Below are 72,089 nucleotides of genomic sequence, written 5' to 3'. Positions count from 1 at the left end.
TTGAGGGTAAGTGATCTGGAACCAGAGGGAATGAAGGATCAAAACATGTGCCCAAATTCACTGGTGGAACAACTTATAATCTTTGAGAGGCCTTGAAACCATTGCTTTGAGTTCCTTAGATAAGAAAGCACCCGGTATAATTCAGAGCTAAATATTCAGTTGAAATGCTTAAAAGTATTATTTATGCTCTTAGATGTGGCAGACATGTACAAGAGATGCTGAGGAAGATTTAAGAAGTGCCACTGTAGGGATGGCCAGTGAGTCTGAACCAAGCTAGTGACTAGAAAAGAGAGCTAAGGGTACATTGCCACTGATCTTACATTTGTTCTGATGCACTGAACTGAAAGTCAAGGTCACAGATCATCATCTTATTTACTCACAAGAGATCAAAGCTATAGGGATTGAAGTTAATTTACAACTTAAAAACACCAATGGAGAGGAATGAATTTAGACCTCATCTACACCTATAGTCATTACTCAAACATTGGAAGAGACAGAGGCAGACCAACTCATGGCCAATCCTAAGGCAAGGGCCTCAGTATAACTTATAACCTGTGGAAATATCCAAGGGCTTTATTGTGGGTAGTTTATTTGGTTTCTCACACTTGTCTGAGTTTCCTTCTTACATATTTCAGAGACTTGAGAAGCATCTGTTCTCTGTTATAGGATACTAGTCATTAACCACATGTCATTCTGTAGCCTTTAGGATTTCCTTGGAAAGCTGGAGCTGGAATTCTTCCAAGAAGTAACCCTACATCTTTGGACACGGTTCCACTTCCAGTTCTTTACATAGATAGTGGAAATGAATAACCAGGTAACCTCTTAATGACCCACAGCCCCAGTGCTTCCCTTTTGACTGCTTCTTCCTATTGAGTAAGCTAGATCACCTTCAGAAGTTTCACTTAATCTTTATCTACCGTCAGGCCACCTATATAATATGCTCAGGGAGTGTATGTAAAGGTTTTTCTGAAGATACAAAGGCCAAGATATCCAGTATGCCTCTCTGAACCTCATCAAGTTAGAGGCAAGCATAGGGTTCCCTTCCATAAATTTTTGCTGAATCACTTGGGACCACTGGCTCCACGACTAGGGTCTTGGTCTGCCAGGGGCTATTAACCATGAGAGAGAAGAAAGATATATACATGGAATATAACTAATTCATTCATTCATTCAAGCATCCAGTGCAGGTCAAGCATAATGATAAGAAGGGAAATAGGACCATGAAAAATTCAGGCAATGCCTCTGTCTTCCTGGAGCTTAAGAGTCTATATAGAGAAGTGCAAGGTGCTCTGGAGTAAGGGAGATAATTGGGCCCCTAAAGTGTCTAACCCCAGTTTACAAGGTCAACTCTTCCTCTTCTGCATGTCTTATAGACAATGCTGTGGCATGACCTAGAATAGAAAGCTGTTCACCAGGAGCCTCTCCATTGTGTAAATAAAAGGCTGAGGAACGATCTTTCCAAACATTCTACCCAATAAAACACTTAGGCCTTATTATGTGCAGAAATATACTTAAATTTCATTTAATTCTTCCAATAATTTGAGGATCGTGACTAATTATTTTAAGTCCATATGTAATTAGGAAACTAAAGTTAAGGAAAATTGAGTGTCTTGAAAGAAAATAGAAGGCATATTGATAACAGGAAAAGTTAAACTTTAAGCTATGAATTATTAACTTGTGTAATATACTGATTCCCATCCTTCAGATTCAGGCTAAGGTAGTGGCAAAACAAATTTCCCAGTCCAGTACTTGGGAGTTATTGACCATTTGAGAATCTGGAGAAGCTGTAGAATAAAGAAGTCTAACATGCCATCCTCCTGCCTGCTCTGTTTCATTGTTCTTGCTTCTGCTCTCTTGTCATCTTAACATGGGCTTGGTTTTGACTGAATTATGTTCTCCCAAAAGTCATATCTTGAAGCCCTAATTCCCAATGCCTCAGAATATAACTATATCTGGAAATATATCTTTAAAGAAGTGATTAAACTAAAGTGAGGCTGTTATATGCCTTAATCCATTCTGACTGGTGTCTTCATAAGAAAAGGAGTTTAACAAAAAGCATAATCAGACCTATAAATACAGAGAACAAACCAAGGTTGCCGGAGGGGAGAGAAGTAGGCACACAGGCAAACTGAGTGAAGGGGAGTGGGAAATACAGATTTCCAGTTATGGAAAGAATTAGGAATAAAAGGCACCACATAGGGAATATAGTCAGTGATATCTTAATAGCACAATATGGTTATACTTCTTTGTACATGGCATAACCAGTAGAGAAGTTGAATAACTATGTTGTACACATGAAACTAATGTAACATTGTGTGTCAAATATACTCAAATATAAAAATTTTAAATAAGTCCATTTTTTAAAAATAATTGAAGACACACACATGACACCAGTAGCGTGCATGCACAGAGGAACAACCATGTGAAGAGACAGCAAGAGGGAAGACATCTGCAAACCAAGGAAAGAAGCCTCAGAAGAAACCAAATATATCAACACCTTGATTTTGGACTTCTAAGCTTCCAGAACTGTGAGAAACAAATTTCTGTTTTTAAACCATCTAGCCTGAGGTATTTTTGTCATGGTAGCCCAAAAAGTCTAATACAAGCATTATGAACATGTTGCAGAGTTTTGCAGGTTATAAAGCAGGTACAGAAAAAAAAGCCTGTATATAAAGCCTGTCACAGAAAAGATGAAGATAAAGTGATAAAACTATCAAGGACCAGTAAAACTAAGAGAAAGATGGTTTATTTGTAGTAGTGTCAGGGAAAATAGACATTAAGTATTATTTGAAATAAAAAAGGCTACCATATAATTATAAAAGAAAATGTATTAAAAAGATAGAAATTCTGAATTTACATTCAGCTGATAACATAGCTTCAGAAATATATAAAGCAGTAAGTAACAAAGTTACAAGTAACAGTAAAAGTCATTTTTGTTTATACAACAAGGAAATTGATTTGCTTATATAATCAAGAGTCTAGGAGTAGAGGAGGCTTCAGCGTTAATTGATCCAGTGACTCAAACATATAAAGATTCAGGCTCAAACTTGAACCAATCACTGTGTCCAAGGGCATAGGTTTACTGGATTCAATTAGACTAACTCTGGACCCACTCTTAGAACTAGTGGTCAAATTCCTCCCAAACACAGAACTGTATGAGAGAAGAGGTATGCTAGTGAAAATTTGAGCCCAATAGAAAGGTGAGGAAAGAATACTGTGTAGATAGATAAAGATGTCACCTGCAGGAACCAACTCAAAGCACATTTATCAATATAAGCATAATACCCACAATACTTAACCTCTACTCGTTTTCAAATACTCTCTATCCAGTAAACAAAGACAGATATTTCTATTCAGGAACTACTAACACTGAATTAGTGAATGTGTAGTTACAAAGCACTAAAGCTCTCACTCACACAGTATAAATTTTGGAAGAATCTCAAAGACATTCAATGTGGTATGCTTAAATCTCATTTTCTTTCTCAAGTTTTCGCAGGGCTTTTCTTCACTGTTATATTTATATGTTGTTGTATAAGGATAGTTTTACAATAAGAGAATGAATTCTTCATAGTTACTGTTTTACAAGCTTTATCAGTCTGTAAAAATATAACAGAGATTTTTTTTAGATTTTATTTATTTATTCATGAGAGATACACAGAGAGAGGCAGAGACATAGGCAGAGGGAGAAGCAGGCTCCCTGCAAAGAGCCTGATGCGGGACTCGATCCTGGGACCCCAGGATCATGCCCTGAGCCAAAGGCAGATGCTCAGCCACTGAGCCACCCAGGCATCCCAACACAGATTTCATAAAGGTATGAAAGATAGGAGCAAAGAAAATTATCACCATTTATAGTCATCAAAAATTTTCTCTAAAGAACATCATTAAATTTCAACATGGAATATCTTTAAAAGCTCTGGCCTTTTAGAAGAAAGTCAGTCTCATATAAATGTACTAAAATTAAAGAATATATTCCATTAATATACATATTTGTAAATATAGGCATACCTCAAAAGTTGCAGGTTTGGTTCCAGAACACAATAAAGTGAATATCTCAATGAAAGGAGTCAAATGAATTTTTCAATTTCATAATGGATATAAAAGTTATGCTTACACTAAACTACAGTCTATTATGTGCAATACCATTATGTAAATAAATTTATATACCTTAATTTAAATATACTTTATTGCTAAAAAATGCTAATCCATAACCTGAGGTTTCACTGAGTCACAATCACTGACCACAGTTTACCATAATAATGAAAAAGTTTAAAATATTGTGAGAATTACCAAAATGGGGCATAGAGTCACAAAATGAGCAAATACTATTGGAAAAATGCCAAATGCCAAAATGTGAGAAAGTGTTGCCAAAAACCTTCAATTTGTAAAAAACACAGTATCTATAAAGCACAATAAAGCAAAATACAATAAAACAAGGTATACCTATAGGTTAAAAGGAATATTTGTCTTAACAGAAAATACACATGTGAAAGAAAATCTAAAATAAGATAATAATTCAAACTGCAAATATACAGATATGAAAACCAAACATCAAGATAAAATATAAACTATGGGGTGCCTGGGTAGCACAGTGGGTTAAGCATCTGCCTTCAGCTCAGGTCCTGATCCCAGCCAGGGTCCTTGGATCAAGCCCCATATTGGGAATTTCTGCTCAGCGGGGGATCTGCTTCTCCCTCTCCCTTTGCCTGTCACTCTCTCTGCTTGTGCTCTCTCTCCCTCTCTCTCTGTCAAATAAATAAGATCTTTCTAAAAAGATAAAATGTAAGCTTTTAATAAATATGCTTTATATCTTATAGATAAATTGTGTGGTGTATTTTGTTTCACATTTTGTCTCAGGCTGCATCTACACAGTCAAACTAGTTTAGTCATGTTTACTTTTTTAGTTGTTCTTTTTTATAGTTCTTTGAGATGTAAGGCTAGGTTATTTACTTGAGATTTTTCTTTTTTAACGTAGATGTTTTCACTATAAACTTCCCTGTTTGTACTGCTTTTGCTGAATCCCATAAGTCTGTTAGTAAAGATAAAAGCTGCAAAATAACATAGGACATACAAGCATAGGGTAAAGGCAATCTGAATCCTAGGCACATAATTTGTTAACAGAATGAATACAAGTTTGTAGATAGGGAGGTAGAGTATGAGAGGTTTACGATGTTGAGAAAGAGGAGAGAATATTTTTGCAGAGATTAGAAGGAAATGACAGATATTCATTCTATAAGTAATTATTCAACACTTACCATAAGCTAGGGATACAGTGATAAAGTCAGACAAGGTCCTTGCCCTCCTGGAGCTTACATTCTAGTGGTGTAGACACACAATAAGCCAGTCAACAAATAATTCCATACAGCACTAAGCTCTTAAAAATGAAATTCAGATCAATGTGACAAAGCGTAAATGGATAGAGGGCTATTTTATAGTAGAGAAGAACTGTCTGCTGTATCCCATAAGACTTAATATGTTGTGTTTTTGTTTTCATATTTCTCTAGATATTTTTCTTTTAATTTCTTTTTTGAGTTATTGGCTGTGCAAAATTGCATTGTTTAATTTCCACATATTTATGAGTTTTCTAGTTTTCTATTTTTTATTTTTACTTTTTAATTAAGAAAATTTTCAAAAAAAACAAAAAAAAAACAAAAACAAAAGAAAATTTTCATTATGTACACTTTGATCATGTCTGCAATTAATCTCTAGTTTCATAGCATTGTAGTCAGAAAACATACTTGGAATTATTTCAATGTTCTTAAATTTATTAAGACTTCCTTTGTAACCTAACATGTGATCTATTCTGGAGAATGTTCCATAGGCACGTGAGAAGAATGTATATTCTGTTGTTGGGTTAAAAATTCTGTATATGTCTATTAGATCCATGGTGTTATTCAAATCCACTATTTTTTTTTTAATTCTCTGTCTGGCTGATCGATTCAGTAGTAAAAAGTTGAGTATTGCAGTTGTCTACCATTACTGTTTTGTTTATTTCTCCTTTCTGCCGATGTGTGTTTTCTATATTTAAGTGCTATGATGTGAGATACATATATATTTATAATTGTTATATCTTCCTGATCGTTTTATCATTATATAATATTCTTCTTTATTTTTTCTGACGGGTTTTTACTTAAAATCAATTTTGCCTTATGTAAACATGGCCACCTTGCTCTCTTATAATTGCTATTTGCATAGAATATTTTTTCCATCCCTTTATTTTCACCTATGTGTGTTCTTAAATTTAAAGTGAGTCTCTTGTGGACAGCGTATATTTAGATCTTGTGTTTTATTCATTCAGTGACTTTATTTCTTTTGAGTTTTGTATTTAAAATAATTATTTATAAGGAAGGATTTACTATTGCCATTTGAAAAACTGTTTTTTGTGTGTTTTATAGTACTTTTATCCCTCTTTTTCTCTTTTGCTGTCTTTCTTTGTGCCAAAAACTTGAGTAAACATTTCTCTAAAGAAGACACACAAATAGCCAACAGGTATATGAAAAGATGCTCAATGTCACTAATCATCAGGGAAATGCAAATTAAAGCCGGAGTGAAATCACCTCATATCTATTATAATGGCTGTGATCAAAAAAATAAAAGATAAACGTTGGTGAAGATGTGAAAAAATTGGAATCCTTGTACACTGTTAGTGGGAATGTGAAATAATGCACCTTCTACGGAAAATAGTATAGAGGTTACTCAAAAAATTAAAAACAGAACAACCATATGATACAACAATCTCACTTATGAGTATTTAAAATAATTGAAATCAGGAGCTTGAAGAGATATTAGCAGTCCTTGTTCATTGTAGTATTATTCATAAAAGCCAAGATGTGGAAACAACCAAAAGGTCCATAGAAAGATAAGTGAATAAAGAAATGTGATATATACATACAATGGAATATTATTCAACCTTAAGAAAGAAGAAGATCCTGCCATATGCAACAACATAGAGGAAACTTGAGGACATTTTTCTGCATTATTACATTTATATGTGGCTTCTACAATAGTCAATCTCATAGAAGCAAAGAAGAGAATGGTGGTTATCAAGGGGTAGGTAGGAAGAAGGAGAAATGGGGAGTTGCTATTAAATCAACGTGTATAAATTTCAGTTATGCAAGATAAATAAACTCTAGAGATCTGATGTACAACATTGTGCCTATAGATAACAATACTGTGTTGGTACACAATCTGTTAAGAAGGTAGATCTCATGTTAAGTGTTCTTGCAAAAATAAATAAATAAATAAGAATAAACATGTTTGTTTCATTTTTTTACTAATGTCATGATTGATTGACTAAGCCAACTGAGCAACCTGGCCAATCACTGATTTTATAACAAGTAGCATAGTTTTTGTTGTTTTTAATAGAAGACTTTTTTCCTGCACCTATTGAAAGGATCATATGGCTTTTATGCTTTCTTTTATTAATGTGGTATATCACGTTCACTGATTTGCAAATACTGAACCTTGAAGCCCAGGAATAAATCTCACTCGATTGTGGTGAATTATTCTTTTAATGTACTGTTGGATTTAATTTACTAGTATTTAACAAAAGAATTTTTAAAACATTATTTATCCTTCCTTTTCACCAGGTCTAATTACTGATAATATTTTATCAATAATAAGTTTATTATAAGAAACAAATTATAAGCTACATTCTACAATCCCTTTCAAAGAATATGTTCCCTTTAAGAAGCTATATCAAGAAAATTAGCTCCTTCATCGGCAGTATTTTTAAATTTCTGCCTTATGAGACTTTGTTCTAGGATGTTGAGTGCGTGCTTACTGAATTTACCAACTAAAAATTGTGTAGTGTATGATTTTATGGTTAGATTAGCAGATGTCAAAATTATTTAATTTCCAATTACACTTATTCATATAGTTTGTGTTTCAAGGTCCATCATCCCATAAGGGACTTGAGTGAATTTAAATCTAAATTTTCCATTTTTCTACTCTGACAATTTGCATGTATTAATTTATATCATTTGAAAGACTTTTAACTGCTGGTTTGTATAAAAGTATCCCATATAAAAACAGATACACTGGGCTAAATTTTGATTTCAGAATCTAGTTCTAGTGGACTACTGAAAGTGTCTGTCAGTTTTCAGAGAGCACAGGATATGCCATGTTTTTTGTAGATTTTGTAAAAAAAAATACAGGTAGATTATCTTGTACATTTTAGGTTATAATTGGGCTCAGACTATGTGAAGTAGATAATTAAGAAATTTTGTGGTAATATTATGGAAATACAAAGTCCATCGATATCACTTAGTCCCCAAGCCTAATTTTCTTCTAAAGAAAGCTGGCTAGGTCCACTCATTTATATCATTTGCAAACATATCTCCCAGCAGTAGATTGAAGTGTGACAGTATAATAAGAAAACGGGTGGCTGCTTAAGTAAAAACTGATTTCACAATATTTTCAAAGATTAATTTTTAGGTGACAAAAAATTGTTACTTTGAGGAGATCCCTGCGTGGCTCAGTGGTTTAGCGCCTGCCTTTGGCCCAGGGTGCGATCCTGGAGTCCCAGGATCGAGTCCCGCGTCAGGCTTCCGGCATGGAGCCTGCTTCTCCCTCTGCCTGTGTCTCTGCCTCTCTCTCTCTCTCCATGTCTATCATGAATAAATAAATAAATATTTAAAAAAATTGTTACTTTGAGTGGATAACAAAAGCCAAGCCGAGACCATTTAAATTATCCCCTTTTGATAACTTTAAAAGCTTTGAACCACACTTATTTATTTATTTATTTATTTATTTATTTATTTATTATAATAAATTTATTTTTTATTGGTGTTCAATTTGCCAACATACAGAATAACATCCAGTGCTCATCCCGTCAAGTGCCCCCCTCAGTGCCCACCACCCATTCACCCCCACCCCCTGCCCTCCTCCCCTTCCACCACCCCTAGTTAATTTCCCAGAGTTAGGAGTCTTTATGTTTTGTCTCCTTTTCTGATATTTCCTACCCATTTCTTCTCCCTTCCCTTCTATTCTCTTTCACTATTATTTATATTCCCCAAATGAATGAGACCATATAATGTTTGTCCTTCTCCGATTGACTTATTTCACTCAGCATAATACCCTCCAGTTCCATCTACGTCGAAGCAAATGGTGGGTATTTGTCATTTCTAATAGCTGAGTAATATTCCATTGTATACATAAACCACATCTTCTTTATCCATTCATCTTTCGATGGACACCGAGGCTCCTTCCATAGTTTGGGTATTGTGGACATTGCTGCTATAAACATCGGGGTGCAGGTGTCCCGGCCTTTCATTGCATCTGTATCTTATTTTTTTTTAAACTATCCTTTTTTTTAATTTTTATTTATTTATGAGAGAGAGGCAGAGACATAGGCAGAGGGAGAAGCAGGCTCCATGCACCGGGAGCCCGACGTGGGACTCGATCCCTGGTCTCCAGGATCGCGCCGTGGGCCAAAGGCAGGCGCCAAACCGCTGTACCACCCAGGGATTCCGCATCTGTATCTTTGGGGTAAATCCCCAGCAGTGCAATTGCTGGGTCATAGGGCATGTCTATTTTTAACTCTTTGAGGAGCCTCCTCACAGTTTTCCAGAGTGTCTGCACCAGTTCACATTCCCACCAACAGTATAAGAGGGTTCCCTTTTCTCCGCATCCTCTCCAACATTTGTGGTTTCCTGCCTTGTTAATTTTCCCCATTCTCACTGGTGTGAGGTGGTATCTCATTGTGGTTTTGATTTGTATTTCCCTGATGGCAAGTGATGCAGAGCATTTTCTCATGTGCATGTTGGCCATGTCTATGTCTTCCTCTGTGAGATTTCTGTTCATGTCTTTTGCCTATTTCATGATTGGATTGTTTGTTTCTTTGCTGTTGAGTTTAAGAAGTTCTTTATAGATCTTGGAAACTAGCCCTTTATCTGATAGGTCATTTGCAAATATCTTCTCCCATTCTGTAGGTTGTCTTTGAGTTTTGTTGACTGTATCCTTAGCTGTGCAAAAGCTTCTTATCTTGATGAAGTCCCAATAGTTCATTTTTGCTTTTGTTTCTTTTGCCTTCGTGTATGTATATTTTTGTCTTCATGTGAATGGGGCTTTCAAACTGTATCAGAGAGTCATACTATCACAAGTGGCACAGATCAGGAGCAAAAACTCTGTAAGGAATCCCTACTTTCTCACTCCTCTACATCCTTTGGCCTCAAAGAATTTTCATTGTGGATGTAATTTTCTATTTCCATGCTGTGGAAATCGCCAAGAATGAGCTTATTATCTGTAGCTGCTAAATTTTACAGTATATTGGCGGACAGGAGCATATTGAGCACTTTGTCACAGAGCATTGTCTACAACTGGTTCTCTAATTTTCCCATTGCTTGACACTGACAGTAAGGTTACTTCTAGTTAAATAATGAATTTCTTAAAGAAACAAAAAATATGTTTTGATTACAATTTCTGTAAAGATATTGCCATATCTGATGAATTCTTTGTATAAAGTTATCAGGGAAGTCAATTTTTTTTTACTTTCTAAATTAAATTCACATAAGATCTCTAGTTCAGTTGTACATATTTGTTTTTGAACCAAAAGCATTTGGGTATTTATGCTTCATTTAACAGATCACAATGGCCTGTTATCCCCCTTTTCCATATTTGTTAGGTCAAGCCACTCCTCCAAAAGCCACTAGCACTGACCTCTAAAATGTTCACCATAAAACAAAAATATAAAAGTAGTAAAAGTTGTTACCAGTAAATCTTGCCAAATAATGTTCAGGTGAATGACTTACCAATCTGTTTCACCTAAGTAAATGCAGCACATGATAAATGCAGTGTAAAAACTGTCTAGCACATATAAGCTGTGTTCATATAGATGTTTATCCACAGGCTTAGCACACCCCCCAAATGTATATTAAAGAGTGCTGACAAGAACCCATTGATGTAACTAAAAATATTTTTTAATCCTAAAAAATTCCTGGTAATCATCTCAGAGAAAAAAGTAAATGAGGGATCCCTGGGTGGCACAGTGGTTTGGCGCCTGCCTTTGGCCCAGGGCACGATCCTGGAGACCTGGGATCAAATCCCACGTCGGGCTCCCAGTGCATGGAGCCTGCTTCTCCCTCTGCCTGTGTCTCTGCCTCTCTCTCTCTCTCCCTGTGTGACTATCATAAATAAATAAAAATTAAAAAAAAAAGTAAATGATATGACTGACTGTAAGGTCTGACAGGAGAAAATCCAACTCTTCTGAAGAAAAGCTACAATTAGAACTATAGTGTTTGTCTTTTGGTGAAAGAAGCTGATCTCAATCATCATCAATATGTGTAAGTCATTTGAGCATAGGTGGGCTAGGTGTACTTTTGCCGTGTCTTACACTGTGATCTGTCCATTTGTAGGTAATTACAGAAGCTAGACAGCTAGAAGCTGACATCAGGTCTTGATGTCAGACTCCAACCTGCAATTGTATATAGATGCTTCCTAAATCCAATTTGAAGTTTCATAATAAGTTTTATTGTAAATACGTGGCTCCATTTTCATAGCTTGCATTTACATGTGTCCCACAAATAATTTTTCAAAATTATCTATAGGACACCACAATTTGCACAAATTATACTCACTTAAAAAATTCACAAGTTCCTTTAGTAGTCCTAAAACTACAAACACACAGAGAGAGGCGGGGCAAGATGGCAGAGAAGTAGGGTCCTCAACTTACCTGGCCCCACCAACTTACCTAGATAACTTTCAAACCATCCTGAAAACCTACGAATTCGATCTGAGATTTTTTTAAAGATTTTATTTATTTATGTATTCATGAGAGACACACAGAGAGAGGCAGAGACACAGGCAGAGGGAGAAGCAGGCTCCATGCAGGGAACCCGACGTGGGATTTGATTCCGGGTCTCCAGGATCACACCCTGGGCTGAAGGTGGCGCTAAACCACTGACCCACCTGAGCTGCCTTCGACCTGAGATTTAAAGAGAGAACAGCTGGAATGCTATAGAGAGAAAGTTTTTGCTTCTAACAAGGTAAGAAGGTAGAAAAAAATAAAATTAAAAAGAATCGAGTCGGGGAGGGGCCCCACAAAGAGCCAGGTTAAAGCCGGGCGGCAGAAGCCTCCAGAACAGGAGAGCCCAGCCCTGGAGAAGCAAGAACTTAAAAAAATCTGCACCAGATTCTTTTCCAACAGAAAAGTGCTTAGCAGGGAAATCGGGCAGAATTGCAGGAGGGGCAGTGAAGCCTCCAGTTTCCCAGATTCACTAATAGAGGAAGTGCGCCCAGGGGAAAGCGCACCACAGACTGTGGGCAGATCTCAACGGGCTGGAGCACGCACCCGGTGGGCCATCTGGGAGAAACCTGTCGGTCAGGTGGGCGGCTCCAGACGGAGGGGTCTGCGCCCCCTTCCCTGGGGGAGCCGCAGCCCCAAAGGCACAATTCCAGCAACACAGGGCCCTTGATCCCAGGGCGCTGAGTGGACACAGCCCACAATCCTGCAATCACCCTGGGACAGGCGGAGGTTGGGAAGGCACAGGACAGCGAGGACTCTCCTGCCCCTGGGTGCCCTGCAAGCTGTGCAGATCAGCGCACCCACGCCTCCCCTGGAGCATCTAGGCCACTGCAGACTGGGAGACTGTTAGTTACTAGCCAGGAGCTGAGTCCAGGGCTAGAAACCAGGCCTCCGCCATTGTTGTTCCTCCTTATTTCACCTTGTGCCTGGGAGAGGCAGGGCTACCAGGGAACAGAGGCCTCAGGAGGTAAACAGCTCTCACTGAGCCCAGCACCAGCAGGAGGCCGGGTGGCTCTGCCAGATACACATGCCTGAAAATCAGCAAAGCAGGCCCCTCCCCCAGAAGACCAACTGGAAGAACAGGGGAAGAGCAAGCTCCTGACCAAGCAGTGCGGGAAAGCTCCAGGGGAAGTCAGAGAGATTTATAGTATATAAACTAGACGGTACCCCTCCTATTTTTTTCTTCCTTTTTTCAGTACAACTCATTTTTATATCAAACTGTAAATTTCCATTTTTTTCTCTTTTCCCACCTTAAGTACAATATTTTACCATCTATTCATTTTTAAGTTTCTTCCTTTTTGACTTTCATATTTCTACAATTATAGGTCTTAGATATATTTTCCACTTCTGGATTCCCTTCAACATATTCAACTTAATTTGGGAAATACAAGATATGTGTTTTTTTGTGTTTTGTATTTTGTGTTTTATCTGCCTCATTTTGTTCTACAATGGCGGAAGTTAATACATTCTAAACCATGACCAGCATGCACCCAGAACCCAGTAGTATACCGTGTGGATTCATTCTGTGAGATTATATTCTCTCTTCATTCCCATTCTGCCCCCCTCTTTTATCTTGTTTATGTTTTGATGGTCAATGTTGGGGCTTTCTACAAGTATTGCTGGTTTATATAATATGGAACTGAGCATCTTCTAACATACAGAACTTAATAACACAGAACGAAGAGGATCAACCTCTAGGACACCTCAGGTAGACTACATTCTCCCTCCACTACAACTTCGTCAACAACACCATCTCCCAGCCCCCCCCTTTTTATCTTCTATTTTTTTTATTTTTTTCTACTCTTTTGTCTTTTTCTCTTCTTTTTTTTCCCCTTTTTTTTCTTCTTCTTTGGGATTCGTGGCCTTTTACTTTTTATTACTTTGTTTTAAAATTTGTTTTTCACTTCAGTGTTCCTTTTGTTTTATTTCATTCTGATCTTTCTTTTCAATTTCTGGTCTCTGACCCTGTCAGAATCATCTAGGGTGAAATTTACTTAGGTCATGGTTGATATTCTTGACTCAGCCCATTAGTACAGCCAGTCTGCACTGAGCAAAATGACTAGAAAGAAAAACACATCACAAAAGAAAGAATCAGAAACAGTACTCTCTGCCACAGAGTTACAGAATTTGGATTACAATTCGATGTCAGAAAGCCAATTCAGAACCACAATTATAAGTTACTGGTGGCTCTGAAAAAAAGCATAAGGGATTCAAGGGACTTCATCACTGAAGAATTTAGATCTAACCAGGCCGAAAATAAAAATCAATTAAATGAGATACAATCCAAACTGGATGTCTTAACGGCTAAGGTTAATGAGGTAGAAGAATGAGTGAGTGACATAGAAAACAAGTTGATGGCAAGGAAGGAAGCTGAGGAAAAAAAAGAAAAACAATTAAAAGATCATGAGGAAAGATTAAGGGAAATAAATGACAGCCTCAAAAAGAAAAATTGTCATATAATTGGGGTTCCAGAGGGCGCCAAGAGGGACAGAGGGCCAGAAAGCATATTTGAACAAATGATAGCTGAGAACTTCCCTAATTTGGGGAGGGAAACAGGCATTTAGGTCCAGGAGACAGAGAGGTTCCCCCCACCAAAATCACTAAAATCTGTTCAATACCTTGACATTTAATAGTGAAACTTACAAACTCCAAAGATAAAGAGAAAATCCTTAAAGCAGCAAGAGACAAGAGATCCCTAACTTATATGGGGAGAAATATTAGATTAATATTTAGACCTCTCCACAGAGACCTGGCATGCTGCAGGATATATACAGGATACTAAATGAGAAGAACATAGAGCCAAGATTACTTTATCCACCAAGGCTAAGATTCAGAATAGAAGGAGAGATACAGAGCTTCCAAGATAGACAGAAACTGAAAGAATATGTGACCACCAAACCAGCTCTGCAAGAAATATTAAGGGGGACTCTGTAAAAGAAGGAGGAAGCCCAAAGAAATAATCCACAAAAGCAGGGACTGAATAGGTATTATGATGACACTAAATTCATAACTTTCAATAGTAACTCTGAACATGAATGGGCTAAACGATCCCATCAAAAGACACAGGATTTCAGACTGGATAAAAGAGCAATACGCATCTATTTACTGTCTGCAAGAGACTCATTTTAGACCTAAGAACACCTACAGCCTGAAAATGAAAGGCTGGAGATTCATTTACCATTCAAATGGTCCTCAAAAGAAAGCTGGGGTAGCCATCCTCATATCAGATAAATTAAAGTTTATCTCAAAGACTGTAGTGAGAGATGAAAAAGGACACTATATCATACTTAAAGAGTCTATACAACAAGAATAGCTAACAATCATGAATATTTATGCCCCTAATGTGGGAACTGCCAAGTACATCAATCAATTAATAACCAAAGTAAAGGGATACTTAGAAAATAATACACTAATAGTAGAAGATTTCCACATGGCACTTTCTGAAAATGGCAGATCTTTTAAGCACAACATCACCAAAGAAACAAGAGCTTTAAATGATACACTGAGCCAGATGGATTTCACAGATATATACAGAACTTTGCACCCGAACGCAACTAAATACACATTCTTCTCAAGTGCACATGGAACTTTCTCCAGAATAGACCACATACTGGGTCAGAAATCAGGTCTCAACCAATACCAAAAGATTGGGATTGTCCCCTGCATATTTTCAGGCCACAGTGCTTTGAAACTAGAATTCAATCACAAGAAGAAATTTGGAAGAAACTCAAACACATTGAGGTTAAACAGCATCCTGCTAAAAGATGAATGGGTCAACCAGGAAATTAGAGAAGAATTAAAAAGATTCATGGAAACTAATGAAAATGAGGACACAGTCATTCAAAATCTTTGGGATACAGCAAAAACAGTCCTAAGAGGGAAATACATCACAATAAGAGCATCCCTCAGAAAATTGGAAGAAACTCAAATACACAAGCTAACTTCACACCTAAAGGAACTCGAGAAAGAAGAGCAAATAAAACCTACACCAAGCAGAAGAAGAGAGTTAATAAAGATTTGTGCAGAACTCAATGAAATAGAGACCAGAAGAACTGTAGAACAGAACAACAAAACCAAGAGTTGGTTCTTTGAAAGGATTAATAAGATAGATAAACCGTGATCCATCCTTATTAAAAATAAAAGAGAAAAGACTCAAATTAATAAAATCAGGAATGAAAAAAGAGAGATGACCACCAGTACCAAGAAAATACAAACGATTTTAAAAACGTATTATGAGCAGCTATACGCCAATAAATTAGACAATCTGAAGTAATGGACACATTTCTGGAAAATCACACATTTGAAAACCAGAACAGGAAGATATAGAAAACTTGAACAGGCAAACAACCAGGGAGGAAATTGAAGGAGTCATCAAAAGCCTCCCAAGACACAAAAGTCCAGGGCCAGAGGGCTTCCCAGGGGAATTCTATCAAACGTTTAAAGAAGAAACAATACCTATTCTATTAAAGCTCTTCTAAAGATAGAAAGGGATGGAATACATCCAAACTCGTTCTATGAGGCCAGCATCACCTTAATTCCAAAACCAGACAAAGACCCCACCAAAAAGGAGAATTATAGACCAATATCCCTGATGAACATGGATGCAAAAATTCTCAACAAGATACTAGCCAATAGGATCCAACGGTACTTTAAGGAGATTATTCACCATGACCAAGTGGGATTTATTCCCGGGATGCAAGGCTGGTTCAACACTCATAAAACAATTGACGTGATAGATCACATCAACAAGAGAAAAAACAAGAATCACATGAACCTTTCAATAGGTGCAGAGAAAGCATTTAACAAAATACAGCATCCAATCCTCATCAAAACTCTTCAGAGTATAGGGATACAGGGAACATTCTTCAGCATCTTAAAGGCATCTACAAAAAGCCCACAGCAAATATCATTCTCAATGGGGAAACACTGAGAGCCTTTCCTCTAAGATCAGGACCATGACAGGGATATCCACTCTCACCACCGCTACTCAACATAGAACTAGAAGTCCTAGCCTCAGCAAGCAGAAAACAAAACAAAAAATAAATAAATAAATAAAAGGCATTCAAATTGGCAAAGAAGAAGTCAAACTCTCCCTCTTCCTAGATGACATGATACTGTACCTAGAAAACCCAAAAGAATTCACCCCAAGATTGCTAGAATTCACACAGCAATTTGGCAATGTGGCAGGATACAAAATGAATGCCCAGAAATCAGGGGCATTTCTAGACACTAACAATGAGACTGAAGAAAGAGAAATTAAGGAGTCAATCCCATTTACAATTGCACCCAAAATCAGAAGATATCTAGGAATAAACCTAACCAAAGAAGTAAAGGATCTATACCCTTATAACTAGTGAACACTTCTGAAAGAAATTGAGGAAGACACAAAGAGATGGAAAAATATTCCATGCTCATGGATTGGAAGAATTAATATTGTGAAAATGTCAATGTTACCCAGGACAATTTACACATTTAATGCAATCTCCATCAAAACACCATGGACTTTCTTCAGAGAGTTGGAACAAATGATCTTAAGATTTGTGTGGAATCAGAAAAGACCCCAAATAGCTAGGAGAATATTTTTTCAATAACCAGAGCCGGGGGCATTACAATGCCAGATTTCAAGTTGTACTACAAAGCTGTGATCATCAAGGCAATGTGGTACTGGCACAAAAACAGACACATAGATCAATGGAACAGAATAGAGAACCCAGAAATGGGCCCTCAACTCTATGGTCAACTAATATTCGACAAAACAACAAAGACTATCCATAGGAAAAAGGACAGTCTCTTCAGAAATGGTGCTGTGAAAATTGGACAGCCACATGCAGAAGAATGAAACTAGACCATTCTCTTACACCATACACAGATATAAACTCAAAATGGATGAAAGATCTAAATGTGAGACAAAAACCCATCAGAATCCTAGAGTAAAACACAAGCAACACCCTTTTTGAACTTGGCCACAGCAACTTCTTGCAAGATACATCTATGAAGGTAAGGGAAACAAAAGCAAAAATAAACTATTGGGACTTAATCAAGATAAAAAGCTTCTGCACAGCGAAAGAAACAGTCAACAAAACTAAAAGACAATCTACAGAGTGGGAGAAGATATTCACAAATGACCTTTCAGATAAAGGGCTAGTATCCAAGATCTATAAAGAACTTTTTAAATTCAACAGCAAAGAAACAAACAATCCAATCATGATATGGGCAAAAAAAACATGAACAGAAATATCACCAAAGAAGACATACTCATGGCACATGACAAAATGCTCTACCTCACTTGCCATCAGGGAAATACAAATCAAAACCACAATGAGATACCACCTCACACCAGTGAGAATGGGGAAAATTAAGAAGACCGGAATGGAATCAACAAATGTTGGAGAGGATGTGGAGAAATGGGAACCCTCTTACACTGTTGGTGGGAATGTGAACTGGTACAGCCCCTCTGGAAAACTGTGTGGAGGTTCCTCAAAAGGTTAAAAATAGAGCTACCCTGTGACCCAGTAATTGCACTGCTGGGGATCTACCCCAAAGATACAGACGCAGTGAAAGACCTGGACACCTGCACCCCAATGTTTGTAGCAGCAATGTCCACAATAGTCAAACTGTGGAAGGAGCCCCGGTGTCCATCGAAAGATGAATGGATAAAGAAGATATGGTATATATATACAATGGAATTCAACTCAGCCTTTAGAAATGACGAATACCCACCATTTACTTCAACATGGATGGAACTGGTGGATATTATGCTGAGTGAAGTAAGTCAATCGGAGAAGGACAAACATTATATGGTTTCATTCATATGGGAAATATAAAAAATATTGAAAGGGATTAAAGGGGAAAGTATAAAAAATGAATGAGAAATATCAGAGAGGGTGACAGGACATGAGAGACTCCTAACTCTGGGGTAGTGGAAGGGGATCTGGGAAGGGGGACGGGGTGACTGAGTGACCGGTCTGAGGGGGGCATCTCAACAGGATGAGCACTGGATGATTTACTATATTTTGGCAAATCGAACTCCAATTTAAAAAAAAACCTACAAACACACAGTCTGTGTTATACTCTATGCTGGCAAATTGAATTTAAATAAAAATTTAAATAAAAATTGAATTTAAATAAAAAATTAAAAACCAGTTTGTTGTCCTCCTTATTAAAATATTAAAATTTAATCATGCTGAAAAATTTGGTCTGTTGAATTTTCTTCAGGTTATTTATGTAATTATGTTGTATTGAAGGGATCCAGCAAAATAATACCATTGCCAGTATAGCATTAAGTTTGCCAAAGTCAGTAAATGAGAAAGGCCACATCAAATATATTGTGGAGGGAGGCCTGGATGACTCAGTGGTTTATCATGTGCCTTTGGCTCAGGGTGTGATCCTAGAGTCCCAGGATCTATTCCCACATTGGGATTCCTGCATGGAGCCTGCTTTCCCCCCTGCCTATGTCTCTGCCTTTCTCTCTCTCTCTCTCTCTCTCTCTCTCTCTCTCTGTGTGTGTGTCTTATGAATAAATAAATAAAATCTTTAAAAAAACAAATATATTATGGATCTACATAACAAAGCTTCAGTTTTCCACACAAATCAGCAAAAGAGGTGTTCATAAAACTGCAATTTAAAAAAATCTATATTGTATGTTCTTTTTCCCCCTTTTCTGCTCTAGGAAAGCTCAAAGTAGAAACACAGTAATATCTAATTCAGATTCCACCCATTTTTAATTTTTGTAATTCTAGCCAAGAGCCAGATATGATGTTTAAATTCTGCATATTGGGACACTTGGGTGGCTCAGTGGTTAAGCATCTGCCTTCTGCTCAGGGCCTGATCCCGGGGTCCTGTGATCAAGTCATGCCTTGAGCTCCCCATGGGGAGACTGCTTCTCCCTCTGCCTATATCTCTACCTTTTTCTGTGTTCCTCTAATGAATAAATAAAATCTTTTTTAAAATTCTACAAAATTTCTCTTTTTGGTGTTTATTTTAAAAAAGGAGATGTTTTCAACTAGCATTTAGCATTATGTACCACCTATTATATAAATGAATACTTCATATATTATTACAATTATATTTACATGTTAAAATAAATCTAAGGGCCTAAATTAGCCCTTAAAAATGTTTTATTTGTTTCAATTACTGGTAGTACTTGAATTTATTTAAATTCTTTCAAAGAGGTCCTCCATTATCTCAACTTTTCAGAAACTGAGGATGGCTTTCCACTTAGTCTGAATAAGGAAGGCTGAATTAGTATTAATTTTCTTTGGAGAATCTGGTGAGTGATCAGAACACAAAGTCTGGATCCAGAGTGTCAATCCTGATCTTGACACCTATAAATTCTGACTTCTTAGGTAAATGACTTAACACATCTGTGCTTCAACTTCTTCATCTGTGAAAATAAGAATAATATAGTACCTACTGTATAGAATTACCACTATTAAATGAGTTAAGATTTTAAGCCCTTGACACATAGTAACTGTTTTACATTTTTTCAAATTAACAGCTAAAATTCACTTATTTGATTTACTTTAATTTCTTTTAGACTTGCATGAAATTAGGTCAATAATGCTTATCTGTAACCACTCCTTAAGCTTTTTTTTCTACTTGATATTATATATATATATATATATATATATATATATATATATATATATATATATAAATTGGGGTTCGATTTGCCAACATATAGTATGACACCCAGTGCTCATCCCATCAAGTGATCCCCTCAAATGTCTGTCACCCAGTCACCCCATCCCCCTGCCCACATCCCCTTCCACTACCCCTTGTTCATTTCCCAGAGTTAGGAGTCTCTCATGTTTTGTCACCCTCTCTGATTTTTCCCACTCATTTTCTCTCCTTTCCCCTATAATCCCTTTCACTGTTTTTTTTTAAATATTTCCCATATGAGTGAAACCATATAATGATTGTCCTCCTCTGATTGACTTACTTCACTCAGCATAATACCCTCCAGTTCTATCCACAGGGAAGCAAATGGTGGGTATTCGCTGTTTAACTGCCTAGGCTTTTGAAGTAATCTTTATAGTATGGCAATTGTTTTTTTTTTAAGATTTTATTTATTCATGAGAGACTCAGAGACAGAGACGTAGGCAGAGGGAGAAGCAGGCGCCACACAGGGAACCTGACTTGGGACTCGATCCTGTGTTTCCAGGATCACGCTCTGGGCTGAAGGTGGCGCTAAACCACTGAGCCACCCGGGCTGCCCAAGTATGGCAATTGTTATAGTTTTAGGGAGGACCTGTTTCATTGCTATGTATTAACTTATGTGTTAAATTTCATGTCTTATTAAAAAAATACACAGGAGGGCAGCCCAGGTGGCTCAGCGGTTTAGCGCTGCCTTCAGCCCAGGGCGTGATCCTGGAGTCCTGGGATCAAGTCCCATGTCGGGCTCCCTGCATGGAGCCTGCTTCTCTCTCTCTCTCTCTCTCTCTCCCTCTCTCTCTCTCTCTCTCTCTCTCTCTCTCTATATATATATATATATATAATGAATAAATAAAACCTTTTAAAAAAATAAAGTGGTTGTACCATTTAAAAAAAAGAAAAATAGGATTAGCATGTTAAAGAAGGGGTGAAAAAAAAAGAAGGGTTGGGGCAGGTAAAACCCAAGCTTGTGTGCTGAGGAAGGTCATTTGGAGCCGCCATCATCACTAGGGAGCCCAGGAATGTGCGCAATCTCAAATCTCCGGATCTCATGAAGAAAATGGTCTCCTAAAACATGCAGCCTGAGAGAGCCCTACTGTTATTGTACCCAAATGTCACGGAGCTGACCCAGCATGTGAGCATTGTGAGTTCCTAATGCTGTGGTCACATGAATACGGCCATCATGTGGACATGACAGTTATGTGGCAGGCCAAGACATACTGGTCATGTCAACACCATGGGCTTCTGAACTCTTGAGTTCACCTGGTCTCAGATCTGGACTGGTTGCCACTGTGATCCTGCGGTAGATTCAGCTTTAAATCACTACAGCACCACGGACTCCTAAATCCTGCCCATCGCGTGGATTCTTCCAAACATGTGGCCCTTACTAGTTAGTGGCATCTGGAAGTCTCGGCTCTCAAAGTTACATGGGTGTCCTGCTTCTGATGGTCGTATATGGATGCTATGGCCATATATCAGGTTTATTTGTCCTTATCACATAAGGATCGTGGAACTCTGTAGAGCTTAGTCGCAGCCATATGTCTCCAGTGCGTGGCAGTCACGTGAACACTCCACTACCCAATCGCTGTTGGTCGTCTATATCCCATGGTCACGTGAGGCTCAGCTTTCTCAGTCAAGCGAAAATTGAGGTATTCTGAACCGTGAGGCGACTTCGATCTCTCTGTCATGTGGACCCTGCCAGTCAAGGCCCTGGAAGTCAGGTAGATCCCAACAACTGCGGGTTACGCTGATCCTACAGTTATGTGAGCTCCCTCCGGTCGTGTGAGAGTGTGCCTTTAAGTGTGTGGAATCTCCTGAAGTGTCTTCAACTTAGCTTTTTGGAGTCAGACCTATTTGTACAAAAGACCTTTATAACCACGGTTTGCACCCTGGCACAGGGAGAATTTCGTGAGAGTGTTTCAGATTCCAACCTTTCCATCAGTTTTTATAGCCCTCCGTGGCAAGCCGCACTTGAGTGGGTGGGGCACCAGTAAATACTAGATGTTTACTCAGAGAATTGCCCTGAGAGGACGCAGGAGGGGTTTATGGACTTCTCTAGATTTCTTGTCGATTTTCTCGTCTCTAGAAACGCGGTGGGACCCCCTTCCCTTCCCTCTTCCCCACCCCCACACTAAAGCCCTATTCTTGATTATCACCCTGCTATATTAGCGGTCTGTATTGGACTCCTCTGCCCTTGTCTGGCCATGTTATCAAAGACACGGAAGACCTTCTAGATGCAAATTCATATAAACAATTCCAAATCTGACCTTAATTTCTTTCTCTTTAATTCTGTAGAGAAACAGAAGAAGAGAGACTTAAAAATAAAAAAAGGATATTGGGGATCCCTGGGTGGCTCAGCGGTTTGGCGCCTGCCTTTGGCCCAAGGGCGCGATCCTGGAGTCCCGGAATCAAGTCCCGCGTCAGGCTCCGGGCATAGAGCCTGCTTCTCCCTCTGCCTGTGTCTCTGCCTCTCTCTCTCTCTGTCTCATGAATAAATAAAAAATAATAAAAATAATAAAATAAAATAAAAATTAAAAATTGGATATTTTTTCAGTATAAAGATGAAATGCTCAACTATGCTCAAAAATATTTTTAAGTGTGACAGTAGCCATTATATGAAGTTTTAAAATGTCTTTCTTATATTTGCTTTGTAGTTCAACAGTTTTTCAAAGTACACATTGGGTGCATATTTTTTGTGTTAGAGATCTCTAAATGGCTTAAACTAAGCCAATCAGACACTCTTTGCTTCTGACTTTCCTCCTGATTTTCTAACCATTGCTTCTTAGAATCCTTGAAAACTTTCCCTTCCTCCTGTTCTTCATGTGGAAAAAATAGTAAATTTGTTTAAGAAAAAATATTAACTAAAATTACAGGTGATACATTTAATAAAGAACATATAGATGGTAGTGAATGAGTAAAATTCAACAAGTAAAGGATTGTGTTTCATTTGTGGAGTTTTGAAATGTTGTTTGATAGATAAAGAATATTGTCATGTATAATATTTTTATTATATTATATCCACTTTATTTTTTTCTCATTTCAGCACTTCCAGGTTTGACATACAAAATGCTATGTCTGAAAGACAGCAACAACAAAAATATGTTCTTCCATATGAGAAATATAAAAAATACAGAAGTGAAGGTAAAAGGATTTTTATATTGTCATATTTTTAAGATAACTATGCTAATATGTAATTTGAATATCAAAGAGAGAGGTAGTGTCTTAGTCCATTCAGGCTGCTGTAACAGAACATCATGGAGTTTACAAGTGAAGGAGTTGCCAAGTGTGGGCCAATTCATAGAATATTTCAGAGAACCAAATCCTTTTGCTATTGTAAATGATATATTCATGATGAAATATTATTTTCAATTTTAAAAATTCTTTTGTGTATATTAGTATTACATCCAATAAATTGGTTAATCTCTATTCTTATACTTTTCTGTGGTTCTCTGAAGTTTTTTATGAAGACAGTTTTGTTTCTTCACTTTTACACACTTACTAATTTATGTATGTATGTATGCATTTATTTATTTTTATTAACTTCACTCACTGCCTAGGAGACTCAGTAAGATGTTGAACAGAATTGATTATATGAGGGGTGTCTGGGTGGCTCAGTTGGTTGAGCGACTGATTTTATTTTGGTTCAGGTTATGATCTCAGGGTTGTGAGACTGAGCCCCATGTTGGGCTCTGCGCTTAGTGTGGAGTCTGCCTGAGATTGGAGTCTGCTTAAGATTCTCTCCTTCTCCCTCTGTCCATCTCCCCACTCAGGCCCTCTTTCAGATAAATAAAATCTTAAAAAAAGAACTGATTAAAGGAGACATTCTTGCCTCTTCTGATATATTATGGAATGCTCTTAATGTTTCACAATTATGTATGGTGTTTGTTGTAGTCCTTTTTTTTTAATACCTGTTATTAGTTTAAAGAAATATTGCCCTATTCTTGGTTAGCTGAGAGTTGTTGCTGTTTAATCTTGATTGGTTATTGAATTTTATTGTATGCCTTTTTTTTCTGAAATCTTTGGGATGATTATCCTTTCCCTGCTCCTTTATCTTATTAATATGCTGGATTATATTATGGATCTCCTAATGTTAAACCACACTGAAAGTTTGAGTTAAACACAACTTTGTTATGTTGTGTTATCTGTTTTACCCATTGCTGGATTTGGTTTGCTATTATTTCCAATTCTTTGCATTTCTGTAACTAATTAGGATTGAACAGTACCTTTCCCTTTTCATGCATTATTTCTCAATAGTCCTCTTATATTAAAAAAAAACTTTATATTATTATTTTTTATTTCTTAAATTTAAAAGAATAATATTCTATGACACATGAGAATTATTTGAAATTCTCATGTCTGAGGCCTTGTTCACTGTGTGGCATAACTAGGTGTCCTTTGGTCTGCTTGTTAAAAGAAGCTAGATTTTAAAAAAGAAGAAGCTAGATCCTACTTCTTCTAGAGCTGAAGCTTTGCAGCACCCTATGATCAGTAAACTTGGTGCCTGCAAGGGGTTTATGCTGATCTTCTAGGGGTGAGGCCTGCTGCACTGATTCATGGGAGGACTTGCCTAAGGAAAGATGCTCCAGCCAGGTGCAGGGCCCTGGCTTGTTGTAAGCAGTTCCAGCCTCCGCTGGGGGCACTGTGTTGCTCACTGAAGTCTTTCAATGCTGATTGGAGGGAATAGGGAATGGCCTCAACCAACTCTCCTCTCTGGAGCAGGGAGTTCGCACCTGCCACTCTTCACAGAAGAGCATACAGTCACTCCTCTTGTGTCTCTGGCTTCTGTCAGATCCCTGCCTTCACCCTGCCTGTGTCTGAGCTGTCTGCTTGCCAGGTGGCACAGTACTCCTGTGTTTTATCTCAGGCATTCAGCTGGGTTTCAAAATTCGAAATTTTAGAGACCCACATGGCCTGAACCTACACTGGTCCTCTGGGAGAGGGTCTCACCACAAATCTGTGGTTTGAGGGTTTGTCCCAGAGGAGCAGTGGCACAACCATGATGCGGTTTGGAGTTTGCGATAAAGCACGGCAAAAAGTTGGCACCAAGGTTTGCTGCCCTCAACCTGTGTCTTTGTTCCTGTGCTAGGCAACAGGGCAGCATGTTGGCACTGCCAGTTCTTTTGTCCCCAGTAAGGCTGTGCCATCACTCCCAAATGCACTCCAAGAACTGTTTCTCACTGTGTGACCTAGGGGATCTCAGACCACAGTGCCTACTCCAGGGTCTCTGCCCTCCGTCCCCACAGGAGCACCACTAAGCCCCCAGGCACGACCCTGGTGATGGCATAGACTTCTAAAACTTTAGACTTTGCACTCTGCTGCTTATAACTTGCGGTACTCAACCCCTCTCCTTTTCCCAGTCAGTGGTTTGGGGGATGTTTTTCTTGTGTAATCCTTATCTGCTGTCCCCCTCCCTTTCTCTCACCCCCTTCCCCTTCTCTCCTTGATCAAAGCACCCTCCACTTTGCAGCACCTGCAGGTCTTTTCTCCACTAAATCAACTCTCTGCAGCTCCTACCTTCCACGAGGTGATCATTTCTCTTCCTATAGATATGCAGTTTTGTTCTCTCAGTACAGATCAATTTCTTGGGTGTTCAGAGTGATTTGATATTTATCTAGCTGTGTTCAAGGGATGAGGCAAGCTTAGGATCCCCCTACTACTCAGCCATCTTAACTCCTCCCTCTTTTTTCAAAATCCCCAAGTGGCTCCGGTGTATGAACAAGGTTCAGAACTGAGTAATTTAAATGATGGTAATGCAAGTATTTAACTATATTTCATTTGAAAATTTTATAGTTATAGTTTTGGAATAATAATATTACATTAATAAATATATATAATATGCCAATAGTAATAAACAAGGTGTAGATGAAAGCCAAGCACCCATGAGCACAGCACTGACTTGGCAGTGAAGCTTTCTTTGCAAGAGATAATCAAAACCCAGGGTAAGGATGGAAGCAACAGAACAAACTCAACAAATCAAATTATTTGCACTAAAGAAATATTTTAAAAATAGAAAAAGCTGAACGGGACCTTAAGATAATATTTTCAAGAGAGAAAAGGAGTGATAAAGGAAGAAATTATATCCACTATAAAACAATAGAAAACTGATCAAGAAAAATGGCTGATTTAACATAAAGATCTACTTTCATTTCTTCCTAAAATCTCATTGAAACAATATCAAAGGTATACAGATACATACAATGCTATATTACTGAACAATAAAAAGGCAAAAACATGGTGAATCTCAAAACCATTGTGCTGACTTAAGGAATCCAGACACAAAGGCATACAGAATGTATGATTCCATTCATACGACATTCTAGAACCGGCAAGATGAGTATGTAATGACAGAATTTAGATCAAGGTTTACATGGAGATGAGAGATAGACTTATTGGGAACCTTTGAAGTGTGGTATATGCTTTATATCCTGATCAAGATGGTGATTAGCTCTAATCCCTGATTTTTACATATAAGTAATTTGGGACCAGGATAAATTTGGTGAATTATCCAAATTGTTGCAGCTTATTAATCAGAGAGAAGACAGAGGGATTCTGATTATCAATAATAAATTGTTTCTATTTCACTGTGTAGTGAGTCAATAGGAATAGTGCTTCCCCCTGAGCACCTGACAAAACCTGAACCCAGCCTTGTATACAAGTGAAGTGGTAAACATGAAAGTCTAAAACTATCTGCATTCCAACCACACATTTATAAACACAATTGACATTCTTATGTTTTTATCTTGACTTCTTTATATTTATAAATCAAAATCACTAATATTTACTTCTAAGTAATGTATTATAATGTATATTTTTTTAATTGTGGTAAAAAAAACACAGAACACAAAATTTACCAACATAATCATTTCTAAGTATATAGTTCAATGCTAAGTATACTCTCATTGTTGTGAGATCAATCTCCATAACTTTTCATCTTGCAAAACTGAAACTATATATTAAACAGCAACTTTTCTTTGCTCTTTTCCCCCAGCCCCTGATAACCACCATTTTATTGTCCATTTCTAAGAATTTGAATACCTAAGATAACTCATAAGAGTGGAATCATACAGTATTTGTCTTATTATGACCAGCTTATTTAGTTTACCATAATGTTTTCAAGGTTCATCCATCTTGTATCATGTGACAGGATTTTGTTGCATTTTAAGGCTGAATAATATCCTATTGTATGTATATACCAAAATTCATCCGTCAATGAGCATTTTACCATCTACCTCTTGACTGTTTATAAATAATGGTATGAACATGCATATGTAGATATCTCTTTGAGACTCTACCTTCAATTCTTGTAACTATATACCCAGAATTGTATTGCTGGGTCATATGGTAATTCTATTTTTAATGTTTTGAGTAATCTCTGTACTATTTTCCATAAAGGCAGTATTTTGTATTTCCATCAACAGTGCAAAAGGCTTCCAATTTCTTCACATCCTCACCAACACTTGATCTGTATATTTTTTGTTTTTTGTAGCCATCCTGATAGGTGTAGGTGATATCTCATTGTGGTCTATATTTGCATCCCTCTCCTGATTACTGATGTTTCCTTCCATTCCTATTTTGTCGAGTGTTTAATTATGAAAATGTGTTAAGTTATGTAAAATGATGTTCTGCATAACTGTAATCATCAGTTTGTTTTTGTCCTTCATTCTGTTAATGTAGCATATTACATTGATTTTCACATGATGAACTATCTTAAGCATCTTTTTTAAAATTTTTTTTTATTTATGATAGTCACAGAGAGAGAGAGAGAGAGAGAGGCAGAGACATAGGCAGAAGGAGGAGCAGGCTCCATGCACTGGGAGCCCGATGTGGGACTCGATCCCGGGTCTCCAGGATCGCGCCCTGGGCCAAAGGCAGGCGCTAAACCGCTGCGCCACCCAGGGATTCCCACTATCTTAAGCATCTTAAGGATAAGTTGCATTTGATCATGATGTGTAAATCTTTTAATATGCTGTTGAATTTGGTTTGCTCATTTTTTGAAGATTTTGCATCAATATTCACCAGAAATATTGGCCTATAGTTTTCCTATAGTCTCTGTCTGGCTTTGGTATAAAGGTAATGGTGGTCTCATAGAATAAGTTTGGAAGTGTTCCTTCTTTAATTTTTTGGAGCAGTTTCATTTGGCATTCATTCTTCCTTAAATATTTGATAGAATTCTCCAGTGAAAGGCATCTGGTCTTGGACTTTACATTGTTAGGTTTGTTGTTGTTGTTGTTGTTGTTGTAGTTGTTGTTTTCCTTTTTTTTCTTTTTTTTCTTTTTTTTTAATTTATTTTTTGATTGGAGTTCAGTTTGCCAACATATAGCATGACACCCAGTGCTCATCCCGCCAAGTGCCCACCTCAGTGCCCATCACCCAGTCACCCAAATCCCCCGCCCACCTTCCCTACCACTACCCCTTGTTCATTTCCCAAAGTTAGGTGTCTATCGTGTTTTGTCACCCTCACTGATATTTTCACTCATTTTCTCTCCTTTCCCTTTATTCCCTTTCACTAATTTTTATATTCCCCAAATGAATGAGACCATATAATATTTGTCCTTCTCAGATTGACTTATTTCACTCAGCAAAATACCCTCCAGGTCCATCCACACCGAAGCAGAAGTTGGGTATTTGTCATTTCTGATGGCTGAGTAATATTCCATTGTATACATAGACCACATCTTCTTTATCCATTCATCTTTCGATGGACACCGAGGCTCCTTCCACAGTTTGGCTATGGTGGACATTGCTGCTAGAAACATCGGGATGCAGGTGTCCTGGCGTTTCACTGCACCTGTATCTTTGGGATAAATCCCCAGCAGGGCAATTGCTGGGTCGTAGGGGAGATCTATTTTTAACTCTGAGGAACCTCCACAGTTTTCCAGAGTGGCTGTACCAGTTCACATTCTCACCAACAGTGCAAGAGGGTTCCCTTTCTCCACATCCTCTCCAACATTTGCTGTTTCCTGGCTTGTTAATTTTAACCATTCTCACTGGGGTGAGGTGGTATCTCATTGTGGTTTTGATTTGTATTTCCCTGATGGCCAGTGATGCGGAGCATTTTCTCATGTGCTTGTTGGCCATGTCTATGTCTTACTCTGTGAAATTTCTGTTCATGTCTTTTGCCTATTTCATGATTGGATTGTTTCTTTCCTTTGGAGTTTAGTGAGTTCTTTATACAACTTGGATATTATCCCTTTATCTGATAGGTCAGTTGCAAATATCTTCTCCTATTCTGTAGATTGTCTTTTAGTTTTGTTGACTGTTTCTTTTGCTCTACAGAAGCTTTTTATCTTGATGAAGGAAAAAGAATTCATTTTTGCTTTTGTTTCTTTTGCCTTCATGGATGTAACTTGCAAGAAGTTTCTGTGGCCAAGTTCAAAAAAGGTGTTGCCTGTGTTCTTCTCTAGGATTTTGATGGAATCTTGTCTCACATTTAGATCTTTTGCCATTTTGAGTTTATCTTTGTGTACGGTGTAAGAGAATGATCTAGATTCTTTCTTCTCCATGTGACTGTCCAATTTTCCCAGCACCATTTATTGAAGAGGCTTTTTTCCCAGTGGATAGTTTTTCCTGCTTTGTCAAATATTGGTTGACCATAAAGTTGGGGGTCACTTCTGGATTCTCTATTCTGTTCCATTGATTTATGTGTCTGTTTTTGCGTCAGTACCACACTGTCTTGATGACCACAGCTTTGTAGTACACCCTGATATCTGGCATTGTGATGCCCCCAGCTATGGTTTTTTTTAATATTCTCCTGGCTATTCTGGGTCTTTCCTGATTCCCCACAAGTCTTAAGATGATTTGTTCCAACTCTCTAAAGAAAGTCCATGGTATTTTGATGGGGATTGCATTAAATGTGTAAATTGTCCTGGGTAACATTGACATTTTCACAATATTAATTCTTCCAATCCATGAGCATGGAATATTTTTCCATCTCTTTGTGTCTTCCTCAATTTCTTTTAGAAGTGTTCTATAGTTATAAGGGTATAGATCCTTTACCTCTTTGGTTAGGTTTATTCCTAGGTATCTTATGCTTTTGGGTGCAATTGTAAATGGGATTGACTCCTTAATTTCTCTTTCTTCAGTCTTATTGTTAGTGTCTAGTAATGCCACTGAATTCCGGGCATTGATTTTGTATCCTGCCACACTGCCGAATTGCTGTATGAGTTCTAGCAATCTTGGGGAGGAGTCTTTTGGGTTTTCTAAGTACAATATCATGTCATCGGCAAAGAGGGAGAGTTTGACTTCTTCTTTGCCAATTTGAATGCCTTTTATTTCTTTTTGTTGCCTAATTGCTGAGGCTAGGCCTTCTAGTACTATGTTGAATAGCAGTGGTGAGAGGGGACATCCCTGTCTTGTTCATGATCTTAGGGGAAAGACTCCCAGTTTGAGAATGATATTTACTGTGGGCTTTTCTTAGATGGCTTTTAAGATGTTGAGGAATGTTCCCTCTATCCCTACACTCTGAAGAGTTTTGATCAGGAATGGATGCTGTATTTTGTCAAATGCTTTCTCTGCATCTATTGAGAGGGTCATATGGTTCTTGGTTTTTCTTTTGTTGATATGATCAATCACATTGATTGCTTTACGAGTGTTGAACCAGCCTTGCGTCCCGGGGATAAATCCCACTTGGTCATGGTGAATAATCTCCTAATGTGTTGTTGGATCTTATTGGCTAGTGTCTTGTTGAGAATTTTTGCATCCATGTTCATCAGGGATATTGGTCTATAATTCTCCTTTTTGGTGGTGTCTTTGTCTGGTTTTGGAATTAAGGTGATGTTGGCCTCATAGAACGATTTTGGAAGTACTCCATCTCTTTCTATCTTTCCAAACAGCTTTAATAGAATAGGTATGGTTTCTTCTTTAAACGTTTGATAGAATTCCCTTGGGAAGCCATCTGGCCCTGGACTTTTGTGTCTTGGGAGGTTTTTGATGACTGCTTCAATTTCCTCCCAGGTTATCGGCCTGTTCAGGTTTTCTAGTTCTTCCAGTTCCAGTTTTGGTAGTTTGTGGTTTTCCAGAAATGCATCCCTTTCTTCTAGATTGCCTAATTTATTGGCGTATAGCTGCTCATAATAAGTTTTTAAAATAATTTGTATTTCCTTAGTATTGGTGGTGATCTCTCCTTTCTCATTCATGATTTTATTAATTTGAGTCTTCTCTCTCTTCTTTGCAATAAGGCTGGCTGATGGTTTATCTAACTTATTAATTCTTTCAAAGAACCAGCTCCTGGTTTTGTTGATCTGTTCCACAGTTCTTCTGGTCTTTATTTCATTGAGTTCTACTCTAATATTTATTAATTCACTGCTTCTGCTGAGTGTAGGATCTATTTGCTGTTTTTTTCTCCAGCTCCTTTAGGTGTAAGGTTAGCTTTTGTATTTGAGTTCTTTCCAATTTTTGGATGGATGCTTGTATTGCGATGTATTTCCCCCTCAGGACTGCTTTTGCTGGTTGTATCTTCATTCTCATTAGTTTCCATGGATCTTCTTAATTATTCTCTAATTTCCTGGTTGACCCTTTCATCTTTTAGCAGGATGGTCCTTAACCTCCACTTATTTGAAATCCGTCCAAACTTCTTCTTGTAATTTAATTGTAGTTTCAAAGCATTTTGGTCTGAAAATATGCAGGGGTTGATCCCAATCTTTTGGTATCAGTTAAGACCTGATTTGTGACCCAGTATGTGGTCTACTCTGGAGAAAGTTCCATGTGCTCTTTAGAAGAATGTGTACTCAGTTGTGTTTTGGATGTAAAGTTCTGTAAATATCTGTGAAATCCATCTGGTCCAGTGTATCATTTAAAGCTCTTGTTTCTTTGTTGTTGTGCTTAGAAGATCTGTCGATTCTAGAAAGCACTGTGTTCAATTCACCAAGTATAAGTGTATTATTATCTAAGTATGTCTTAACTTTGGTTATTAATTGATTGATATACTTGGCAGCTCCCACATTCGGGGCATAAATATTGATGATTGTTAGGTCCTCTTGTTGGATAGATCCAACAAGATATATAGTGTCCCTCTTCATCTCTTACTACAGTCTTCGGGATAAACTTTAATTTATCTGATATAAGGATGGCTACCCCTGGTTCTTTTGAGGACCATTTGAATGGTAAATGGTTCTCCAACCTTTTATTTTCAGGCTGGAGGTGTCCTTAGGTCTAAAATGAGTCTCTTGTAGACAGCAAAGAGATGGGTCTTGCTTTTTTATCCAGTCTGAAACCCTGCACCTTTTGATGGGGTCATTAAGCCCATTCACGTTCAGAGTTACTATTGAAAGATATGAATTTAGTGTCATCATGATACCTATTCAGTCCCTGTTTTTGTGGATTGTTTTCTTGGACTTCCTCTGTCTTTTACAGAGTCCCCCTTAATATTTCTTGCAGAGCTGGTTTGGTGGTCACAAATTCTTTCACTTTCTGCCTATCTTGGAGGCTCTTTATCTCTCCTTCTGTTCTGAATGAGAGCCTTGCTGGAAAAAGTATTCTTAGCTGCATGTTCTTCTCATTTAGGACCCTGAATATATCCTGCCAGCCCTTTCTGGCCTCCCAGGTCTCTGTGGAGAGGTCTGCTATTAACCTACTACTTCTCCCCATAAAAGTTATGGATCCCTTGTCTCTTGCTGCTTTAAGGATCTTCTCTTTATCTTTGGAATTTGCAAGTTTCACTATTAAATGTCGAAGTGTTGAACGATTTTTATTGATTTTAGGGGGGATCTATCTCCTGGATCTGAATGCCTGTTTCCCTTCCCAAGTTAGGGAAGTTCTCAGCTATGATTTTTTCAAATACACTTTCTGGTCCTCTGTCCCTTTCAGCGCCCTCTGGAACCCCAATTAAACGTAGATTTTTCCTTCTGGGGCTATCATTTATTTCTCTTAACCTTTCCTCATGATCCTTTAATTGTCTCTTTTTTCCTCAGCTTCCTTCCTTGCCATCAACTTGTCTTCTATGTCACTCACTCATTCTTCTACCTCGTTAACCCTTGTTGTTAGGGCCTCCAGTTTGGATTGCATCTCATTTAATTTATTTTAAATTTCAGCTTGATTAGATTTAAATTCTGCAGTCATGAAGTCTCTTGAATCCTTTATGCTTTTTTCTAGAGCCACCAGTAGCTTTATAATTGTGCTTATGAATTGGCTTTCTGACATTGAATTGTAATCCAAATTTTGTAACTCTGTGGGAGAGAGGACTGTTTCTGATTCTTTCTTCTGTGGGGAGTTTTTCCTTCTAGTCATTTTGCTCAGTGCAGAGTGGCTAAAAAGAAGTTGTACTTGATAGAAGCGCGAACTCTTCTCACTGTAGCATTCCAGCTGTTCTCTCTTTAAATCTCAGGCCGTATTTGTATGTTTCAAGATGATTTGAAAGTTATCTAAGTAAGTTGGTGGGGACGGGTGACTTGGGGAATCCTAGTCTTCTGCCATCTTGCCCCGCCTCCCTTGTTGGAAGGCTTTTGATAATTGATTCACTCCCCTTGCTCCCTACTGATCTGTTCAGATTTTCTTTTTTTTTTTAATTTTTATTTATTTATTTATTTACGATAGTCACAGAGAGAGAGAGAGAGAGAGGCAGAGACACAGGCAGAGAGAGAAGCAGGCTCCATACATCGGGAGCCCGACATAGGATTCGATCCCGGGTCTCCAGGATCGCGCCCTGAGCCAAAGGCAGGCGCCAAACCGCTGCGCCACCCAGGGATCCCTGTTCAGATTTTCTACTGCAGTTGTGATTGAGTCTTGTTTTTCTGGGAATTTATTTCTTCTAGGTTTTCCAATTTGTTGGTATACAATTATTCATAGTATACTCTTACAGTGCTTTTCATTTCTGTAGTATCAGCTATAATGTCACTCTTTCATTTTTGATTTTAGTTATTTGGAGCTTTATTTTTTTTCTTAGTGAATCTATCTAGAGGTTTGTCAATTTTGTTTATCTTTTCAAAAAACCAACTCTAAAGTTTCACTGTTTTTTTTTCTTATTTTTCTTTTCTCTATTTCATTTATCTCTGCTCTTATTTAATTCTTTACTTCTGCTAGTTTTGGGTTTAGCTTGTCCTTTTTCTAATTTCTTGAAGTATAAAAGTATGTTGTTGATTTGGGATCTTTCATCTTTTTAATGTACACACTTAAAACTATAAATATAAACTTCCTTGTTAGTACTGCTTATGCTGCATCCTGTAAGTTTTGATATGGTGCATTTTCATTTTAATTTGTCTCAAAATAGTTTCTAATTTCTTTTGTGACTTCCTCTTTGACCCATTGGCTTATGAGTGTGTTGTTTAATTTCAATGTATTCATGGATTTTTCCAGTTTTCCCCATCGTACTGATTTCTAGTTTCATTCCATTGTGATTGGAAGAGATGCTTTGTATTATTTCAATATTCTTATTGAATTTGTTAAGATTTATTTTGTGGTGGGATGCCTGGGTGGTTCAGCGTTTGAGCATCTGCCTTCAGCTCAGAGCGTGATCCTGGAGTCCCAGGATTGAGTCCCACATTGGGTTCCCTGCATGGGGCTACTTCTCCCTCTGCCTGTGTCTCTGCCTCTCTCTTTCTGTGTCTTTCATGAATAAATAAATACAATCTTTAAAAAAAGATTTTGTGGCCTTACATGCACTCTATCCTGGAGAATGTCACATGTGCACTTGAGAAGAATGTATGCTGTTGTTGGAGTGTTTTGTATATGTTTGTTTTGGCCCAATTAATCTATACTCTTGCTCAAACCCTCTATTTCCTTATTGATCTTCCATCTGTTTGTTCTATTCATTATTGAAAGTTAGATATTAGTCTCCTACTAGTATTGTGTTGCTGTCTATATCTCCCTTCAGTTCTATCAAAGATTGCTTCATATATTTAGGAACTCTGTAGTTTAGTGCATAAATACATAAATAATTGTTATATCATCTTGGTGAATTGCTCCTTTTACTATTGTAAAATGACCTTTCTCTCTTCTGGCAGTTTTGACTTAATGTATATTTATTTTGTCTGGTATTAGTATAGCCATTGCTGCTCTACCCTTTCACTTTTAGTTTATGTATGTCTTTAGATAGAAGTGAATTTCTTGTAGACAGCATATAGTTGGATCTTGTTTTTGCAATCCATACAACCAATTTACGTCTTTTGATTGGGAAGATAAAACCACTTACATTTAAAGCAATAACTGATGGAGAAGAAATTACTATTGCCGTTTTGTTCATTGTTTTCTGTATGTCTTGTGGCTTTTTTTATCCCTACTTTGCTCTGTCACTCTCTTCCTCTGTATTTAATTGATATGTTGTAGTGATGTGCTTTTGTTCTCTTCTCATTTGCTTTTACATATATTCTATAGATATTTTCTTTGTGGTTCTCATTGTAATTACATAAAATATTTTACAGTTATAGCATTTGTTTTAAATTGATTAACAATTTAACTTCAGTTGCATACAAAACTTACTGCTTTATACCTCCAACACCCCCACTATATGCTATTGAAGTTGCACATTACGTCTTTATATATTGTATATTCATTAACATATTTATGTTTTTAAAAATATTTCTGTCATTTAAATTCTCATTGTCATTAAATGCACCAAAATTACAATAGTACAGGTTACTATGTTTGCCCATGTATTTACCTTTACTGAAGACCCTAATATTCTCATACAGCTTAGTGTTTCTGTTACTAGTCTTTCATTTTAACTTGGACTCCCTTTAGTGTTTCTTGAAGATAAATTCTAGTGATAATAAATTCCCTCAGCTTTTGTTTATCTGGAAAAGTTTTCATTTCCCCTGCATTTGTTAAGGGAAATTTTGCCAGATATAGTATTCTTGGTTGATACTTAATTTTTTACTTTAGTACTTAAGAGTATATCATCTCACTGCTTTCTAGCCTGCAACATTTTGGCTGATAACTGATAATCTTGTAAAAAGTTCCATTGTACATGATGAATTGCCTGTCTCTTGATGCTTACAAGATTCTCTCCTTGTCTTTGACTTTAGACAATTTTATAATGTAGTGATTACTATTCTCTTTGAATTTATCCTATTGGACTTTCTTCAGCTTCTTGAATCTTCATGTCCATGTCTCTCCTCCAGTTTGGGAAGTTTTGGGCCATTATTTTTGCAAATAAGCTTTCTACCCATTTCTCTTTTCTTTTTGGGATTCCTCTAATGCACATATTGTTCTTCATTATAATGTCTCATAAGTCCCATAGGTCTCCTTACTTTTCTTTATTCTTTTACCTTTTGGTTCTCTGACTCAGTGATTTCAAATGATATGTCTTCAAACCCATTAATTATTTCTTCAGCCTAACCAATTCTACTGTTGAACCCCTCTTACAAAATTTTCAGTTCTTGTGTTTTTTGGCTCCAGAATTTCTGCTCTTTTTAGTAGTTTCTATCATTTTGTTGATGTTCTCATTTTGTTCAGACCTTATTTTCCTGTTTCGTCTAGTTGTCTGTTTTCGCTTTTAGCTTATTGAACATCTTTAGGACAGTTATTTTAAATTCTTTGTTAGATAACTCATAGCTCTACCTTTTTTTACAGTTAGTTTCTGGAGTTTTTAATTTTATTCTTTTAATTGGTCCATATTTCCCTGTTTCTTTGTAGGCCTTGTAATTTTTTAAGAATTGGGCATTTGAAAAGGCAACCACTTCTGCCAGTTGTTGTGTACAGGCTTCATTCAGGGGATGACTTTCACTAAGGTCAACCTTGCTGGAAGTTCTAGGACTTTTCATACCTTTTATGGTCTCTTGCTCTCCCTGGCATCTGCGTATGAAACTGAAGCTCTAATCTAGTATTCACCTCTGTTTTCAGCACTTTCTAAACTTTTATGCAAGTCCAGTAATTTTTATAATTTAAACAAGACAGAGGGATGCCTGGGTGACTCAGTGGTTGAGCATCTGCCTTCAGCTCAGGACCTGATCCCAGGGTGCTGGGATCAAGTCCCAGATTGGGTTCCTTGCAGGGAGCCTGCTTCTCCTTCTGCCTATGTCTCTCCCTCTGATCATCCTGGATCAGCCTCCTAATAAGCCAGAATGTTGAATACATGGTCCACTCTTATTTCCATCCCAAGGAAGGAGAGGAAATATGGGCGGCTTCCTCCTAGTTGTTCTGTGGTATTATACAAAGGCAGAGGGGCATGAAATATCCTGAAAAACAACATGAATTTCACTAACCCTTTGCTAAAATCCCTTTTATATAAAGGGATTTTATAAATCCCTTTATATAAATTTATAAGGGGATTTATAAATTTATAAAGGGATTTATTAAATCCCTTTTATATAAAATCCCTTATATATATATATATATATAATAAGGGCTTGGATGCTGTATTTTCTGTTGATCTCCAGAGTTCTTACAGAGGTATTCTGGTTAATATATTGTTGTTAACTCAGTGTCTCTGTGGAGGAAGAAGGCATGTAGCTTCCTGGTCAAGCATGTTGCTGATATCACTCTGTAATATACAGTTTTGTATTCTTTTTTTCACATAGTGTCATAAGGTGTCAGGAGTATTCTGTTTTAGTTTTTGAACCTATCACTTTAATTTTACTATTTTTGAGAGAGAGGGGGAAAGAGAGAGAGTACAAGTAGGAAAAAGGGTCAGGGAGAGGGAGAGAGAATCTTAAACTTGGCATGGAGCCTAATGCAGGGCTTGATCTCACATGACCTGAGCTGAAATCAAGAGTCAGACACTTAACCAACTGAGCTACCCAGATGCCCCACCCTTTTTAAATAATAAGACATTTTTAGCAAAAATATTGGAACTGAGAATGTAAGCTCCCTTTCAGATCTTTCAGTATGCCTCTTTCAGAGTCTAAGCTTTTTATTTTGGTTCTCTTAATCAGATCAATGCATATCATTTCCCACCAGGGCTATCCTGTTTTACTGTTCCTACTTTATGAAATACATTAATAGCTGACACCACAACATTCTCCCATACACGTTTCCCTTCTCATTTCCCAGAGGACTAGTAACAATGAATGCAAATGACACACATTCATCCTTTACTGAGCACCAGATGTTGTACTAAGTACTGACCTAGCAATAGATAACTTACTTACAGTGCTTTCTTCATGTGTTTTCTACGTATTTCCATATATTAACTCAGTTTTCACAATTATGAGGCAAACTGTTACTGTTTTCAATTTAAGGGAAAAAGAACAAGGTGAGTCAAAGTTACTTTCCCTGAACCATAGAATTTAGTAGCATGATTCAAACTCTGATTGATCTGACCTCAAATCCTATGCCCATAACCAGTGATGTGTGACTCTGTGTTGGTGCTAAAATGAGCACTGGGCTAGTACCCAAAGTCCAGTGGGCAATCATAGCTGTAGTATCTGGGACCGACATGATCTGAACTCTAGCCCTCTGTCCAAGAGACTCATCACTGCATGCTGTTCCCCTATATGATCTATCTTTTCTTAGACTATGTGTAAACTGTTTCTCTGATGGTCAGCTTGAAAATGAGGTAACAGAGACAGAAAAGTTATACATGGAAAGAAAGGAACGTTTCTAGAATGATGCATATTGCCAGGATGAATTTGGTTCCTCATAGGCTTTTTTCCATTTGTGTTTCATTCTCTTCCCAGTGATTACCCTCATCTTTCTGGCCCATACATCTATCCCTTGGCCTTTTTCCTCTGTATGTCAGGTACCCATGCTCCTTCTTCCCCATCTATCCTTGATTCTAGAGACAATAATTTCTACCCCTCTTCTGTCAATATCAGCCACTGGTCTTTCTGTCAAAGAGCCTATAAAAAGCACAGTGATATAATTATACGTATGTATTTCAGCATAGAATAATTTTATGATAAATTTTAAAAGTGAAATGTGTGGGTCAAAGCATAAGAATAACTTCTGAATGGTCAAGCATACTGTAGGAAATTAGACTCTACTGCACTCCTAGTGGAGAAGTATATTATTGGTGTAAATATCCTTAGGAAATAGTCTCCTATATGTGCTTCTTCTGGGAAGCTGTACAGCATGGACTCAAATCTTGGAATTGTCCTAAATCCCAAGCTATGCTCCACTGGATAATTTGGCCTTTAATTAGAAATACACTGTATAGAGAATTCTAATACTTTAAATGTGAAAATCAATTCAAATATTAAAATGCCAAGATGTAAAAAAAATTACAGGGCATTTAAAAAAAACAAGAAGCAAAAATTAGATATACATATATAGTACATAATACATGAAAAATGTACATTAGAGTCCACTTTTGTGTGATAATGCACTTTCCAATGTGATTTGAAACACATGTATCTGTAATATAATTATACAAATGTAAAACAGATAAGATTAACATACATGCAGATGCTCATGCACACACTTTTACTTTCCTCTGAGACAGGGACACACACATCTCTCTCTCTCTCTCTCTCTTTTAATAAATCATGCTTCATTCTTTAAAAGGTTCAGTACAGTTTCTTCTTCCTCTGCCTCCTCCCCTATGATTCCTCCCTGATAGTGCCATCTATGAAATAAGGGTGTTTTATCTGGGCAGGCAGAGGAGTTTCCTTTCTGAGATTTGTGGGATTGAACCCTGAGGGCAGGTTGACACCCTGCTTGCCCTACTGTGTTGTTAGCATAAGACATGCTACATGCTAAGTGGACCACTGATAATGTCTTCAAACTTGTATTTTTGTTCCCCTTTTGAGAATACAATGATGGTGGTAGCTCACCTCAAGGAAGAAAGAAAGTTTGGAGTTCTTTCCAAGGTAATTTTGACAAGAGGAACTCTCATTATGAACGTGGTGGATATGAGCCGCAGCCTTCACACCTCCAGGAGGATAATGAAAATGTGTCGATGGGGGATGTCCAGGAGGACCCCCAAGTAAGACAGTAAGTGAACAGGCAGCCTGGTTTGCATGTAGCAGCCCCTGGGACTCTGCAACTCTTTTTCTCTCCCTGGTCTTCATTTTCTTCTCTCACTGGAAAACTGAAGAATGCTAGAAGTGGAATAATGGTTAAACAATCTTAATTGTAGTCCTGGTGACAGAGTAGTGAGGGTGTATGGAAGAAGACTTACATTTATGGCCACCCTTCTCCTCTCCAATTCCCCCCCACAGCACTCCTTATAACACCCAACGCAACAAGAGGAGAGTGAAATGGCATAATGAAGGCCATATCCATATTACTGTGTGGAGAGATAGAAAAAATCTGAAGAGAGAAGTGGAAGAGAACACACAAGATGGAATCTCAGGGAGCTGGTTCAAGATCACCGTGAGTGTCTTGGCAAGGTCTGCATATTAGACTATCATGGACCTTATTAAAAAGGAAGACCACATTATACAACCTTATGGCAATATTTGGAGGAGAGATTTCCAATGGAAATTTCTCTCCATTGGAGGGTTTAGGAAACCCACATTTGGCAGAAAAATAAGAAATAATGCCATTGCTTCTTTCTTTAGAAGCTCTGTACAGCTCAGTAGAAGGTCAGACAAGGATGCTGTTGGGTTTGTTTTCCAGCTTTAATTCCATGTTGTGTCTCTTTACCCCCATCCCTTCTTTTAACCTTTAGATTCCCTATGGGAGAAAGTATGACAAGGCATGGCTAATGAATTCAATCCAGAGACACTGCAGTGTCCCCTTTGTTCCAGTGGATGTAAGAGGATGGTGAAGCCAGATGAGTGGGCACAGGGAAGTGGTGGGCAGGGGGAGCCCACCGAGTAGAATGACTCTATGCTCTAAAATTATCATTGCCTCCCCTTCCTGTAGTTCCACTACATTAAAAACCAGGCCCGGTTCTTTGTCCAGGATGTTTGCACTGCCTCTGCTTTGAAGGATGTGAGCTACAAGATTTTTGACGAGGAGAACCGGAAGGTTTGTGTTTAGAGTATTACCTCTACCTAGTCCTGTGGCAGAAGGACAGAGCAGGGGCTGGACATCTTTGGAATGAAATTCTTGGTGCTTAACCCATCTCTCCTTCTTGCAGATATCTATCTTTGTCAATCCCTCAAGTGTACCCTACTCTGTGCGGTACAAGTTGGAGCCAGAAGAAATGGAACAGCTGAAGGTAATGCAGACTCAAGGTCCATTGTGTGCACACACACAGACGCACCTCTTCTTCCTCCAGCCCCCAATTTCCCTATCCCCATCAGAGTCTTCCAGTGGCTCTAACTCTCTCTGCAGCTGACCATGAACAAACGCTATGATGTCTCCCAGCAAGCTCTTGATCTCCAGAGTCTCCGCTTTGACCCAGGTATACTTACCTGATGGTAGTAATTCTAGGGCAGGTTAGACCATAGGTATCTACCTGGGAGGGAGACTGGGAGATGGTAATGTGGAGAGGGGCTAGTGCTGGCTCTGGACCACTCTCAGCCTTTTGATTGCCTCCTCTTTACTTCCTGAAGATTTGGTGGGCCATGATATTGATATAATCCTGAATCGAAGAAACTGCATGGCTGCCACCCTACAGATCATTGAAGAGAATTTCCCTGAGGTGAGGCCTTAGACCCAGTGCTGTTATTAACGTTAGGGGGTGGAACTCATGAGGTGGAGAACAGATTTGTCTCTGAGGCCCTAGATAGTAACTGTCTCTCTAACTCCTCTTTACCAACAGCTATTATCTTTGAACTTGAGCAACAACAAACTGTATGGGCTGGATGGCCTGTCTGACATTATACAGAAGGCCCCCAGAGTCAAGATTCTGAACCTCTCCAAAAATGAGGTGGGAAGAGGAAGCTAGATCAAAGTTGGGGTTCATAGTGGGTGGTAGTGCTCATCAGAGCAATGACAGGAGGCAAGAGAAGGTACCTGTGTGGAAAGGTGAGGGCTAAGGGTGCAGGGGCCCCCGTGTGTCTCTCTTTCTCTGGGACTCCTTTCCAGTTTCCTCCTCATATTTCTCAGCTGAACTTGGTGTGGGAGTTAAACAAGATGAAAGGGCTGAATCTTGAAGAGCTTTGGCTAGAAGGAAACCCCTTGTGTGACACCTTTCCAGACAAGCCCACCTACATAAGGTCAGTGTGAACCCCTGTCACCCTTCCTGGGAACCTTTGGCCCTGGGAACTTGAACTGCTTGAGAATGCATATATGCAGGAAGGTGCAACCCTGGTCCTCTGGAAGGACCATAGGCCCCACCTTCTCCTTTCTTTGTGCCCCGTGCCCCTCACCTGTAAGGAGTTTCCTTCCTCTGACCTGCTCACCTGTTCTGGTCTGGGGTCTATTTCCATCTCTCTGTGTTCAGTGATCTTTTTTAAAAAATGTAAAAAAAAATTTTATTTAAATTCAATTTAGTTAACATATAGTATATTATTATTTTCAGAGGTAGAATTTAGTGCTTCATCGGTTGCATATAACACCACAGCTTACTATTATATCAAGTGCACTCCTTATGCATTCAGTGTTCTTTAGAATACCCTCCAAGAGTGTGCTCCAGGAAACAGGGCTGCTCTTCCTCACCAGGACCAGGAATGACTACCCTAGAGCCACAAGCTGGTGCCCTGGACTGAGAAGGGTCCTCCAGCCCAAAGCTTAATGCTGAGACAGGCCTTCCTACTCCCTGCTGAGATGGGGCTTCCCTCCCTTTTTCTGAGAGGCGACCTCCTTCCCTTCTCCAAAAGAGTTCCCCACTCTAATCTCAAGCTGCCATAGTGGCTTTCCTGCCCCATGCTGAAGGCCGAAGCTATGAATGGCTGCCATCATGGCATCCATTCCTCGGACCCAGGAGCTGAGCCCTCCTAGGGAGAAACCAGGGATCCTTGAGTAAAGGAGACAGAAGCAGGTGGCTGCCAATAAGCAGAGGGCTTTCCAAGGCAATGATGGAAGGCAAAGAGCAGAAGTACTTGAGGAGACAGAAGGACAGGCTTCTTAGGGCACATCCTCGTCATCTCCCTCCACACATCATATCATCCCAACTGGTCCTTCAGAGAAGTTCTGTGTAGCCCAGGACAGATATGATTCCTCAGGAGTAGAAACCAACTGAAACAGGCACAGGTGCGCAGAGGCCATCAGGAGGGCAGGCAGTGATCATGTGAGGAGGCCAAAGACCCTCAGGCACATGATGACCTGGAGCTTGACCTTCTACTTCTGGGGATGGTCTCCTGCCCACGTGGCTGTCTCGTTTCTCATGCCCAGCTTAGTCTGAGGTCACACAGGTGAAAAAGTTTCAACCAGCATCTAATGGACCTCCAGCCCAACATCTGTATGTTTTCCATTCCCACCTCTGGAGCTAGGGCCAACCAGGGCAGATGAAGGAAAGGGTTGCATCTGTGGAGCCATTTCCACCACTTCTCTCTTCTACTTGATCCCTACCACCATGGTCGAGCTTCTTTCCCTTCCCTTTGCTTTGCTTTCTCTTCCTTCTTTATCTCTAGTTCCTCTATGTCTCTACTACCTCTCCCCTCCTACCTGCAACCCCTCTTCTGTCTTCATCCCCCTCTCTCTCCTTCCCTGCCTCCTGGGCCTTGCCTCACTCACCTCCCTGCCCCAGCATCCTGGGCCTTTCATGTCAGGAGTGATGTCGTGCCCCTGAAGAATGCTGGACCCCTAGTGAGGTAGCAGAGAACTGGGCTCCCACTCTATTCCCTCTCCTCTTTGGAGTCCTAGATAGGGATCTGGAGGAATGAAGGGAGGTAGGGAGGGGATGACAGCCCTGGTGCCTGGGCTCCAAATGTTGTTTCTTGTGGCACTGAAGAAGGGAATAAGGGCAGTCAGGTGGGAGCTACCCAGTGGAAAGAGAGGGAGGGGAGGGGGGAAAGGGAAGGAGGGAGGTTTCACAACCCTGACCTATCAGTCATTTCTTTCTATTTTGGGTTTTGGACAGTGCCATCAGGGATTGTTTTCCCAAGCTGTTACGCCTGGTAAGTGCCTACATTCATCATTGTCTCTTACTAACATTTATCACCTTCACACCTGCCCTCAAGCCTTTTGGGTATTGCCTAGATTACATGCTTGTGTAATTATCCATTTTAGGGGACCAGGACTCCTGAAAAAGACATGAATATGTGATCTGGAAAAATTCCAACACATATATAAACAAATGCACACATACACAAGCAAGAGTTGCATATAATAGTAAAGACTTGATGTCTTGACATGATGAAGACACCCACTGTAATCTTATTCATATAATTTCCAATGCCCTTTCATAACTGACCTCTGACCCTCACCCTCTCATGAACTCCTCTTTTCCCCTGATCATCCATGACCACCTCCTTAGTCTCCACTGCTGACTTTTTCTTCTTTTCTCTAGGATGGCCAGGACTTAACCCCACCAGATATCATTGATACTGACATGCCATATTCAATACAGCCCTCCAAGGTGAGGGAAAATGATCAAACATTTGGGGCTTTACAAGGGAGGCTTTATCAGCCACATAGTCTCAAATGTCTTTTTATTCCAGGAAAGCTACAAAGGATCTGAGGAACTGAAAAATCTAGTCTTGCAATTCCTGCAGCAGTAAGTACTCCTGGGAATCTGGGGAAGGGGATGGCTAGGATGAGCAAGGCTATCCAAGCTCAGGACTGCTGATTGGATCTTGAAATCTCATTTGGGGTCTAGACCACAGAGATAGACAGTCCTCATTACTCCACCACAGGTACTACTTGATCTATGACTCTGGAAACCGTCAGGGTCTCCTCGGTGCCTACCATGATGAGGCCTGCTTCTCCCTGGCCATTCCCTTCAATTCCAAAGACCCAGTGCCGTGAGTAGACATAGCTCACGCTCTGCTCCTGGGGCCTTTGTCTCCCCAGGAGACACAAGAAAGCTCCTGGAAGCACCCACACTGGCCAGACATCCACCTTCTGTTTCTCTTTCTCTCCTAGAAGCAACTTATGCGAGTACTTCAAGGAAAACAGGAATATGAAGAATCTCAAGGACTTCTGTGCGTGTGTGATGGGGAAGATTGAGCAGGGAAAGGGAGGTGAAGGGATAATTATAGGGCCCAGGGTGTGGCCACCCCTAACCTTTGCTTGGTTTTCCTTCCCCTAATAGCCCTATGTGTTCAGCTGCTGAAGCATACAAAATATGACATCCTGTGCTCCCTCTATATGCTTCCCAAAACACAGCATGACCTCAGCTCCTTCATGGTGGACATGTGGTTCCAGACGGTGAGCACCTGCTTCCTCCCAAAGGCAGCCCCAGAAAGCCACAGGAGGGTAGGACATGTAGGTGACTTAGCCCCGGCCTCTTCCCTTTCAGGAGAAGATGCTCTGCTTCTCTGTCAGTGGGGTGTTCAGGGAAGGTAAGTGTGCATAGAGCACCTCCCCAGATGCCCCACTGCTCCATTGCCACTGGCTGGGCTCACTCTCAGAACTCTCCCAGCTTCCTTCATCCCTTTCCTTATTTTCTTATTCCCTCTGAGTTTTCTTTCCTCCACTCTGCTCTAAGACCATCCTGGTTTGACCTGGATCTATGCCTGTCTGTCCCACACAGCTTGGATATTAGGGACACAGTCTGTGGAGTTTGATGGCTGCCATCCCAGATCCTTACTCTGAGAACTACTTGGGGTGATTACTTAACCTCTAAATTTCTTCATTTACAAAATGGAGCTAATAATGCCCACCTTTCAGACATCTGTGAAAAATGAATAAAACGAATTTGTGAAATGGTTGCCATAGCACCTAGTAGAGGCCCTGTCACTTGGGAACAGATTGCTCCTAGTCTTGCCATCCCCATACCAGACACCCTGACTCCCATTGGACAATTGTCCCCTTCAGCATGATTATAAACTCAGACTCCAAATGGGGAACACGGTGTGGGCATGTAAAGCATGTGTGATTCTAAGGGGATACTGTTGTTTGTTGTTGAAGTGGAAGGAAAGTCTCAGGGTTCCATTCGTGCCTTCACCCGGACCTTCATCGCTACCCCTGTCAGTGATTCCACGTAAGTTCTACGTTGTAGGTGGTAATGCTCATCTCAGCCTGAGCTCAGGGGTGTGGGAGTGTGGTGTTGTAGACATCTTGGTTTTCTCAGTATTGTGAAAAGCCAACAGGAGCAGTCTAGTCTGGTGGTTAACACCATGGGTTCTGGAGTTAGAGCACTGGGTTCACTTCCTGATCCCAGCACTCACTAGGTGTGTGTCATCTTGGTTAAGTCACATGACCTCTCTGTGACTCATTGTCTTCCTTGGAAAATGGGGATTAGACTGTCCATCCCATTGGGCTTTTATAAGGAATAAATGTGAGTGTAAAATCTTCCCTGGGTTGCAGATTAAGTATACATCTAGTGAGGCTAGTAGGTAGTTCCTGCAAACGCAGGCTCTGTGGGGGGGGTGGAAGTACCAGCCTAGGAACCTGGGGGGCAAGCATAGTAGGGGTATGGAAGGAATCTCGTTGCTGAGTGGCAGTGAGACCAGGATCATGGTTGAGGACTTAGAGCTGTATATCCATTCACTTGTCTGAGGGCCCACTTTCCCTCCAGTCTGTGCATCGTGAATGATGAGCTGTTTGTGAGAGATGCCACCCCCGATGAGACTCAGAGTGTGTTTTCCAAACAAGAGCCTACACTGACCTCCAGCTCCATGGTCACCCTCTCCCAGGAGCAGCAGGAAATGGTACAGGCTTTCTCCACTCAATCTGGGATGAAACTCGAGTGGTCTCAGAAGTAAGTGTTGGGTGTGCATGGGGAAAAGGTGAATTGGGACAGTGATGTGGGTGGAGGAGGGTGAATCAAAGAAACTCACAGGAAATTTGGAAAAATAGCACTTAGGATAGTTTACTTTAAAAAAAAAAGGTGGGCCCATGGAAAATGTATCATGGTATATATATGTGAAGTATTTTAAAAATAGTACAATGCTCAGTAACATTGTCTTATATATAGAAAATCTGAAAGAACCCACCAAAACAACCACTGGAACTAATAAACTCAGTAGGATTCTGGGATAAAAGACCAATATACAAAACCTATTTGTGTTTCTATGTACTTGAAATGAACAGTACAAAAATAAGATTAAGAAAATAAACCTGCTTACAATAGCATCAAAGTAGTAAAATATTTGGAAACAAATGTAACAAAAGCACAAATCTTATACCCTGAAATCTATAAAACTGTTGAAAAAAATTTTTAATGGAACTACGTTCCATTTCTATTAGTTGGAATATTGCTAAATAGCTTAATATTCTTAGGTGGCAGTAATACCTAGAGCAATCTACAGATTCAAAATCCATGTAACAGTGCTTCTCTGCAAAAATTGACAAGGTTATCCTAAACTTCATATGTAAGTGGGCCAAAACAAGCTTGAAAGAAAAGAACAAAGTTAGAGGTCTCACACTTCCTAATTTCAAAACTTGCTGCAAAGGTACAGTAATCAGAACTATGCGATGCTGGCATATGGACAGCTCATGAATCAATGGAGTGGAAATGAGAGTCCACAAATAAACCCTCACATTTACAGTCAATTGATTGTCAATAAAAGTACTGAAAAGTTCCGTTGGAAAAAAAATAGTCTTTTCAGCAAATGGTTCTGGGACAACTGGATATCCACATGCAAAACAATCAATTTTGACCCCTGATTCACATCGTGTACAAACATAGACTATAACGGATCAAAGATCTAAAGGTAAGAGCTAAAACTATAAAAATCATGAAGGAAAACATTGGTGTAATTCTTCATTAATTAGGCAAGTGTTTCTTATATATGACACCAAAAGCACAAGGAACCAAAAAAAAAAAATAGATAAGTTGAGCTTCATCAGAATTAAAAGCTGTTGTGCATCAATGGACACTATCAGAAGAATAAAAAATCCCACCAAAGGAATGGAAGAAAATATTTGCAAATCACATATCTGACAGGAGTATATGAAGAACTCTTGCAGCTCAGCAGTAAAAGGGCAAACAACCCAATTTAAAACGTGGAGAAAGGGCCTGAATAGACATTTATCCAAAGAAGGTATACAAGAGGCCAACGAGCACATGAAAAACTTCTTAGCACCATTAGTCACTAAGGATTTAATGCAGATTAAAACCACACACTGAGTTACTGCTTCACACCCACTAGGCTGGCTTTACAATAAAATGAATGATAACAAGTGTTGGTGCAGATGTGGAACAACTGGAGTTCTCATGTATTATTGTTGAGAATATAAAATGGAGCAGGGGTTGGGGAAAACATTTTGGCAGCTCCCCAAAATGTTAAACATGGAGTTACCATATGACCCAGTCATTCCACACCCAAGTATCTACCAGGAGGAATGAAAACATGTGTTCAGACTAAGACATGTACAGGAATGTTCATAGCAGCATTATTTGTAATAGCCAAAAAGTGGAAACAACCCAAATGTCCTTTAGCTGATGAATGGATAAACAAATCTGGTACGTCCACATGGTAGAACATTATTCAGTCATAAAAAAAGAATATAGTGCTGATATATGCCATGACATGGATGAACCTTGAAAACGTTAGGCTAACTGAAAGAAGCCAGCCCCGAAAGGTCACATATTGTATGATTCAATTTATATGAAATGCCCAGCATAGTCAAATCCACAGGGACCAAAAGCAGATTAGTGGTTTCTAGGGTCTGGGGAAAGAGGAGGAATAAGGAGTCATTGCTAATGTTTAAGGAGTTTCTTTTTAAGGTGATAAAATTATTTGGGAATTAGATAATGGTGATGGTTGCACAATTTTATGACTAAGAAAACACTGAATTGTACACTTTAAAATGTAATGTGCATAAAAAATAATAAAATAAGTTATGTGTACTATATCTCAAAAAATGATTGGAAACTTATACTTTTTAAATTTTCTTGAATTTCTTTATCAAAATACATTAAGTTCCCTTGTTCTTTTAGAGAGCTCTATTTTTCTGTTTTGAATTCTAGTGGGCATAAATTCTAGTGGGCCAGTGATAGACATTTTCACTAGGTCTTTCTTCATCATTACACATAATGTTCATACTGGTACATGCATCCTGGCAAAAGAGTGGCATAGATTTAGCGTTGCAAGGTCAGCACGTCTGTACTGTGGTACTAATGGAGATCACCTGTTCTCCCATTCCAGGTGCCTACAGGAAAATGAGTGGAACTACACCAGAGCTGGTCAGATCTTCACTGTGTTCAAGGTGAGGTCTGGGAATCATTAAGCAGGCTACAGATGGGTGCTTCTGGGCCTTCCAGAAGGCAAAGAAGGTGGAGGCTGGGTGGCCTGGGGATGAAACTCTGGATTCTGGCTCTTCTGATGTCTCAAATCCTTTCCTCCAGAATGAGAGCAAGATCCCAGAGGAGGCCTTCAAACAAGTCACCTAAAAGAAGCCTTGGATATCCACATCATCGTTTCTCTTTTCTCCAGCCTATGCCAATGCCCATGACTGGGAAAAGAGGCCTGGCTGACCAAGAAGCCAAAGTTACGTTCCAGGCCAGGTGACATACCACCGGGAGGATCAGTTGTTCCATGTATTTTCCCCACTCATATGATTGCTGTTTAGTTTCATAATAAAGAATGATGCTGCACGTTGTATGTTGTGTGTCCTGCATCTCTCTTCCTCTGTCCCAACATGAGCTAATGAGTCCAAGACTGAAAGACCCTGCCCTCTCCCCCACATTATTCACCCTGGCAGTCCCTGGCAGGTACTAATTCCATAGGTAGTGTGTCAAAAAATTCTGATGAGAAAGGACACACGCTGCTTCCAGGGATTAGCCTTTGGAAAGAGTGTCACTCAGTCAGATGCTCTACCTGGAGGCCTGCAGAAGCAGGCATGTGACCTAAAACAACAGGGGCTTTGCAAGGGCTGCCTACCAGCTAGTGAGGGTTGTGGAAGGAAGGAAGACGAGGACTCACATATTTCACTTCTTATTCCTAATCGTTTGAATGCATTCAAAGGCATACCGTCAACAATTTTATGATTTGCACACAGGTGAACGGGAAATGGGCCTGTTCACACCTCTCACCATGCTTACATTTGTCTTTTCATCCACCCCCTGTACTGCCTCCTCCCCAGCTCTGAAGGTGCACTGTGGGAGGGATCTCACTTTAGCACCGAAAGTGAGGAAGAGTCAGCCTGTTTGCCCAGTGCATTTGTCAGAGAGCTGACAAGGGTGCTCCATGTCCATGTGTTTAGACCACAAGCAGGCATTATTTTTGAAATTACAATAATAGTAGTACCAAATTTCAAGTTACCATCCTATAAATGATGGCATAAGTGAGGTACCACCAGTTTACAAATTATGCCTCTATTGGCAGGTCTCACATACGTTATCTCTTACCACTTGCCACTTTTTAGTTCTCTATGTACATTTACACGAGGAATCTGTATAGGGATGTGTGAATTTCTTGGAAATACAAACTAAGGGAAATTCCACCCCTAGCTCTAGTGTATAACTGCTGCTTAGCTTCCTAAATATGGATTCTATTTATCTTACTTGCCTGCTCATAAGGCCTTAATGGTACTATTTCTTTAATGATCAGAGAATTTCTCTTCAAGCACTGCTCCCTATGATTCTACCACCCTGTAATTCCTGTGCTGGAGAAAGTCAGTCACTGAATGTGAACACATCACCCCTTCAGTGACCATAACCAAGGGCAGAAACCTTGGACCTAGATCATACAAGATTAGACACTCACATCCCCACTGAAATAAAGCAGGGAGAAATGGTGTCTGGCTGTTAGCACCCTAACCGGTATCAAAGAAAGGCAATAATGTAATGGTAGGATGGCATGATTTCTGGGGGTTGGAGAGAGGAGTGTCTGCGGCAGGGTCTGAAATTTTGCAGTTGTAACAGGATCCCAGCTGTGATGGTTAATTTTCTGTGTTAACTTACGTAGATTGTGGTACCCAGATATTTGCCCAAACATTATTTGGTGATTGCTACGAGGATTGTTTTTGATCAGATTAATATTTAAATCAGTAGACTTGGAGCAAAGCTGATTACTCGATTGGAGGGGCAAGATGGGGGAAGAGTAGGGTCCCCAAGTCACCTGTCCCCACGAAATTACCTAGATAACCTTCAAATCATCCTGAAAATCTACGAATTCGGCCTCAGATTTAAAGAGAGAACAGCTGAAACGCTACAGTGAGAAGAGTTCAGGCTTCTATCAAGGTAGGAAGACGGGGGGGAAAAAGAAATAAACAAAAGGCATCCAAGGGGGAGGGGCCCCACGAGGAGCCAGGCTAAGGCCGGGGCGAGTGCCCCCAGGACAGGAGAGCCCCGTCCCGGAGAAGCAGGAGCTGCACCAATCTTCCCGGGCGGAAAGAGGCCTGCAGGGAGTTAGAGCAGGACCCCAGGTGGGCGGGGATGCCCTCAGGCTCCCTGGGACACTAACAGACACTTGGGCCTGGGGAGAGTGCGCCGAGCTCCCTAAAGGGCTGCAGCGTGTGCACTGCTGGACCCTGCAGCAGCTCGGAGGGACTCCGGCGGAGGCTCTGCGGAGATGGGGCTGCCTGGCCAGGAGCGCGAATCCAACAGCGCAGGCCCGGGAGCACAGGGCGCCGGGGACACAGCCTAGGATCCGACCTCCCCCAGGGACAGGCAGAGGCCAGGAGAGCCCAGGACAGCAAGAACGCTCCTGCCCCAAGCTGAGCAGATCAGCGGCCCTGCCCCCAGAGCATCCAGGCCCCTGCAGACTGAGAGCTCTGAAGCTACTGCGGGAGCTGAATCCAGGGCTCCAGAGCTGGCCACCGCCACTGTGGTTGTTCCTCCTGGGGCCTCACAGGGTAAACAACCCCCACTGAGCCCTGAACCAGGCAGGGGGCAGAGCAGCTCCCCCAAGTGCTAACACCTGAAAATCAGCAAAACAGGCCCTTCCAAAGAAGACCAGCTAGACGGACAGGGGAAAAACAACTTATTGACCAAGCAGCACTGGAAAGTTCCAGGGGAAGTCAAGGGACTTACAGTATACAGAATCAGAAGATACTCCCCTGTGCTGTTTCTTTTTTTTTCTTTTTGATTTTTTGCTTCCCCCACCCTTTTTTTTCCCTTTCTTTCCTTTTTTCTTTTTCTTCTCTCTTTTTTCTTTTTTCTTCCTTTTTTTCTTTTTCTTTTTTTTCTTTTCTTTCCTTCTTTCTCTTCTCTCCTTTTCTGCTTTTCCCAATACAACTTGTTTTTGGCCACTCTGCACTGAGCAAAATGACTAGAAGGAAAACCTCACCTCAAAAGAAAGAATCAGAAACAGTCCTCACTCCCACAGAGTTACAAAATTTGGATTACAATTCAATGTCAGGAAGCCAATTCAGAAGCACTGAATGGAGCCACTGGTGGCTCTAGAAAAAAGCATAAAGGACTCAAGAGACTTCATGACTGCAGAATTTAGATCCAATCAGACAGAAATTAAAAATCAATTGAATGAGATGCAATCCAAACTAGAAGTCCTAACGACGAGGGTTAACGAGGTGGAAGAACGAGTGAGTGCTCAGTGCAGAGTGGCCAAAAACAAGTTGTATTGGGAAAAGGAGAAAAAGAGAGAGAAAGAAGGAAAGAAAAAAGAAAAAAAAGGAAGAAAAAAAAGGAAAAAAGTGAAAAAAAAAAGAAAAAGAAAGAAAGGGGAAAAAGGGGTGGGGGAAGCAATCAGAAATCAAAAATTAAAAAAAAAACGGGGGAGTATCTTCTGATTTTGTATACTTTAAGTCCCTTAACTTCCCCTGGAACTTGTCCGTCTAGCTGGTCTTCTGGGGGAGGGGCCTGTTGTGCTGATTTTCAGGTGTTAGCACTTGGGGAAGCTGCTCTGCCCCCCGCCTGGTGCAGGGCTCAGTGGGGGTTGTTTACCCCGTGAGGCCTCAGGAGGAACAACCCCAGTGGCGGGGCCAGCTCTGGAAACCGGGATTCAACTCCCACAGTAACTCTGGAGCTCTCCGTCTGCAGGGCCTGGAGGCTCCGGGGCGGGGCCGCTGATCTTCTCAGCTGGGGCAGCAGCGTCCTCGCTGTCCTGGGCCCTCCGGGCCTCTGCCTGTCCCGGGGGTGGCCGGATCCTGGGCTGTGTCCCGCGCCCTGTGCTCCGGAGCCTGCGCTATTGGATTCGCGCTCCCGGCCGCGGAGCCGCCTCTCTGCGGAGCCGCCGCCCGAGCCCCTCTGAGCTGCTCCCAGGTCCAGCCGTGCGCGCTGCAGCCCTTAGGGAGCTCGGCGCACTCTCCTGGGCGCGCAGGTGTCTATTAGTGTCCCAGGGAACCTGAGGGTATCCCCGCCCTCCTGGGGTCCTGCTCTAACTCCCTGCGGGCCCCTTTCCACCCGGGAAGATTGGTGCAGCTCCTGCTTCTCCGGACGGGGCTCTACTGTCCTGGGGGCACTCGCCCCGGCCTTAACTTGGCTGCTTGGGGGGCCCCTCCCCCTTGGATGCCTTTTGTTTCTTTATTTCTTTTCCCCCGGATCTTCCTACCTTGATAGAAGCACGAACTCTTCTCACTGTAGCGTTTCAGCTGTTCTCTCTTTAAATCTGAGGCCGAATTCGTAGATTTTCAGGATGATTTGAAGGTTATCTCGGTAATTTGGTGGGGATGGGTGATTTGGAGACCCTACTCTTCCCCCATCTTGCCCCTCCTCCTCTATCAAACGTTTAAAGAAGAAACCATACCTATTCTACTAAAGCTGTTTGGAAAGATAGAAAGAGATGGAGTACTTCCAAATTCATTCTATGAGGCCAGCATCACCTTAATTCCAAAACCACACAAAGAACCCATCAAAAAGGAGAATTAAAGAGCAATATCCCTGATGAACATGGATGCAAAAATTCTCAACTAAATACTAGCCAATAGGATCCAACAGTACATTAAGAAAATTATTCACCATGACCAAGTAGGATTTATCCCCGGGACACAAGGCTGGTTCAACACTCATAAAACAATCAATGTGATTCATCATATCAGCAAGAGAAAAACCAAGAACCATATGATCCTCTCAATAGCCGCAGAGAAAGCATTTGACAAAATACAGCAGCCATTACTGATCAAAACTCTTCAGACTGTAGGGATAGAGGGAACATACCTCAACATCTTAAAATCCATCTATGAAAATCCCACAGCAAATATCATTCTCAATTGGGAAGCACTGGGAGCCTTTTCCCTAAGATTAGGAACAAATCAGGGATGTCCACTCTCACCACTGCTATTCAACATAGTATTGGAAGTCCTAGCCTCAGCAATCAGACAACAAAAAGACATTAAAGGCAATCAAATTGGCAAAGAAGGAGTCAAACTCTCCCTCTTCACCGATGACATGATACTCTACATAGAAAACCCAAAAGACTCCACCCTAAGAGTGCTAGAACTCATACAGCAATTTAGCAGTGTGGCAGGATACAAAATCAATGCCCAGAAGTCAGAAGCATTTCTAGACACTAACAATAAGACTGAAGAAAGAGAAATTAAGGAGTCAATCCCATTTACAATTGCACCAAAAAGCATAAGATACCTAGGAAAAAACCTAACCAAAGAGGTTAATGATCTATACCCTCAAAACTATAGAACACTTCTGAAAGAAATTGAGGAAGACACAAAGAGATGGAAAAATATTCCATGCTCATGGATTGGCAGAATTAATATTGTGAAAAAGTCAATGTTACCCAGGGCAATTTACACGTTTAATGCAATCCCTATCAAAATACCATGGACTTTCTTCAGAGAGTTAGAACAAATTATTTTAAGATTTGTGTGGAATCAGAAAAGACCCCAAATAGCCAGGGGAATTTTAAAAAAGAAAACCATAGCTGGGGGCATCACAATGCCAGATTTCAGGTTGTACTACAAAGTTGTGGTAGTCAAAACAGTGTTGTACTGACACAAAAACAGACACATAGATCAATGGAACAGAATAGAGAATCCAGAAGTTGACCCTCAACTTTATGGTCAACTAATATTCGATAAAGGAGGAAAGACTATCCACTGGAAGAAAGACAGTCTCTTCAATAAATGGTGCTGGGAAAATTGGACATCCACATGCAGAAGAATGAAACTAGACCATTCTCTTTCACCACACACAAAGATAAACTCAAAATGGATGAAAGATCTAAATGTGCGACAAGATTCCATCAAAATCCTAGCGGAGAACCCAGGCAACACCCTTTTTGAACTTGGCCACAGTAACTTCTTGCAAGATACATCCACCAAGGCAAAGGAAACAAAAGCAAAAATGAACTATTGGGACTTCATCAAGATAAGACGCTTTTGCACAGCAAAGTATACCGTCAACAAAACTACAGAATGGGAGAAAATATTTGCAAATGACCTATCAGATAAAGGGCTAGTTTCCAAGATCTATAAATAACTTATGAAACTCAACACCAAAGAAACAAACAATCCAATCATGAAATGGGCAAAAGACATGAACAGAAATCTCACAGAGGAAGACATAGACATGGCCAGCATGCACATGAGAAAATGCTCTGCATCACTTGCCATCAGGGAAATACAAATCAAAACCACAATGAGATACCACCTCACACCAGTAAGAATGGGGAAAATTAACAAGGCAGGAAACCACAAGTATTAGAGAGGATGCGGAGAAAAGTGAACCCTCCTGCACTGTTGGTGGGAATGTGAAATGGTGCAACCACTCTGGAAAACTGTGTGGAGGTTCCTCAGAGTTAAAAATAGACCTGCCCTACGACCCAGCAATTGCACTGCTGGGGATTTACCCCAAAGATACAGATGCAATGAAACGCTGGGACACCTGCACCCCGATGTTTCTAGCAGCAATGTCCACAATAGCCAAACTGTGGAAGGAGCCTTGGTGTCCATCGAAAGATGAATGGATAAAGAAGATGTGGTTTATGTATACAATGGAATATTACTCAGCCATTAGAAATGACAAATACCCACCATTTGCTTCGACGTGGATGGAACTGGAGGGTATTATGCTGAGTGAAGTAAGTCAATCGGAGAAGGACAAACATTATATGTTCTCATTCACTTGGGGAATATAAATAATAGTGAAAGGGAATATAAGGGAAGGGAGAAGAAATGGGTAGGAAATATCAGAAAGGGAAACAGAACATGAAGACTCCTAACTCTGGGAAACGAACTAGGGGTAGTGGAAGGGGAGGAGGGCAGGGGTTGGGGTGAATGGGTGGCAGGCATTGAGAGGGGCACTTGACAGGATGAGCACTGGGTGTTATTTTGTATGTTGGCAAGTTGAAAACCAATAAAAAATAAATTTATTATTAAAAAAATGAATAGAAAAAGAAAAAAAATTAAAAGTTACCTTGCAACAGCAGTTTAAAAAAAAAGCAGATTACTCTTCATTGTGTGGGTGGGTCGGGTTCAATCAGTTGAAGGCTTGAATAGAGGAAAAGACCGACCTCCCTAAAGGAAGGGGGAATTCTGCCAGCAAACCACCTTCAAAATTGAACTGCAGCTCTTCCCTAGGTCTTCAGCCACGTGACAGCCTATCCTGCAGACCTGGGGCATGTCAGGTTCCACAATAGCATGAGCCAACTCCCTAATCAAGAAAAAAAATAAAGAATGAAGAACTATACACCAATAAAATGGATAACCCCAAAAGAAATGGAAAAATTCTTGGAAACATACAACCTACTAAGATGGAATCAAGAAGAAATAAAAAAAAAACCTGAACAGTCCAATTACGCATAAGAAGATTGGATGATCATTAAAAAAAAAAAAAAAAACCAAAACAAAAAACCCTCCCATTGGGCAAAAGTACAGGACCAGATGGCATCACTGGTGAATTTTACCAAACATTGATAAAAAAAAAATTAATGTCAATCCTTCTCAAACTCTTCCAACAAATTGAAGAGGCAAGAACACTCCCAAATTCATTTTACGAGGCTAGCATTACCTTTATATCAAAACTAGAAAAGGACACTACTAGAAAAGAAAACTATAGGCCAATATCCTTGATGAACATAGATGCAAAAAATATCAGTAAAATACTTGCAAACCAATTCCAGCAGCACATTAAAGGATAATTCACCAAGACCAAGTAGGCTTTATCCTTGGGATGTGAAGATGGTTCAACATCTGCAAATCAGTATATGTGATACATTGTATTAATAAAATGAAAAAAAATCGTGATCACTCAATAGATGCAGAGAAAGGCTTTGACAAATTCTGACATCTGTTCGTGATAAAAACTCTTAACAAATTAGTTATAGAAGGAACATATCTCAACATAACAGAGGCCATACATGACAAGCCCACCACTAACATCATTCTCAATGGTGAAAAGTTAAAAGCTTTTCTCAAAGATCAGGATTAAGACAAAGGTGCCCACTTTGACATCTTCTACTCAACATAGTACCAGAAGTCCTTCCCAGAGGATTTAGGTGTTAAAAAGAAATAAAAGGCATCAGAATTGTAAAGGAAGAAGTTAACCTATTTCTTTTGAAGATGACATGATTTTATACAAAGATAATCCTAAAGATTTTACCCCAAACTGTTAGATCTAATCAATGAATTCAGTAGTGGCAGGACACAAACATTAACATGCAAAAATCAGTAGCATTTCTATATGCCAACAGTGAATTCCTGAAAGAGGAAACAATCCCATTTACAACAAAAGCAAAAATGAACTATTGAGACTTCATCAAGATAAAAATGCTCCTGCACAGTGAAGGAAACAATCAACACAACTAAAAGGCAGCTTACAGAATGGGAGAAGAAATTTGCAAAAGATATATCCTATAAAGGGTTATTATCCAACGTCTACAAAGAACTTATCAAACTTAACACCCAAAAAAGCAAATAACCCTGTTATGAAATGGGCAGGAGACATGATCAGATACTTTTCCAAAGAAGACATCCAGATGGCCATCAGATACATGAAAGAATGTTCAACATCACTCATCATCAGGGAAATACAAATCAAAACCACGATGAGGTACCACCTCACACCAGTCAGAATGGCTAAAATTAACAACACAGGAAACAACAGATGTTGGCGAGGATTCGGAGAAAGGGGAACACTCTTATACTGTTGAAGGGAAAGCAAACTGGTGCAGTCATTGCCAAAAAAAGTATGGAGTTTCCTCAAAAAGTTAAAAATAAAACTACCTTACAGCCCAGCAATTGCTCTACTAGGTATTTACCCAATGGATACAAAAACACTGGTTTGAAGGAGCACATGCATCCCGATGTCTATAGTGTTGTTATTAACAACGATCAAATTATTAAAATAGCCCAAATGTCCATCAACTGATGAATGGATAAAGAAGAGGTGGTGTAGGGGAGCCTGGGTGGCTCAGTCAGTTGAGCATCCAACTCTTGGTTTTGGTTCAGGTCATGATCACATGGCTGGTGAGATCAAGGCCCACTTGAGGCTCCATGCTCAGCAGGGAATCTGCCTGAAGACTCTCCCTCTGCCTCCCCCCACTCTCTCTCAAATAAATAATAAATCTTTTAAAAAAGAAGAAGAGGTGAAATATATAATGGATTATTACCCAGCCATCAAAAAGAGTGAAATCTTGCCATTTGCAACAATGTGGGTGGAGCTAGAGTGTATTATGCTAAGTGAAATAAGTCAGAGAAAGACCAATACCATATGATTTCAGTCATATGTGGAATTTAAGAAACAAAACAGATGGACATAGGGGAAGGGGGAAAAAGGACAGGGAAGCAAACCATAAGAGACTCTTAACTATAGAGAACAATCTGTGGGTTGATGGAGGGGAGGTGGGTAAGGGATGGGCTGAACGAGTGATAGGTATTAAGGAGGGCAACTTGTGTTGAGCAATGGGTGTTATATGTAAGTGATGAATCGCTAAATTCTACTCCTGAAATCAATATCATACTTTATGATCACTCCTTAGAATTTAAATAAAGCTTTGAAACAGAGAAAAAAGAAATCTCATTTATGCTAGTACTGAAAACAATGAAATACTAACAAATAAATTTAAGCAAAGAGGTGAGAGGTCACTACACTGAAAACTATAAAACACTGATTTAGGAAATTGAAGGAAATATAAATGATTGGAAAGGCATCCTGTTTCGTGGATGGAAAGAATTAATATTGTTAAAACGCCCATGCTACCCAAAGCTATCTATGGATTCAATGCAATCCATATCAAGATTCTAATGGATTTTTTTTACAGAAACTTAAACAAATCTTCAAATTCATATGGAACCACAAATGACACCAAATAATGAAAGCAATCCTAAGAAAGAAGAACAAACTGGAAGGTATCACATTTCCTGATTTCAAGCTATATCACAAAGCTATAGTAATCAAAACCACACGGTATTGGCATAATAACAGACACATAGATCAATAGAACAGGATTGAGAGCTCAGAAATAAAGCTGAGCATATATGTCAACTATTATTTGACAAGCAAGCCAAGAATACTCAGTGGAGAATAGACTATCTCTTCAATAAATGGTGCTAGGAAAATTAGGTATTCACATGTAAAAGAATAAAACTAGACTTCTATGTTACACCATTTGTAAGAACTAAAACCACAAAACTCCTGGAAAAAAAAACAGGGAAGAATGCTCCTTGATATGAATCTTGGCCATGATTTCTTGGCTATGACACCTTAAGCACAAGCAACCAAATAAAAAATAAGCAAGTGGAACTACATCAAACTAGAAAGCTTCTGCACAGAAAAAAAAAAAAAAAACAAGATCAACAACAAAATTTTTAAAAACCCTATGGAATGGGAGAAAATTTTGCAAAGCCCATATCATATGCCATATAAAGGTTTACTATCCACAATATATAAAGAACTCATACAACTCGATAACAGCAAGCAATCCGATTAAAAATGAGTGAAGACCTGAAGACATTTTTCCAAAGAAGATATAGAAATGGCTGACATTGAAAGGTCATGAAAGGGTACTCAGCGTCAATAATCTTTAGGGAAGGGGATCCCTGGGTGGCGCAGCGGTATGGCGCCCGCCTTTGGCCCAGGGCGCGATCCTGGAGACCCGGGATCGAATCCCACATCGGGCTCCCGGTGCATGGAGCCTGCTTCTCCCTCTGCCTGTGTCTCTGCCTCCCTCTCTCTCTCTCTCTCTCTCTCTCTCTCTGTGTGTGTGTGTGACTATCATAAATAAATAAAAATTTTTAAAAAGTTTAAAAAAATAATCTTCAGGGAAATGTAAATCAAAACCACAATGAGATACCACTTTACACTGCTGAGAATGGCTATCACCAAAAAGAGAAGAGATAGGGGCTCCTGGGTGGCTCAGTCAGTTAAGTGTCTGCCTCTGGCTCATGTCCTGATTCCAGGACCCTGCTCATCAGGGAGTTTGCTTCTCCCCTCCCAGCTCATGCTCTCCCTCCAATAAATAAATAAAATATTTAAAAAATAAAGACAAGAGATAATAAATGCTGGCAATTGTTGGGAAAAGGGAACCCTTGTGCATTGTGAGGATTATATATATATGTAAATGTATATATAAATTATGTATATATATAAACTATTAGCCATAGAAAAGAAAAAACTTGACCATCTGTGACAACATGGATGCATCTTTTTTTTTTTAACTTTTATTTTTTTATGATAGTCACAGAGAGAGAGAGAGGCAGAGACACAGGCAGAGGGAGAAGCAGGCTCCATGCACCGGGAGCCTGATGTGGGATTCGATCCCGGGTCTCCAGGATCGCGCCCTGGGCCAAAGGCAGGCGCTAAACCGCTGCACCACCCAGGGATCCCAACATGGATGCATCTTGAAGGCATTATGTTAAGTGAAATAAGTCAGAGAAAAACAGAGGCATATACTATATGACCTCACTTATATATGGAATCCAAAAACAAAGCAAATTAAACTCATTAAAAAAGAGAGAGATCGATCAGATTTGTGGTTACCAGAAGCAGCGGATTAGAGGGTCTGGAAATTGGATGAAAGTAATCAAAGGGTACAAACTTCCAATCATAACATAAAAGAGTAATGAGGATGTAATGTACAACATGATGACTATAGTTAACATTGCTTTATGGTGTATTTGAACATTACTAAGAGAAGAAATCCTAAAAGTTCTCATTACAAGAAAAAATTTTTTTGCTTTTTAAAATATCTATGTGAGAGGATGGATGTTAAGTATACCCACTGTCATCATTTTACAATATATGTAAGTCACTCCATTATGCTGTATACCTTAAACTTACACAGTGCTGTACATCAATAATGTCACAATAAAACTGAAAGATAAAAGGGAAATACACACACACACACACACATGCCCACACACACATGCCCACACACACACTCATAAGCTATTGGCCCTGTTTCTCTGGAAAACCTTAACTAATATGCCAGGTAATGCTGAAACCGCTATTGCATGGATCACACTTTGAGTAGTAAGGAACTAGAGAATATCCGGCAAGTGGGCACATGGCTTCATCTATAATAATGTTCATTTCAGCATTGTTTGTGGGAGCAAAGGTGTAGAAAAAAACAAAATGTCCATCAAAGGTGGTCCAAAAAATGCATTGTGATTCATTCTTACAATGTAATATTGTATAGTAATAAAAGTGAATGTCTTAAAACCACAGGAGTCAGGCCTTATATACATCCAAAAAATGTAATATAATATCAAATTATCAAATGGAAGACAAACACACATACAGTATGAATATATATGTATATGTATTTATTCATGTGTGTGTATAACATTTTTAAGGGATGTTTTCATTCACAGTTCCAGTATAAAGCAATTTATGGAGCATACAAACACCTCATTATAGTTATTAGTTACATTTGGGGGGCAGGGAAGACAGATGTGCAATTAAGGGGATGGACTCAAAGCATATGTCACATTTATTGCTTAACCTAGGTTGTCGGTACACATTTGTTTATTTTACAGCTTTTTGTAATATTTAGTATATTTGATATTTTTGATAAGTAGCAAATAAAACTTTCAGGGCTGAAGTTCATTATCCTAAATATATATTCATTTTACCAAGCAATTAAAATACATTAACTACAGAGATGAAAACATCAATAATCAGCAATCCCACCATCACTGGAAAAAAAAGAGTAACACTTTGCTGTGTTTCATTCCTTCATCTTTAATTTGTTTGCATATATGCACACATAGAGTATATACATTACACCGACGTTTCATAGAACTGTAATATCATATATGAAGTTTTTATGTTATAACCATCTTCTTAATTTTTATAATTAGTATTAAATCACTGGGTACAAGGAAAGCATTTAACTTTGATTTTTAAAAGACTATTGTTTTAGAGCAATTTTTAAAAAATATTTTATTTATTTATTCATGAAAGACACAGAGAGAGAGGCAGAGACATAGGCAGAGGGAGAAGCAGGCTCCCTGCGGAAAGCCCGATGTGGGACTCGATCCCAGGACCCTGGGGCCAAAGGTAGATACTCAACCACTGAGCCACCCAGGTGCCCCTGTTTCAGAGCAGTTTTAAGTTCACAACAAAATTGAGGGAAAATTGCTTCCTGCTCCCACAAATGTATAACCACCCTCATTATCAACATCCTTCACCAGAGTGGCACATTTATTGCCGCTGATGATAAGTCATACATTGATAAGTCATAATCACCCAAAGTCCATAGTTTACATTAGGGTTCACGGTTGGTGGTATACATTCTATGGGCTTGGACAGATATATAAAGACATGTATCGATTTTTTAACTTTTGATTTTTATTGAACCTTTACAACTGTACCTGTCCCAGTTCTTGAACAATGCATCTTAATCCGTAGCTTTGGAAATGTCACACCTGTTTCATATTATAAAATGGAAATAAATACCTGGTCCTGCTCATGAGCTTTCTACAATGTTCCTTTAATCTGCATGTCAACCACTCTGTTCCCAGCAGTGATGAACTTACAGCACCACAGAACTATTACACTATGTGGCAATGTGAAGCCCACCTGCGCAACTCCCCTTTCAACTGGCTGGGAGTAGTGATAATTAGAATGAATGACACAAAGATGTACTCAGCACTTGCTCTGATTGCTTTCAATGTAGTGTTTCATTTAATCTTCACTACAACTTTAAGGGACAGGTACCATCCTGACTCCCACTAAATACAAGAAGGTAAGACTCAGAGAGAGGAACCTGCTTACTAAAGATCATGCATCTTGTAACTCAAAGAGCCCATGGTCAAACCCACTTCCTGAACCACTTTTCCTATGTTATATTTCTTCTGTGTTATGGCTGAGGCCAGCACTGGGGAAGTGACTCACTCTAGATCCTGTGGTTTGGCATGGGCACAGGCCTCCTGAAGCTACTCTTCTCTCCAGTAGACCTTTTATTGCTTTTTCCTCATATATGCCCTCTTTTTCTGAGGCTCAGAAACTGCTCCACCAGTAACAAGCAAGAAGGTGAAAGGAGGGAACAGGAAAACACCAGGAATAACAGCAATTTATTCTCTTACCTTTCTCAAAATTCCTCATTTAATTCACCCCACAACACAGGAATGACACTAAAGCTCCTGCACCAGGTAAATGTCTGTATGCTTCTCTTCCTTGGCTACAGTTCTGGATACTCTCTATGGGAGATATGCTCTTTGGTTTATGGGAGATATGCTCTTTAAAGTCAAATATTTTATGAGAGGGAGAAGACAGGCTGGGCACTACTGATGTTTACCCAAGTCCTACAATGTGCCAGATGTTTCTATAGGCTTTTCTCTGTTTCTCTCCACCAGAGCCCTGTGAGGAATGTATTGTTATTTCCATTTTACAGATTGTCAAAATAGGCCCACAGAGCACTATGCTTTTCCAGAGTCACACATGGAGTCAGGAGCAAGAATAGGGTGTTTCTCTCTCTCTCTCTCTCTCTCTCTCTCTCTTTCTCTCTCTCTCTCTCTCTCCCCACAATATATCCAACAGCTTCCCTTTGCAAGATTGGGTTTTCAAAGTTTAAGTACTGACTGTTTTAAACTCTCCTAGAGTCATGATCACATGGCTACTCAATGAGATATTCATTACACAGATGGAACCTTGTGCCAGGATGCCCAGATGTACAAACCATATAGTTGATCTATATCAACTGAGGTGTGAAGCAAGGTTGATGTTGACAGCAGAGCTGTTTTTCTTTTTGGAGGGTGAACTGAGAAAAGGTTGTTGACATTTATACAGAGACTTTAGTGAGTGAGTACTTTATACTTTAACTTAATCCTTACAGCTATTCAGGTTGCTGTTCATTGTTGACATTATTCAGATTAGGGTATAAGAGTTAAGAGAAGTGAAATAACTTTCCCCAGGGAAAATAACCTTGTAAATTACTGCTCAGGAGCTTAAAACCTGGAATTACGCAAAGTGCCAGTGTTTTCCTGCTCTGTTATGTGGGCAAGGAGTCAATGAAGCTAAGTGTATTATTTAGGGTTTTGCTTGAACAATGAGCTTTACTGCTTTTATATTTGAATATATATATTCACATATATATGGTAGTATGTGTCTGTATATATACTTCAGATATATATATATACACACACACTGTATATACATGTCTGTGTATATGTGCTATACCATCTATATAGCGAAATTTGAAAGTACAAAGTATATAAAAAGGTGGGGAGAATATTTGGAAGATACATTGTAGATAGGTTAGCATCTTCAATCTTTTAATCAACAGAAAAATGACCCAAAGATTACAACAGAGAATTCTCATTCAAAGCAACATGCCCCATAAAATCTCATTCAATGCCCCATAAGATCCTTAAAAACATGCCCAACCATATAACCAATGAAATGCCAAATGAGCTCTCATTCTAAGTGAAACAGGTAAATATCAACACAATATGAGAGAGTGATCACAAGTTTGTAAAAATATATAGTTTATATTTGGATAAATATCTGTGCATTTTATTAGGATATATACTGGAAAAGAACAACAGCATATACATCAAATAATTAATAATGAGTATCTTCTAGTTGGTGTGGGAGTCCTGGCCAGAGGATTAGTATCCTGACATATTAATTTGGCTAAGGGAATAAAATCCCAAAGATGTTATTTTTAAATACTGTTTATGAAACTAATAAAATAATAATGACCCTTATTCTGAAATGACTGTTTTCCTTCTTTCTTATTTTAAAATATACAATTTATATTAAGAGCTGCCATACTTAAACGTCTACAACTCTGCACTGAGAAGGCTAGTGAACAAAACTGCCCAGGGTCAGAGCAAAAGGGCCACAATGTACACAGATATAATGCCCCTAGAACAGTGGTTTGGATCTCAGAAGTAAGACCTGGGTGCTAGTAAAGGTCAGCTTTCTAAAGGCAGAAGGGATTGGTCACAGTTCAGTAGTGTAAGTCCAGGGGGAAAATAAGCAGGTAGGGGATCAGTGCAGAGAGAAGGGTCTGTACCAGACACAACACATTTGCGAAATAATTTACAGACATAATTAATATACCATTAATTTCCAAAAAAGGAAATCTGACTAAATGAAAGAGTCATGTTCACATGTACCAACAGGTAATTCAAGGAAGAAAAATGAATGGCAATCAGACGTGTAAAATTGCTCAACCACACCAAAAACTAAATGAAAATAAATGTAACAGAGGCATTGAGATATATAAACAAGATATAGAACATAATGTGCAACATAACCTAATTTTTGAAAATTTTCTATTTTCATGTGTCATATTTTAAATTATAAACAATCCCACACCAACATATATGGAGAATATTAACAAATATATCAAGTGATTATTTAGAGGTGGGACATGGAAATTGAAGAAGGGAGATATAAGATAATTCTCACAAATATATATTTCTTCTGTGTTTCTGGGACTTTGGGGTACATGTGCACTGATGTTTTTTATAGATTGATTTATTTATTTTAGAGATGGGGCAGGGGTGGGGAGGAGCAGAGGGAGAGGGAGAGAGAACTCCAAAAAGACTGTGCTGAGTGTGAAGACTAATGTAGGGCTCCATTTCATGACCCTGGGATAATGACCTGAGTCAAAACCAAGAGCCAGATGTTTAACCAACTCTACCACCCAGGTGCCACTGTGCAGTGATCTTTAATTCATAAAGTAAGATAAAATTATGAGAGCAAAAGATAAAGCTAGTTGTGTTTTTACTTACAAAACTAAGGCTGGGTCACTTGGGTGGCTCAGTTGGTTAAGCATCCAACTCGTGATTTCGGCTCAGGATCGTGAGATCAAGCCCTACATCTGGCTCTGCACTCAGCGTCAAGTCTGCTTGAGATTCTCTGCCCCTCTGCCAGCACATGCTATAAATAAACTAATTAATTAATCAATTAATTAATTAATTAAAATTCCTTTAAAAATAATGCTGAGTTATATATTTTCAAACATTAAATGTGTTAAATATATTATAAAATGGAAAAGTTACACACAGGGGCACCTGGATAGCACAGTTGGTTAAATATCTCTTGGCTTCAGCTCAGGTCATGATCTCAGGGTCATGGGATCTAGAGCATCGGGTAGCAAGGTCTGCTTGGGACTCTCTCTCCCCTCTCCCTCTGCCCTTCCCACCTCTCTCTAAAATAAATAAATCATTTTTTAAAAAAGTTACACACAGCTTTATATTTATAACATACACATACATGCATTCCTTCATTTAATCTGAGAGAAGGCCAAAGAAAACTCCCTATCACAGGAGTTAATATTCATGGGTTCTGTATCACCACTTAATACTTCCTTTGCCATATAAACCCCAGAAAGTTTTCTCCAGAGGGCTTCCACCTGGAAAGCCTCTTTATCTCTCTCCCTCATTTTCAGGCCTCTTGCTCAAGTGAGGCCAAATTGCAATTCTGGATTTGGTCACCAGATGGCATGAGCTTCTAATTAAATTTTATTTTCCAATGGAAAATACTCATTTGGCGAGATGAAACATTCTACTTTGAATGGAGGGTATGAAACAGTATGTAAAACAAAATCATGATTAACTCCTTAGTTCAGCAATAAACATTTTTCAAAACACTCCTTCAAAACCTTGATAATGAATTGACAATGTCAAATGAGTTCATCATAAAAGTCAACTAGGGCAGCCCCGGTGGCGCAGCGGTTTGGCGCCGCCTGCAGCCTGGGGTGTGATCCTGGAGACCCGGGATCGAGTTTCACATCGGGCTCCCTGCATGGAGCCTCCTTCTCCCTCTGTCTGTGTCTCTGCCCCTCTCAATCTGTGTCTATGAATAAATAAATAAAATCTTTAAAAAAAGATAAAAAAAATAAAAGTCAACGAGCTTTAAAAATTAAAAGATGTATGAAAAATTAGAAGGGAAATTATTCACATTTACAGCAACACATAATTTGTACACAAGCAATTCTCTTGAATCAGGAAAGAGATACATAAATGAAAACAAAATATCTAAAAAAAACTATAGGAATGTAAGTAAACTTATGAAAAGATATCCAACAACAATAAACCTACAAATAAAAGTCCTAGTAATTTTATCCATAGCTAAAAAAGATAAATTGCATGATAAAGTTTGCTGCCACCCCATTCTTACAAAAAAAGTGTGCATATCTGCTCATACATATTGTGCATCTGCTTGTATATTGCACATATACATTTCAGAAAAGCATCTGCAAAATGTGCTCCACACCATTGACAAAGGATAGTTCAGCAGGATGAAAGGAGGTAGAAATAAGATCATTTATTTTCCATGTAAATGTACCTATATTGTTTGATTTCTTTCAATTACAAACATACATTAGCTTTATAATTGAGGAAGGTAAATGAGAATAAATCTTGGAAAACAGGAAACAACTTGTTATGATCTGATCCCTGATTTCATATAATCTGTTGACCTGAAAAGTAATTCATAGTTAATTGCTAAGTTAAAAAAATAAACACATGAGGTATACACAATGTAATCCCAGTTATTGTGATAATACCCCAAAGTGCAGAAGTATATGTATATGTATATGTACAAGTGTGTCTAAAAGGATATGGCCAAAAATAGCCACATACATAGACAAATGCTCACACACATAATACAGATACACATTCCCTCAGAGACACTCACACTGGCAGCTTTCTCTTTATTAAACAGGGATGGAACTTCCTGTCACAAGTTCAGAGAACCAGGTAGCATCTGATTCTGCAGGAAGGCCTGCCGGTGCCATTCAAGTCTCCAAAAACCTGGGTTTGTTAGGTCAGGCCAGAGATCCTCCCCAAATTCTTGCATAGCCACCTCCAGAGATATACAGAGATATATTCTGGTTCTGACCAGCAGGTGGTGATTATTTCAATATGCTATCTTTTTTGCAAAGGAAAAGTATCAATTTTTGCAGACACAAAGGCAATATGAAATAAATAGATCTAAATATGTTTAATTAATACATAGGAATTTATACATATATATGAAAAAATATATAGAATATATAGATATAATATATATTCAAACCGTATATAGTTTCATTTGTTGATAATGACTTACAGCCATTCATTTGTTCAGCACGTATATGTGGGACACAGGTAGCTTGAGTCCATGTGTCATTCCCAGTCTTCCCTCTGATCCCCAGACTCTTTTCCAACTACCTATAGGTCATGCTCACTTGGAGATATGACTACAATTCCTTTCTATATGTAAGAGTGAGTGTGTGTATGTGTATGTGTTTCTCTGCTGTTGAACTGAGGACTAGAGAATCAAACAAGATAACTCATTATTTAACATCCTTTCCTCTTTCCAACCCCATCAGGAAACATATACTACACTGAAAAAAAATAGCACCAAAGCTCAAAAATGTGCATAGATTTCATGTCTTTTGTGTATATTTTCATATGCTCTTTATTACAGGCATGCTATTTCATTTACATCAAAATCCCATTTTTATAGAAAAGAGGACCAGACACTTTCTATAGTTTAGTTTATCTGATATTCTTCATCAAAATCCTGTTAGGCAGGAATTTTGCTACTCAGCAATATCTATCTCCTTCACTACTATTTTCCATTTATACATACACATGATAAAGTATTGTATGTATGTACATATGATAATAAAGATACATTTAATTATTTATGAAAATACTACATTGATAAAAGGGCTGGGAAAAATTGCAGCCAAAATCTGTCACATCTCAGCAATCACTAGTGCAGGGAGCAACCTAGTGCCAGGTTGCTGGCAGTAGGATCAAGTAAGCCACCACTGCCCTTTGCCTCTTACCCCATCCACCACCACTCACATAACCAAAACCTCGTGATGGAGAATGGTTGGCTGTAGGACAAGGCTAACTTGAGAGACTATTATCAGGGGAACAAAGAATGCTGGAGTAGGCAAAGCCAGGTGCAACAGAAGCCAGTGAGAACTAGAGCAGTTATACAGAGATAAAGACCCTACATAATTTTGCTGATCTAAGTGCATAGTGATCAAATTTGGGCACCATTATAGTAGAAAATAGTAAAATTGGAATTCTCAGTTTATTTTATTTTTGTTTTTTTTTTGGAATTCTCAGTTTAATGTTCAATGTAGAAGTTAATATTTTCAGTAGACAGTCTATTGCCTTTTCGTTGTGGACATTCACTTCTTCACTTTAAACTTACACACTGTTCTCATGCCTTCTGCCAAACCATTTTTATTTCCAGTGTATGAAAATGAATTGGGTCAATGGGAGAACAAGGATGCTTTGTATTCAGCCATATTTATTTTGAGAATTTAATACAAAGTATTCATGTTGAGACTGCTTTCTTGGAGGATGGGAGTCAAACATCCTTTAAATAGGAATGAAGGCAACCTTCATTTTGTTCTCAGTTTGTATGGGTCTGTATTTATATTACCAACAAGCAAAAATATTGTCGTTCAATCTTTCATTAGTGAGTACATTAAAATAAAATGTTTAATTTTGAGAAAAATTATTCAGTTAGAAATTATGTTTTTGTATGCTTCCTGCTTAGTTTTGGCAGTGAGATTTTTGAACTGGTGGAGTTTTTTTCAGAGTCAAATGACAAATAGATTTTTTTCTCTGTAAACACTGTCCAGTCCATGTACTAGCAGATAAAACTTTATAAATGAAGGCAAAAAATATCTGGAGTCTTTTACATTAATAAGATTTTTAAAATAGTATTCAAGGCTTAGCAAAGACTAGTGCTGACATTCTGTATTCTAGACATCTGGTTAACATTTCCGCCTTCACTATGTGAACTTGTAATTGAGATTTGCATGAATAAAAGTTTATTTATTCCTAGTCTTTTCTCTGTACCATGGTTTGTGCCTTGATTTCCTGATCTATGAAATACAGATCATCACTTCTTGCCAAAAAAGAGACTGTGGTCATTGTACAAGAGCCTATAAACTGAGAATCCCTGTATAATACAAGAAAGCCATATTTACACTACTCATGGCATGTCAAAAATGAGAACGATTCTTATTTTAGGAGGGCTTTTGGGAGGCTGGCTGTATTGTCCCCATTTTTCTCATTGAATATTATATTTATCCTTGATAGTTCTGAAATTTTGGTAAACATTTGCATTAATCTCCATATAACCCAAACAATGAAAACTTTCATATATCTACATATATATGGTTACTAAATCAACTATATCTGGATAAAGTATGTAATGTCAGCTTCTTCATGTTTCAGTTTTTAATTTCATTCCCTTTCTTTTTCTACTTATGATTTTCTAATTGACTTTATTTTTATACAAAGACAATTTTTTAATAAATTAAATTTTTATTGGTGTTCAATTTACCAACATACAGAATAACACCCAGTGCTCATCCTGTCAAGTGTCCCCCTCAGTGCCCGTCACCCATTCACCCCCACTCCCCGCCCTCCTCCCCTTCCACCACCCCTAGTTCGTTTCCCAGTTAGGAGTTTTTATGTTCTGTCTCCCTTTCTGATATTTCCCACACATTTCTTCTCCCTTCCCTTATATTCCCTTTCACTATTATTTATATTCCTCAAATGAATGAGAACATACACCGTTTGTCCTTCTCCGATTGACTTACTTCACTCAGCATAATACCCTCCAGTTCCATCCACGTTGAAGCAAATGGTGGGTATTTGTCGTTTCTAATGGCTGAGTAATATTCCATTGTATACATAAACCACATCTTCTTTATCCATTCATCTTTCGATGGACACCAAGGCTCCTTCCACAGTTTGGCTATTGTGGACATTGCTGCTAGAAACATCGGGGTGCAGGTGTCCCAGCGTTTCATTGCATCTGAATCTTTGGGGTAAATCCCCAACAGTGCAATTGCTGGGTCGTAGGGCAGGTCTATTTTTAACTCTTTGAGGAACCTCCACACAGTTTTCCAGAGTGGCTGCACCTGTTCACATTCCCACCAACAGTGTAAGAGGGTTCCCTTTTCTCCGCATCCTCTCCAACATTTGTGGTTTCCTGCCTTGTTAATTTTAACCATTCTCACTGGTGTGAGGAGGTGTCTCATTGTGTTTTTTTTTATTTTTATTTTTTAAATTTATGATAGAGAGAGAGAGAGGCAGAGACATAGGCAGAGGGAGAAGCAGGCTCCATGCACCGGGAGCCCGACGTGGGATTCGATTCCGGGTCTTCAGGATCGCGCCCTGGGCCAAAGGCAGGCGCTAAACCGCTGAGCCACCCAGGGATCCCTCATTGTGGTTTTGATTTGTATTTCCCTGATGGCAAGTGATGCAGAGCATTTTCTCATATGCATGTTGGCCATGTCTGTCTTCCTCTGTGAGATTTCTGTTCATGTCTTTTGCCCATTTCATGATTGGATTGTTTGTTTCTTTGGTGTTGAGTTTCATAAGTTCTTTATAGATCTTGGAAACTAGCCCTTTACCTGATATGTCATTTGCAAATATCTTCTCCCATTCTGTAGGTTGTCTTTTAGTTTTGTTGACTGTATCCTTTGCTGTGCAAAAGCTTCTTATCTTGATGAAGTCCCAATAGTTCATTTTTGCTTTTGTTTCTTTTGCCTTTGTGGATGTATCTTGCAAGAAGTTACTGTGGCCGAGTTCAAAAAGGGTGTTGCCTGTGTTCTCCTCTAGGATTTTGATGGAATCTTGTCTCACATTTAGATCTTTCATCCAT

The 72,089-nt window shown here is 39.1% G+C and overlaps 1 protein-coding gene across 2 annotated transcripts; it reads left to right on the top strand.

The window, feature by feature from the left end:
- Window positions 1-21,985: 21,985 nt before the first annotated feature.
- On the top strand, window positions 21,986-49,747 carry LOC119878077 (nuclear RNA export factor 2-like). 2 transcript variants are annotated; one of them, XM_038587892.1, is made up of 22 exons: window positions 21,986-22,113; window positions 23,436-23,533; window positions 40,012-40,195; window positions 40,423-40,576; window positions 40,875-40,958; window positions 41,072-41,176; window positions 41,289-41,369; window positions 41,486-41,555; window positions 41,707-41,795; window positions 41,916-42,023; window positions 42,203-42,312; window positions 44,118-44,154; window positions 44,547-44,615; window positions 44,698-44,753; window positions 44,893-45,000; window positions 45,122-45,180; window positions 45,291-45,406; window positions 45,498-45,540; window positions 46,109-46,181; window positions 46,719-46,901; window positions 49,294-49,354; window positions 49,494-49,747. In XM_038587892.1, the coding sequence occupies exons 1-22, from the start codon at window positions 22,079-22,081 to the stop codon at window positions 49,536-49,538; spliced, it is 1,968 nt and encodes a 655-aa protein (XP_038443820.1). In that variant the 5' UTR covers window positions 21,986-22,078; the 3' UTR covers window positions 49,539-49,747. The 2 variants fall into 2 exon arrangements, with proteins under 2 accessions (XP_038443820.1, XP_038443821.1); XM_038587893.1 differs by lacking the exon at window positions 44,893-45,000.
- Window positions 49,748-72,089: the final 22,342 nt, after the last annotated feature.

The sequence above is a fragment of the Canis lupus genome, chromosome X, assembly GCF_011100685.1.
Source record: "Canis lupus familiaris isolate Mischka breed German Shepherd chromosome X, alternate assembly UU_Cfam_GSD_1.0, whole genome shotgun sequence".
Classification (NCBI taxonomy): Eukaryota; Metazoa; Chordata; class Mammalia; order Carnivora; family Canidae; genus Canis; species Canis lupus.
This window is presented reverse-complemented; position numbering and strand designations above follow the sequence as displayed.

Bases quoted from the DNA above. Each gene is read 5' to 3' on its own strand.
- LOC119878077 (XM_038587892.1), top strand. From the start codon at position 22,079: ATGTGGACCCTGCCAGTCAAGGCCCTGGAAGTCAG. The intron at 42,313-44,117 runs GTCAGTGTGAAC...GGTTTTGGACAG, and splicing joins GACAAGCCCACCTACATAAG to TGCCATCAGGGATTGTTTTC. The intron at 44,155-44,546 runs GTAAGTGCCTAC...TCTTTTCTCTAG, and splicing joins TTCCCAAGCTGTTACGCCTG to GATGGCCAGGACTTAACCCC.